The following is a 72089-nucleotide window of genomic DNA, read 5'->3' as shown; positions in this document are numbered from 1 at the left end:
TTAAGATTATGAACAAATAAATTTGACTTGGGACCAAATGGAAATATTCTTTATGTTAGGCATAATGATTTAGCTTTTAAATGATAGCTTGCCTAATATGTCAATCTTCTTAAGTTACCTAAGTAAAATCATTAAAAATAATTGAGTAAATATTTTTTTTAAAAAAGAAAACATGGGTCAGTACTGTGGCATAGCAGGTTAAGCCACCTCCTGCAGTGTCAGCATCCCATATGGGCACCAGTTTGAGTCCCAGCTGCTCCACTTCCAATCCAGCTCTCTGCTGTGGCCTGGGAAAGCAGTGGAAGATGGCCCAAGGCCTTGGGCCCCTGCATCCCATGTAGGAGACCAAGAAGTTCCAAGCTCCCAGCTTCAGAATAGCACAGCTCCAGCCACTGCAGCCAGTTGGAGAACGAACCAGCGGATGGAAGATCTTTCTCTATGCCTCTTCCTCTCTAACTCTGCCTTTCAAATAAATCTTTTTTAAAAAACGAAATAAACACAGGAAAAAACCAATAAACAGAGAAAAAAATAAAGAAGCTTCCTGTTTAATAAGACTGAGAAAAATGAGAATGGGGGTGGGGATAAAAAAAAGGTCACTGAATTTTTGTTGAAAAGCAAGATGACTGGATTATCCTGGAAAGGAAAAGATGGGATACAATTAGGTCTAAGTAAGTTGTAGCAAGTGTGAGCAAGTTACAGAAGGCTTCAAAGGAATATACTATAAGGAAAATATCATAATTGACTATTCTAAAAATTGTTTACAGCAGTTTCTAAAAACTGAACATTAATATAAAATTAGAATCTGATCTTCTGTTAATGTTTTCTGTTAGTGAAAAGTTTGCAAAAAAGTTTTGAGCTTTTAATCTGCTTCTCTTTAAATCTTCTGACCATATTGGAACCACAGTTTTCCTTTTCACAGTTTGTGGTTAACCGGTGAGTACAGTCCTTCATTTTACAATCAGTTCATATCACTTCTTTTCCTTCCCAGTTTGGACTCCAGTAGGATTGGACACTAAATGTCTATCTGAAGAGCCTAGGTGGTATGTTGTTAAGGTAATCTCTACTGTTCTTTTCTGTCTTTGTTAAGTTCTGATTGGAAAGAGCCGAGTGTTAAGGGCGTGAAGATTTATTTTTTGAATATAATTATTTTGAAATATCTGAGTGATCCATTTATAACTATGATTAAATATGGTGTGTAACTGGCTAAACTACTCTGACTAAATACATTGATATTATTTCACTTTAACCAAATATTCTAAGTTCTTTTGGCATCTCTAATGGAGTTCCTCAGAGTCAAGATTCTAAGCCTGCCTTTGAGGTTTTTCACTTGGTTCCCTGGAGATATCAAAGGCTAGATCTCTCATGTAACAGAGATGATAGCTAATTAGGCTCCTTAGATTATATGGAAAACACTGGCAAGCTTGGAAATGATGTGGAAATTCAGGTATTATTTATATAGGTAAGTTATTAGAGATGTTCTAGTGATGATAAAAATGTATAATTCTGGTTGTCTCGTTGTGCTGTCATCAGTTATGACCCTTATCTTGTTAAAAAGAGAACCCAGAGGCCTTTCACAGTCCTTCCCATCACAGGCCCAGAGGCCTCAAGGGCACAGAAGTTTTGCAAACCCTTTGGGTATTTCCCAAAACAATGAACATAAGCAGTGAAAGTAATCGGCCCTCCTAAATGTCTGAGGTTTTAATTTTAACCATGGCTATTTTAACTCTTGTCATTCACAGTTCTGATTCATCTCTGAAAATATTTGCAGTCAGATTGATGGAGAAGACTAACAAATGTTCTTGAATAATAGTTTTCTGACTGCTTTAAGATCAATGGACTTGGGGCCAGCACTTTGGCACAGTGGGTTAAAGCCTGAGCCTGCAGCTCTGGCATCCGATAATGGCGCTGGTTCCAGTTTAGATGTTCTACTTCCAATACAGCTCCTTGTTAATGCACCTGGGAAAGCAACCTGCTTAGGCCCCTGCACCCAAGTGGGAGACCTGAAAAACTCACTCCTGACTCCTGGCTTTGGTCTAGTTCAGCCTCGGTCATTGCAGCTATTTGAGGAGTGAACCAGCAGATGGAAGATTTCTGTCTCTAACTCTGCCTTTCAAATAAATAAAATAAATCTTTTAAAAATATCAATAGACTAGATGAAAATGTCCAAAATTCTGGAGAACAAAGCCTGGAAAATCCACAAAATGGCTAATAGAAAACAAGACAGCCGGCACTGTGGCTCACTAGGCTAATCCTCCACCTGCGGCGCCGGCACACCGGGTTCTAGTCCCGGTCGGGGCGCCAGATTCTGTCCCGGTTGCCCCTCTTCCAGGCCAGCCCTCTGCTGTGGCCAGGGAGTGCAGTGGAGGATGGCCCAGGTGCTTGGGCTCTGCACCCCATGGGAGACCAGGATAAGTACCTGGCTCCTGCCATTGGATCAGCGCGGTGCGCCGGCCACAGTGCGCTGGCAGCGGCGGCCATTGGAGGGTGAACCAACGGCAAAAGAAAGACCTTTCTCTCTGTCTCTCTCTCTCACTGTCCATTCTGCCTGTCAAAAAAAAAAAAAAAAAAAAAAGAAAAAGAAAGAAAAAAGAAAAAAGAAAAAAAAAAGACAAAAATTAGTTATATAACACTAAGTAAACTATGGAAATCTGTGGATTTCTAAGTCATTTAAAATATTGCTTGTTCTGATTTAAATGTTTCAACTTCTATGGTCAGGAAAAGTTTCACTATGGTTTGCAATGCTTTGGTTAAGTATAGTTTTGCAAACAGAGAAGGAAGCGTGTGCCTCCTCATCATACTTAATTTCTCTAAAATTCAAAAACTTTTATGAGGATTTTTGATTTTTCATGGCAAGTTGAGTTTTTGCATGCATTCAGTAAGAATCTTTTCTCATCATAACAGCAACACAATGTTGCTAAAGTTAGAAACATTGGCATATCTGAAAGTTATGCACAGCTGGCTTCAAGGGTTCCTAGCCTGGCAGTGAGTACACAGCAGTGAGATTAGCAGTCTATAAAACTTCAAAAATTAGACACTATAGTTAAAAAAACTGTCTTCAATTGGCCTCTTAATTTTGAGTTTTCCAAATCCAAGATTATTAAATGGCAAGGCAACTTTTGTTACTGTACCCAAAGGAAATAAAAGATCAATAAAGTATAATACAACTGCTTTTAGATTATAGATCTATTATTTATATGCATGGTAAATTTGAGAGTTTTATGAGTCTGAGGTTACTGAGTGGTCAACCAGCTTTTCCTGTTGGACTTGCATAAGTAGTTGATCATATGTCTGCTATTAGATTCTAATTCTGTCCATTGTTTTTAACATACAAACTTGACTTGCTATGTTCTTTTTGGTTTTGTTAAATATTTTTTCTCCTGTGAAAGTGCCTATTTCTATCAGAATTCTACAGAAGCATAATTCCAAGCAGGAAAATGCTGGCCTGGCACTTTGAGATGATGATTTGCACCTACAGCACAGACGAAGTTCACACTGGACTTCAGGTAAAGTTGGCCTAAGAAGCACTCCCTCTAAAACCCTTTCTTTCTCTGATGAGGCAGAAAGGATTATTGACAGTGACTCCTGGTCAACCAAGTCTTCCTCCCTGATGTGGGACCAGATCAACAATCAGGCCAAATCCAATCTGGCAAAAAAGAATAAACAAAACCTAGCTACAGCATGACTGATCAGCAGTGTGCTCAGAAAAACAGACCTTGACCCCAAGAACGGAATAAAAATCAAGAAGGACTCACTGGTGTCAACCCTAAACAAAATCAGCTAAAGCTGAGAGGTTATAAAGAAGGGTTCTCATTCAGGATTGCCTGATAGTAATTGTCAAAGGATTGGGACTGGGAATAATGACTCAAAATCTGGAAAATATACAATGATTGATGGTCTACATTTCAAAAATCTGGACATTGTTACCTAAGGCTGGCTGGATGTCTGAAAGTAACAGCCCCTTGACATGTGCTGCAGGAGACAGACGAGTTCACTTTCGGGCAGCCTACACAGCGCATGGAGCTCACTGTGCTGCCACTTCTGGGACAAGACATCACTGGCTCACTTCTGGCCCTAGGGGTCAATCACCAAGGCCTAATTTTTGATATCTGAAATGTTCCTCTAAAGCTGTATCATTGTTTAATCCAGCCACCTTACCCCCAGATCCCTCTGGGGAATCTATAGGTGACTGATCATAGATTAAGCAAGTGTGTCCCAGCAGGCTGGACCTGACCGATGACCATTTACAGGTTACAGATCTGGAACTCTTCATGGGAAAAAAAAAAAAAAAAAAAACCTCATGGACCAGAAAAACCAAAGGCTGGATATGCAGTAGTAACTCTCTAGGAAACTTTGAAAGCAATAACATTGTCACCAGGTACTTTGGCCCAGAGGGATAAAATCGAAGACCTCACCTGTGCCTTCTGCTGTAGAGGAGGTAAGAGAATGAACACTCCCACCAATTCTAAGAAAGGTAAGAATATTGATGGCCTTGCCTTCCTCTGGGATAAATAGAAATGTATCATTTAGGTCTTCCTCAGATTTTAGAAAGATGGGAAAATACACAGAAGCTTACCAATTTCTCAGACTTGCTTCACACATGGGCTCAATCTGTGTTTCCCTGGAACAATCACTGTCATCTTTGTTCAAAAGATTCGGTTGGAAAATATAACTTGGCACACTGAAATCCTGGCTAATTATGGTCAAAGTGTCTTTAAACAGCAGTGCCAGAGGACGGCCCTTGTTAAATACCAAAGTTTTCACACTGAAGAAACCAGTCCTCCAAAACTGGATGGATTTGGATGTCTATACAGCTGCCCAAATGGAAACCTGTGCCTTGATTAAAACAGAGTGATACACACACACACACACACACACACACCATTGACAATTCTGGAAACATCTCCCTACCTCTTCAAGGTATATCCAGCCACATTAATGCCTACATCTGATTTCACACTGAGTCTTAATCAATGGCTCTACTTCTGGTTTGGAACGCGAAGTTTCTGGTGAAAAAACAATTTTTCTGGCTTTCATTGTAGGTATACAAAAGCTAGTGTGTTGTTACCTTTATTGTTGCTGTGAAATCAATGCATCTTCAGGGTATAGGTAGGCAGACTAACTGTATCATGAGGCAGAAAACTCTCTACTTCGAAAATCTCCATTAATGCCGGGACTCAGCTTAAAGAAGCGAGATAAGTCATCTCCCAATGTCCCACAGAAATGGAAAGTTAGACTTGACAGTGAGGAATATGTAACCAGGTTTAAACGTAAAGCAGGCAATTGCTCTGATCTTATAGATTAGATTCCAAACCAGGTAGCCTTGTGAAGGCAGCTCAGGCGGAGCCTCTTGATTTTCAGGGCTGGATTGTTGGTTTCCCTCTTACCCATGTCCTAAGGCTCACATGGCCTTGTTTCCTATCTCAACACCTGTTACAGAAAAACAGAACAGAATGACCTGATCTGGCTAGGTCTAATCTCACCACCTGTGGATGGCAAGGACCACCACGACAGGAGCAAGCAGGCATGTATTGCCATGGGTCCAATGACAAGACTGAGTCTGGACCCCAGAAGCTTGCAGTGGCTTTGCAATTTCACCAGACCAAACTCCCCCTTCCTTGTAGCTTCCTTAAGAATCTCAAAACACTCACATTCAGTGGGACAGTAGCTCTTGAGACTCAAAGTGTGCTATTATCCTCACTCATCAATAAGTTAAATTGTCTATCCTCAGACCTTGTCCTTATTATTTTGATTTGGCATAGGGGACAAGGACCATGCTTTTGGTAACAAAACTATTGTGTTTGTATACTGTGATCTGAGTTACATACTTTATGTTCTCTTTTACTCCCTTCCATCAATCTTATTACACATCTCTAACTCCAGGATTGGGCGTTTGTCATGGCAGTTAAGACACAGCTTGAGATCCGCACTTCCCATATTGGAGCGCCTGAGTTCAAGTACCAGTTCTACTTCCAATTCTGGCTTCCTGCTAATGTGTATGTTGGAAGGCAGCAGGTTCCCTGTCAACTCCATGGGAGTCACAGATTGAGTTCCTAGCTCCTGGCATTGGTCTGTTCCACCCCTGGCTGTTGTGGGCATTTGGGGAGTAAACCAGCCAATGGAAGAGCTCCTTACCTTTCAAATAAATAAAATTAAATAGATAACCCCAGTTCATAGATTCAGAAAAATTCATACCAGTCGTGACAATGAAAGCTGAACATCTAATTTATGCAAAGCACTACAACAAACATGCCTTGAAGAAAATGAAAGATTCATATGATCTGTGCCCTTTGGGAACTCAAGAGACAGACTTGGGTATAATTGAGATTCAGAAAACATGGCTGAGGAATTTGTGTGAATAAGACTAAGTCCTAGTACATGTCTTTTTCCAGCTTCCTGCTGTGTCGGGGGGAATTTTGAGCTTTATATTTTGAAATAGACAATTATCACACCAGGCAATGGAAAATTATCACACCAGGGCTATGGTGGTACCAGAGTTTGGAAAAACCTTTAAGCCAACATAAATTATTTGGCTTGCAATGCAAAAAAGACAGATTTTTTTCAAAAAGAAGGATTCCACAGTTATAATTGCCTGGAGGGCAGATGTAATCTCGTTTAAAGGTGAAACCTCATAAAACATTTATCTCTTGGTGGCTGTCTAACCAGAAAGGTCAGGATAGGGTAACATTTGTTAATGATTATTTGAGTGAATTATTTCGGAATGTGTCTGAAGCTAATTTTCAAAGCCAGAGTAAAGTAGGACAGTCATTGAGAAGACAGTTATGTGAAAACAAAAGGAAAAGAATGAGCAAGAGAGAAAATAAATAATTCTATAACTCTCTGGGTACCTTTTTTCTCCAAGAATGATTTCAGTTTTTGACTATCTGGAATATTTTCAGTGAATCTACTTTGCATTAACATAGGAGACATAAAAATTTTATATTTTCCAGACATTCATCTAATAAAAATTACATCAAAAGTAATAGCAGTTAGAAAGTTAAAGTGGTAGTATTGTGACTTTATTTTGTATATGATTACAATGTAATTTTCAAAATACTTGATACTATTAAAAGGAGACTGTTGAAAATAAGACTGAGAAAGTAGACATGATTGAATCATTTTTTACTAAGATCTGCTGATTCTTCCACCATTATTGAAGCTAGATCACTTTTTAATGCCTTATTACTCTATTCATATGTAATGGAAAAGAATCTTAAAAGATATACAAATAAATATTAATGTATGACTTATGAAAGCTTATATAGATATTAAATTGAAATGGCATTGTATATTCCTCATTTTAATTTCACTAACACCAGCCAAATCTTTATTAATAATCTACATACAACTTCTAGACTGGTAGGGACTGGCATTCATTTTTTGATACAATTCCAAAGTTCCTTTCAGAGTAATAAAAATATTTTCTAAGGAAGCAGAGGGTGACCTTGTTTCATTATTTAAGCATCACAATCTTTTTGGTTTTTTTCCCAGCACATGGAGGTGCCTTCAAGGACAGTTTTTTTCATAAGGGTTTTTACCGAAGGGATGATGTCACCAAGAAAGTTGTTAGTCATGATTTTGTGCTAGACATTATGAAGGAGGGCCCAAATAATGAACTTCTCAAAGACACACTTGGATTTAGGTCTATATTCACATATGGTTTTTCTTAGGAAATGGCTGTGCTTTGAAAGTAATCCAAAAGAACAGAAAAACTTAGAAGCAATTACATAAATATAAAAAAATTAGGATAATAAATCACATCAATTTGCAAAAAGGAATTGGGTACTGCTCATTGGGCATGTGCTATTTTTGTGTTATATTTTCTTCTGGTAATGAACATTGCTCACTAAATAATATACATTAAATAACTTAAAATTATATTGGAAGTAAGTGGTTAAATAGTATGTGTATTAGGAAAGGTCCCAGGATACACATAACATTTCTCTATCTTGTCCCAAGTTGATAATTACAATACTTCATCCAAATTCAGCCCTAAATTTCAATATTGTAAGGATTATTGGTAAATTAAAAGAATAAAATGTATTTAAAAGGGGTTTTTGCTAAATGATTAAAAAAAAGTCAAGGCAAATTTGGTCTATGTTATACAAAATGCAAGAGAATTATTTGGATCCTGTGTCCATTTTAACATTTAAGCTCCCCTAAATCCCTCTTTTCATTTTAACAAATTTAAAAGGTGGCATGTACCAATGCCATCTCACTAGTCCAAGTGATCAATTTCAGTTCACAATTGATCATAATGAAAGGACTAAGAGTCAAAGGGAACACATAAACAAGTCTAGTACCTGCTAACACTAACCGATAGAATAAAGGGGAGAGTGATCCAACATGGGAAGTGAGATACTCAGCAGACTCATAGAATGGCGGATGTCCTAAATAGCACTCTGGCCTCAGAATCAGCCCTAAAGGCATTCAGATCTGGCTGAAAAGCCCATGAGAGTACTTCAGGCATGGAAAGCCAAGACACTCTGGCAAAAGATCTCTGTGAGAGAGATCCCAGTGGAAAGAACAGGTCTTCAAAGAAGGAGGTACCTTTCTCTGAAGGGAGGAGAGAACCTCCACTTTGACTATGACCTTGTCTAAACAAGATAAAAATCGGAGAACTCAGAGGGCTTCCATAGCCTTGGAAACTCATGACTGGAGCATAGGGAGATTACTGATGCCATAGACAGGAGTGTCAATTGGTAAAGTCAACAACAGGAGTCACTGTGCACTTACTCCTCATGTAGGATCTCTGTCCTTAATGTGCTGTGCATTGAGATGTAATGCTATAACGAGTACTCAAACAATATATTTCACTTTGTGTTTCTATGGGGGTGCAAACTGTTGAAATCTTTACTTAATGCATACTAAACTGATCCTCTGTAAAAAAAAAAAAAAAAAAAAAAGAAATTATCAATTCCTAACTTGACTCTCACTGGGATTAAACATGACAATAGGTCTGATCTGATTTCATCATCATTTAAAAAAATCATCTATTATTTTTCACTTTATGTCTCTGTGTGGGAGCAAACTGTTGAAATCCTTACTTAATGTATACTAAGCTGATCTTCTGTATATTAAGATAATCGAAAATGATTCTTGATGTGATTAGAAGGGGAGAGGGAGTGGGAGAGGGGAGGGTTGTGGGTGGGAGGGACGGTATGGGGGGGAAGCCATTGTAATCCATAAGTCGTACTTTGGAAATTTATATTCATTAAATAAAAGTTAAAAAAAAATCTAGACATCCATTAGTTCTAATTCTGTTCTGAACTATTTTCGAAACTTTATTTTTCTTACCTACAGTGTCCCAGTTGCTCAGTTTATCTCCCCTACTAGGTGTGTATCATCTCACCCTCCTTACAATCTGATGCTGTGACTTCCTTCAGGCCAAGCCATTCATGGACTCTTTGGCCCTCAGCCTAGTGCACAGACTCCTTGATCTTCCCTTGTGTGCTTTATATGACCCTCTGCTATGATGTCCCTGCCTATACCCCAGGATCTCTTTTAGAAAAACCTTTGTTCTAGTTTGCTATCTAAATGTCTCAAAATTGCTCTCAGCTAAAAAGGTCAATTATTTAAGTCTAAACTCTATGACCTTTTTTCTTAATAACTGCTATTGCCAGCTGATAGTTTATTTATCAGTACAAAATATAAAATATTAACACATTGCACAGCATGAATATTTAAAAATGAGTAGTTTCTCATGGAGCTTTGTTTATTCAAAAATTTTAAACCTTACAAGTGATGTATTCCGCAGCTATAAGTTTTTACACTCAACAATTCAGAACTATTTTCATTTCAAGTTCAATATCTTCATAAAGTAAAAACAGAGCAACTGAAAACCAATCTGGATTTTAAAAAGTCTTTATTTTTTCAAAGTGTCTGAAGGTGGATCCTCAATTATGTCATGTGGAGAAGAATTTCATTCTGGAGGGCTAACAGAAGAACTTTTGTCTGTAGAACTGACAAAATGTGCCTGGAAAATGTTCAGCTATTTTGAAAATAAATGTCAGGACGTCAGCTCCCAGTTTCTCTTGCCTCAGGCTATCATTATTTGGCTTATAACACTTGTTAACCCTGGCCCAATATATTAATCCCATCAAAGATGTGTAAACAAAAAGGGCCAGAGCTCCTGTTAATCAGCTTTCAATTATCTAATGTCACATATCAAAACTTACTTTGGCATCTCCCTGAATGTAACTTTTACAGATTGAACAATTTACTGTAGATTTATATCTATAGTCACACAAGACAACAACATATCAGAGAAATAACTATTACTTCTAAGTCAGTAATCCTAGTCCATTACATATGGCAGAGAGAGAAGAGGATGTAGAATGATGGAGGACAGATGAAGCCAGCATGCATTATGCCTTTTTCATTAAAACACAGGAATATTAACAATTCTCTACTGCTCATATTCTAGCTTAATTTTTCGACATTGTAGTATATTAGTAGTAATTTCATGGAAGTCATAGAATGTTCAAGAACATATCAGCTTTATTTCTATTCTTGTAACATCAGTTATAACCTCAGCAGTATAAGGAGGAAGGAAAATACATTCCTAAGTCAAATCCTCAGTATCTGTATAATTTCCATTTTAGATCCTGTTGATTTTGTACATTGTTTAAGTCAAGTGTATGTATGGGAAGGCGGGATGTGGGAAACCTTTTGTTTTTCTATCCCATGTATTTCAATAATTACATTTATGCAACTAAATTAAAATTCTGGTTTCAAATTAGTGACTTACAGATTTTTCCATAAAGATGTTTACCATGGCACTGTACCAGTGTTTACCAGTGAGAAGAGGAAAATTCATGAATATCACTAAGAGATTGATTAATCAATATAGGATGTTGATATGACTGGATGTTTCTACATCTTTTAAAAGACTGAAAAATGTCAAAAATAACATCTTAAAATATTGTCTTATATTTGTAAGGCAAGTAGATGTGTATGTATTATGTATATTTATATAGAACATATGGTGGTAAAAGATGAATATCAGGATATAAGTACGACTGATGGTTCTTCAGAAAGAAAGATGAACTAAAAATGTTCATATCAGGCTGTAAATGTATATACAGTTACTTCAGAAAGTTCACGGAAAATGGAATTAAAATATATATTTTCGTGCAAAAATTTGAAATCCATGCATTTTTTTTACAAAGGCTGTTGATTTTTGTGCATTGATTTTATATCCTATCATGCATGTTTTCATAATGCACATTTTCCACAACTTTGAAGATTCCCTGTATGTACATTTATATGACCATATATGCATAATTGAAAGTGTAATACTGTATGTCTCCTTACACAAAATTGCTTCCAATCTGGGGCTGATAAGAATGCAAATATGTGATCAACAAAATAATTTTCATTTCCATTTTGCATTCTGATTGCTCAGTGAAAGCAGAAATGAGCTGGTGCCCTGGAAGCTGGAGTTCTATAGCCTTGCCTTAATCTTGTAGACATCACTTCAAGGTTAGATATGTTTTCAATTTTCCTTTTAATCAAATCTATGACCCAGAAATGAGGAAAGGAGATCTTTGCAGGTGAGTGGCAGCTATCAGCCCTCACCTCTACAACTGAAGATCAGACTTATCAAGACTATAAAGATCATTTAGCCAAAATTAAGGAGAAGAGGAAAAAATATTCTATACACACACACCCCTCCACGGTGCTTCTCAAAACTGTCAGAATTCATATGCAGTGATTTTGGGAAGTAATTGTTTTTTCTCACTAAACTTTGGTTTAATGGGTCTCAAAAAGTCTAACACATTTTAAAAGATTTATTTATTTGAAAGTCAGAGTTAGAGAAAGAGGGAGAGACAGAGCTTTTCCATCTGCTGGTTCACTCCCCAGATGGCTGCAGCAGCCAGCTCTGGGGCCAGGCTGGAGCCAGGAGCTTCTTCTAGTTTCCACAAAAAGGTAACAAAGGCCCAAGCATTTGGTCCATTTCTGCTGCTTTTCTCAGGCCATTATCAGGGTGCTGGATTGGAAGTGGAACAGCCAGGACTTGAACCAGAGTCTACAAGGGATGTCAGCATCCCAAGCGGCAGCTTTACCTGCTACACCACAATGCCAGCCCCAAACACACATATTTTAAAAATTGTAAACCAAAAAAGGCCACAATTTTGCTATTTTAGTAAATCACAAATGAAATTAAATAATATTTAACTATGATGAAAAAAAGACAGCCCAATTATATGAGCGTATCTGTATCATTATTACATCATGAGAAATCTGATTATTCAAATATACTTAATAGTGTAACATACCCTGGGTTTTCATGGTGATTTTGAATTTGCTCTCCTGTAACAAGTATCTGTTCATATCTCTATGTTTTTAAAGATTTATTTTATTTATTTGAAAAACAGAGTTACAGAGAGAGGTAGAGAGAGAGGTAGAGAGAGAGGTAGAGAGAGAGGTCCTCCATTTGCTGATTCACTCCTCAGATGGCCACAATGGCCAGAGCTTCGCCGATCTGAAGCCAGGAGCCAGGAGCCTCCTCCAGGTCTCCCACATGGGTGCAGGGGCTCAAGGACTTGGACCATCCTCTACTGCTCTTCCAGGCCACAGGAGAGAGCTCGATGGGAAGTGGAGCAGCCAGGACTAGAACCGGTGCCCATATGGGATACTAGCACCGAGGGCCACGGCTCTAACCCGCTGCGCCACAGTGCTGGCCCCCCATATCTCTGTATTGTAACTATCATAGTTCTCTATGCTTTTCCATTAAAGCATGGATCACAGGGCTTCCATTCTTGTATAGTAGGTTGAACTGCTTTCAATGATGTAGGCATCACATATCAGAGTGACAATTGGAGTCCAAGCTGCTCACCTTGTAATCCATCTCTCTGCTAATGTACATTGAAAAGTAGCAGAAATGGCCCAAGTGCTTGAGCCCTTGCTCCCCACTTGGGAGACCCTGAAGTTCCAGGCACCTATCCTCAACCTGGCCCAGCCCGGTCTTTGCATCCATTTGGGTAGTGAACCAGCAGATGGAAGACCTTGGTCTATGTCTCTCCCTGTCTCACTCTGCCTTCCAAATACATAAATCTTTAAAAATGGAAAATAATAAGTATATATCATAATGCAATTTTTCATTTCATTTTATTAGAAATCATTGTGTACCTTAATTTTTTAAATTTTATTTGTGAGAGAAAAAGAGAAGAGAGGGAGGGAGGGAGGAAGAGAGAGAAGGAGGGAAAGAGGTCTCTCATCTGCTTGTTCACTCACCCAAATGCCTATAACAGCCAGGATGAGACAGGCCAGAACCAGGAGCCAGGAATTCAATCCATGTCTCCCATGTGCATGGCAAGGGTCCAAGTTCTTAAGCCACCATCAGCTGCCTGCCACGGTGTGGGTTAACAGGAAGCTAGATTTGGGAGTGGAGCTGGCACTTAGGCCCAGGTACTCCAATAGGAGATTCAAGCCACATTTTTTTTCTAACAGCAAAGCTGGTAGCCTTCCCCTAAATTTAGATTAATTCCTTTCACCGATTGCAGAGTACAAAGACCATTTTGGCTTTTGCTTTTCCACTACCTCCAGCACGCAGCTCAGTGCGTGGTGCAGAGTAAGCCTGTAGCATAGCGTTCCCAATGAATGCGCAGCTGCTCCCCTATGAATGCACAAAAACCTTCTTTTCTGAGTGTCTATCATTTGGTTCACTTTAAAGCTTGGCTTTGAAACTTTTAACTGCTTTTAAATTAAATGTCTCTTCTCACAATGTTTCCTTATGTTCATTTTTTGGGGAATAGTAATAGCTATTTTATAGGGTTATTTTAAAGTTAACACATTTAGGAAGGTGCTTATCCATGAGTGCATATTTGCCATGGTATGTTGGAAACATCACACTTTCTGAAACAAAATTAACTTGCATTCAAAACCCTGCTTGATTATTTTTCTGTATGATCTGTGGCAAGTTATATTTATTTTTATGACTTTCAATAACAAACATCAAAATAAAACTGTATACAACTTAACTAATCAGAGTTGTAGTTGTGAATAATAAAGAACATGTATAAAGTACCTGGTGCATAGAAGGGATTCCAATTGTATTGCCAGCCTCTGACATCTTTCGATGTTCGTACTAACTAGCGCCCAAGAGATTTTGGTCATATATCTCGTGTAGCATTTACAATCCTGTACACCATTTAGGAAACCATCACCCTGATGCAATCTGTAAAGTTCTCTCAGGATTGTGGACTGCCTTTACCAAAACAACAAGTGGTTCCTGAAGGAGTCTCAGGGGGACGTAAGGGCACTATGCAAAAGAGCACCATCTCCTTAGGAAAAAGTCAAAGGCACAAGAAGTTATAGAAAAAGTAAAAAAAAAAAAAAAGCATCCATCAGGGAAACATAACTTGGCAAAGCAGCAAAGCCCACACATTAATTTTTAAGAGTGTCTATAGTTTGCCATTTGCAATAAATGACCACCATTTTGAAATCTTACAAGTGGGGTGACAACCTGTCTGCCCATCTTAATGACAGCTGAATGAATCAGCTGAAAGAAATCATTTACTCAACAGTACACTCTGATACATCCAACTGTTCTACCAATAATTAGTAGAGATTCAATACTTCACAGGCGTTCAACTGAAGTTAATTGGGATCTCTGTGTATATACATGTTTATATAACAATTAGACTGCATGTGTGGCTCTTAGTTATTGACTAAATTTTTTTAAAGATTTATTTATTATTATTTATTCAAAAGTCAGAGTTACAGAGAGACAGGAGATACAGAAAGAGGGAGAGAGGTCTTCCATTCGATGGTTCACTCCCCTGATGACCGCAATGGCTGGAGATGTGCCGATCCGAAGCCAGGAGCCAGGAGCTTCTTCCATCCTCCACTGCTATCCCAGGCCACAGCAGAGAGCTGGATCGGAAGAGGAGCAGCAGAGACTAGAACCGGCCCCCACATGGGATGCCAGAGCTTCAGGCCAGGGTGTTAACCCGCTGAGCCACAGCTCCAAACCAGACTCACTAAATTTTACTTTTCATTCAGGGATAACAGAAATGGGCATGTGAGTAACACACAAATTCAAAATATCTGAAACTTTGATTAGCTTTCAAACTTAAGATTACTTCAATAAGTTCATAGAAAATGTAATTAAAAGATAAATTTATTTTGGGGCAAAAATGTTAATCTATTCATATAAGGGATCTTCAGAAAGTTTAGGAACATGCATATTATGAGAAAACTATGCAAGAACTACAAAGTATTTTCCCAAAAATAAACTTATCATTTAATTCCATTTCTAAGAACTTTTTCAAGTACCCTTGTCATACTTAGTATTTTTTAGTTAATATATGTATCCTATTTTAAGTGCATTATCTCATTTAACTGTTCCCACCGCCCTATGAACATGGTTCAATCATTAACTCCAAATTACAGATGAGGTCATTAGGGCTCACAGAAGTTGAAAATTTTAACTGAGTTCACAGTTTGTAATTGGAAACCCCCAGGAATTCACTATTTATCCTTTCCAGAGTCTGTTTTCTTAACTGTTCCCACCCAGGAACTACTACCATCAATTCGCACTAAATGATTACATAGAGTTTGCTGTCACACAGAGCACACTGATAACCAACCAAAAACTACCAGGTGGGCGATTAGAGAAAGGAACATCAGAAAGAAGCGAGCTTAACTTCAGGTATCACTTTACTCAAACTCATCGTGGCATGTGGCCAAGAAAGGCAGGACAAAGTCTGAGCCCAGGTCACCTTCTAGCACCTTCCATGAGATCATTGTATAAAAGCCTTGATCTCTCCTGACATCTGGGATGTGATTTACCCTACTTTTGACCTATAACTTGATTTTGTAAGAATAGTTAAGATAGCACGCTAGTGGTTTTCCTCTCATTGTTCTGAAATAATTTTCCTTGTCAGCAAGATTATGCTTTAGTAATTGGCTCTGTAGAAAAGGAAATTAAACATTCTGTGAATGGGGTCATTTTCTTCTCTAATGAAGTGGGGAAAGTAAGCAGTTGGTCAAATGATGTTTAGCATATTTATAGTCGCTTTTATAGTGCTAAAAAAGAGTGATATTCAATCCACGCATGGCTGCCTCATGGTTGAAGAACACAACTGAACTCCATATCAACATGAGATCCACAATACCAGATTGGAGGAGCGCATCAGTGTTTTCTGGTAAATTTAGAGGCGGCTATTGGTTTAGACTGAGCTGCTGCTCTAGCCGCAGAAGTCCAAACCAACATGCAATCACTGGACTCCCACTGAAGTCCCTTGCCGCCACGCCAAACTGAGTTATCAGACCCGTCAAGGAATCCCGAGAGCAATAATAGCCCAATCCCCAGGAGGCCAGTTTGAGCTGAGATAGTCACAAAGGGAAATTTGGAGATTAAGAACATGCTCTAGGAAATACGTCCAGTTAAATTTCATTTACTCTAGTCTGCTTTATTCTGAATGCTCATGGCAATTAGGTATTTAGTTTGTCTACTTGTGCTCTTACTGCCTTCTAAATGGATGTAGTTTTGTTTTCCTGTGGGTACATCTGATCTCTCAAAACAACAAGCTTCTTGGATCAGCGGTGCTCCTTCTCACCTCTAACACCTTGCATGGCCAACATGTAATTCTAATCTAATTCATGGGAAAATATAACTGGCTGATGATAGTTTTTGGGCTCTAAAATGATGTCAGATTAAATAAGAGTATTATTTAAAATAATATGGCTGCTTGTATACTTTTTTCCTCAAGAGAATTTAAAATGGCACATTAATACATTTTCTGAAATTATTTTTGTGACCAGATATCCAACTAAAAAGACTTGTTGACTTGTGTTACCATCAGCTAGAAGTATGGCAATTTAATGGCAACTCTAGATATCTCATGCTTTCTAGAGTTTGATTTGTATATGTGAAGTTAATAAACAATGGAAAAATACCTTATTATCAGATAGTGTCAAGACTTTTCCTAAATAGGAGTTCTACAAGAGGAGGAAGGGAGGCAGGAGTAAAAGATGGCTGCAAAACATTGTAGAATCATAGGTTAGTCCAAAAAATTATTCCCTAGTGATAAATTCCTGTCTTTAAAAATCTAGTTCTCTTTATAATAATGCAAGCTCATTAATTGCTCCGTATGCAGACTACAATTTAAAACATACCTAATATTTTGAGAAATGTACAAAATATGTAATGTTTGCTTATTATAAAACAATCATATTAGAGAAGTGCATATTGTGGAAAGAAAACCTCCTCCACAATGCAGTAGAAAGTTTTAACACTGATTTAAATATACACAACTCTGCTTTAACTTTCCATTTGCATGGAATATCTTTTTCCATCCCTTCACTTTCTGTGTTGAATCTGTTGTAGACAGCATAGGAGTATAGCTGGGACTTCTTATTTTCTATTCAGTTCAGCCATTCTGCCTCTTGATTAGGGAATTTAATCTGTTTACATTCTAGTAATTATTGATAGGTAAGGACTTCCTACTGCCATTTCCTTAATTGTTTTCCGGATCCTTTGTTTCTTTTCCCAAAGAAAGTTCTAATCCTATGGCATCAAAGATCTGGAGGCCTGCAGAGATTGTAAATTAAGCTGTAACTAAAGTGACAGTCCCCACCACCTATCAGCAAAGGTAGCAATCCAAGCAAGCAAGAGCTACTCCAGCATTTCCTGCAATCTGCAAAAGCAAAATTAAGACAGAATTTTCCACTCTTAGATATTATCATCTGACTGCAGCATACACTTCAGTTACTAGATGCACAGGCATGCAATATGATTAGATGCACAGGCAAATTAGAGGGGATAACCCATGTGCTGACCTCCAAGACATGAGAGCCTATGGTTTTGTTAACTCCACCCTTTCAATTACTGCTGCTGGCACCTGCCTGCAGAGTAATTCAGCTCCTTTAGATGCTAGTCCACTGGGGAGGCAGGCTCAGGGGAACGTCACCAAGAGGTACAGTAACACTTCCTCTTTCTGCAAATCTAAGATTTGCCAGTTTTAATTCTAAGATAAATTCAAACAGGAGCACCCCAGAACTACTGCAACAATTTGACCTGATTTCAAGTCCTCTTATAGACTTGGCAACTTCCTTCTCTTGTGATACGTGAGACTGCTGACTTATTCATGGCCACCATTTCCTCTATCTCAGTTACCAGTCTCTTGCTAAACTCTGTGCTGCAAAAAGGTCTGCATCTACATTTTATCCATTAGAGGCCTCACCTATTTTTCCCCAAATTTAATGCTCTGTTTCTATTCTCAAGATTTTCATTTTTATTTCATATCAACTGAAAGCATATTTTTACTTAGCAAATATTGACATAGTTGGTACCAGCGTATCAGGCAGAGGTAAGAGCGAAGATGGAGAAGAGGAACTTAATAAAAAGTAAAAATAAATATCGATCATGTGCTTCAGGTGCTTCATGCCATGGTACCCATAACTGCCAAAAGGTACTAATTATCCAAAGAGAAGCAGAGAAAGAAATGGCAACAACATACGGAAGTCCAGAAGTAAGCCTGGCATTGAAAGGTATAAGGTAATGAGTAACGAAATATTACATAATAAATGGAAAATGATTAAGACACACAGGAGCGTGGAGTAGCAACTTTTTCTTTAATTACAAGGACAACATGTTTAACAGACCAGAAATCACACTTGTAAACAAAATCTACAATTTTTGGTGTATAAGGTAAAAATGCAGGAGGAAATAAAATAGAATGATACTAATCATAGCATTTCAGAGTATCAGTGTACAAAACCTGTTCATTCCTTAAAATGAAAAAAGGGCTTTTTTAAAAATCACTAGTCAGTTGTGATTAGAGTGAGAAGTCCTAGTAAGCTATGGGACATCCAGGTCAGGCCTTCAAGGCAGCCAACCAACAGAGTTGGCTTAGGGTAGGGTATCCAAATCCCCGGATCTTTCACAGTGTTAAGGACAGTAGAGACAAAAGACTCTCCCTCCCGTCAGTGTGATGTAGGGAACAACAGTCGAAGTGTCTATGCCCCCAAATCTCCCTCCCATTACAGGGTCACAAATCTGAAACTCCAGCTTTACTTACTAAATATTAAGACTCCTGGAATCATTCATTCATTTATTCATTCAGCAAATTACTCCTGAGCACCTTCCCACTTTATGTCAGGTACTGTGCTATACCAAGGTTGCAAAATGGAGAAGGAAAATCCACCTTCATCTGTGACTTCCGCCGCCCACCACCACCACACTCCTAGATTTCTCCAGCTGATGCTTCGGAATCCCTCACACCTCAGTTTTATGTATCATGGTCCCCTCTTCCCTTCCAGAAAGATGGTCTTATCTTCTATGCTGTCTCATAGACACTTGCTCTTTTTTCTTCAGTTCATTTTTTCCAACTTGTAACTATATTCTTATTCGCAAGCTTACTCAATTTTAATTTCTCTCACGGAATACAATGGCTTTTCTCTAAGGGTAGAAACTCAGTTTTTTGTTGTTGTTGTATATAGTTATATGTTCACTGTCTCACTAAGTACAGTTGCATTATGGGGACTCCAAAAGTTATGTTGAACATGTTAATGAACATGCTGTTCAAGAGGAAAACTGCCACTGAGCTGAGAATTAGAGATGCTACGAACTATTGTCTTCTATTCACTGTAGTATGACCAACACCCCGAGTTTGTCCAGAACAGAGTTTCTGAGAAAGCTGTGAATTTTCACACTGAAACTGGATCAAGTCCGAGATAAACTGAGTTGGTCATCCTTGTAAATTAAAGGCATGGTTTACAAGAAAACGGTCACGAATGACTAGGATAGTGCTAATCACAATTTACATTTGTGTCATATTTTTCAGATATTTCTTTTAATGAATCTAACATTGAACTTGTTAGCAAAATGAAGTGGTTTGTGACTGCTTTTCTATTTCTTTTTGAAAGGCAGAGTGGTTGGCAGAGGCAGTTCTGGACACACACACACACACACACACACAGAGTGCGCACAATCGCTCACTTACAACCACTGGGTCACTTCCCACGTACCCGGAATGGCCCAGCACCGATTCAGCAGGGATGCACATCTCCCATATGTGTGGCAGGAACCCACTCACTTGGGTCATCACTTTCTGCCCCTCCAGGAGTGTATTAGCAGGAACCTGGAATTGGGAGCAGAGCTGGGACTTGAACCTAGGCCCTCCAATATGCAATGTGGGTGTCCCAACTGGGGTCTCAATGGCTAAGCCAGGTGCTCACCCCACTGTTCAGGATTTTAGAGAACATACAGCCACCTCATCCCCCTGTCCTGCACACTCCTATATAGAAAAATTATGGACTATTTCCTCTGTGTTGCAAATGTAGAATTCCAAGGCTCAGAGAATTTAACAAATTTCTCCAGAGTATTTTGCCTAATAAACATAGTTATGGTACTGGAAGATATGCTTTGGGAAAGCCCTACTGCTGTCTGAACCAACACCCCACACTGGCTAACCCACACAGAGATTAAACCTGTGACCTTGGCCTAATTAACACCACATTGCTAGAAACTAAGCAATTTGAGACAAGTGAACATTAATGGTCAACAAACTTGAAATGATGTCAAACAAGGTCTTTCTTTCATCATTTCCGTAACAAGCACACTAATTCTACGTCAGAATTTTCTCAGCTCTGGTATTTCCTTCAGATCCTTGAAGAGCTCTTAGCTGTATGTTTTTAAGTTCCAACTTAAAAATGTAATGATCCTGTTGCTGTTGTTGCTAATTGTTTTCTTGACACCATCTCATTCTGTGTGTGACCTATGTCTATTTTCTGAAGCTCACTCTATCATTCTGTGACCTCTCTCTCCACACAGAGCTTTAGTAATGACAGGAATGTCATCCTTTATCCATGGTTCAGCTCCAACACAGCCCTGAGAAACATTCAACTCTAGGTTGTTAGGAGATACGGACATTTTCTAGGAAATTGAATCTGAGGACATTGGTCTAAAATTTGTTTACCGGTTAGAGTATATTAAATGTAAGTAAGGTTAGCCATACACAAAAACTGTGGGTATTTAATAAAATCATTTCTTTTGTGGCTGTTTAGGACAATCATCCCTCTTTAGTTGTCCTGTGAATAAGACTAGTCTGGCAAGAGAGTCCCAAAAGGTCAAAAACAAAGACCTAAGAGCTAGAAAGGGATGAAATACTAGAATGAGTCAATGCTTTCTTGTTGTCATGCTAGAGAACTTGGATCTCTGGCTCACTTGAGGAAGCTTCTTAGAGTGAATGTGAAACCCATTAAGAATTAAACCAAAGCATGTTATAGGGCACACAGAGAATACCTCCCATATATGGATTAGTTAAGGAAGATCTGTATCATATTTCTTCCAATTTAGACAGAAAAATTAAACATAGAATTATTGATTCAGTACTGAGAAATCACATGACCATTGATCAAGTTGTAAAAGAAAGGAAAGAAAAGAAAAAGGAAAAATCCGATTAAATAGCCACAACTTGGAAATAAGGAAAAGAAATAATCTCTCTCAATGGTTGGCCTGGTTACAGCTCTTACTGACAAGTGTAATACAGGTTTTCCAGTCAAAACTCAGCCTCCCCTCTTGCCCACTTGTTTTCCATTATGCAGACCTCAATGGGTGATCCACACATTTGGAAAGCAGATGGGGGTAGGATAAGCTGTTAACTCCCATCTTAATCCTTCTGTGTTTCCAGGGCAGCTCTTGCCTTTCAAGGGTGTTTCCTTCTTTTTATTTCAAGACACTAAGTTCTTTAGCTTCCAAAATGGTCATTTTTCACACGTGCATGAAAAGAAAACAGTAAGAAATTTTGTCATGAAAATTGTTTTACTTCAAGACCAAGAAGAAAATGGTCAAAGAACCAAAGGACTTTTGTGAGTAAATGTTTTTAATTAACTATTTCCCCTCAATATTAATCTTGTAATTAATCAAAATCCAAAAAACTAGGCTGTTGTCAGGAACACAGTTGGAAAGGTGCCGAGATTGAAATAAAGGTCTAGGTATATTCAGAAATGGCATGTTTAATAACCTAGCATGTGAAAAGCTTGCACTCATGGTCGCATTTTTGTTCTTCAGTGAATGAGTTACATTAAGCATGGAGAAAACTCATTAAACTAAAAGGGAAAACACTCCTAGTATAATTGGAAGAATGATCCTAAAAGTGCAAGAAGTATAGTAGTAAACAATTGTACTTCCAAATAAAGCAGAAATAACAACATTGACATTGCTCAAAGTCAAGCATATAGCAAACATCATTAAAGTAAGGTCACACTTGTGTGATTAAAGGCAACATCTAAACTGAGGAGTGGATAATAGATTCATGACTATAGATCAATATAGTACCAAAATACATTCAAAAACAATTTTAGACATAAGAGAAGTAAATATGAACACAATGATAATATAAAATTCTAACCATCCATTACCAGTCTACATGAACAACATTTAAATCAGAATATAGAGAAAATCTGCTACTAAATTACAAATAAAACATATTTCAATATTATGTTATTTTAGCAGCTAAAAATAGATAAAAATATACCTACATCAAGTGTCAGAATTATAAACAATGATCAAGTGTTTGGTGGCAAAAATTAAATATTTTATAAAATAAAAATTTTACATAGGTTTAGTAATATTTTTCTTAATTTTCATTTATGTGAAAATCATTACAGAGAGACAAGGAGAGACAAATAGAGATCTTCCATCTGCTGGTTTACTCCCCAGATAGTTGCAACAGCCAGTGCTGGGCCAGGCAGAACCCAGGAGTCAAGAGCTTCTTCCAGGTCTTCCACAAAGGTAGCAGGGACCCAAGCACATGTCTCATCTTCTGCTGCTTTTCCCAGGGCCTTAGCAAGGATCTGGATCGGAAGTCTAGCAGCCAGGACATGACTTGGCACCCATATGGGATGTGGCATTACATGTGGGGGCTTTACCTTCTATGCCCAACACTGGCCCCTAACTTAATAGTTTTAAAATTCAGTTGCTTATAGATTTAAAAATTCAAGTCATTTTATCAATAAAAAGCTTTTTAGAAATTAAAAATGAAAATGCCACATATCAAATCTAAGAAATACAGTAAACTAGTTATAATTTCATGCTATTAAAGATTTCAACTAGTATTAATAGTATTTATATTCTTAGTGATTTTAAAGTAGAATAAAACAGGCCGGCGCAGCGGCTCACTAGGCTAATCCTCCGCCTTGCAGCACCGGCACACCGGGTTCTAGTCCCGGTCGGGGCGCCGGATTCTGTCCCTGTTGCCCCTCTTCCAGGCCAGCTCTCTGCTGTGGCCAGGGAGTGCAGTGGAGGATGGCCCAAGTGCTTGGGCTCTGCACCCCATGGGATACCAGGATAAGTACCTGGCTCCTGCTATCGGATCAGGCTAACGAAGAAATATAAAGCCTTCATAGAATAAGAAAAATCTAGAATATTTACAAGAAAAATCTATAGAGCCATTACTAATATTCATTAATTCTTTCATACTTTTAAGAATTTTCATCTTAAATAATTCATCTCCAAATAAAAGGGAGACACTCGCTTGAGGATGTAACATAATTATAACACAGATCAATGATGTTTCATTCAGTATAGTGTTTTTACTGAGTAGCAACAGTCTAATTCTTTCTGCGACATTTCTACAAAAATATTTTTCTGTTCATTCACTTTGAGAGGGGAGGGTAATAAAATTTAGTGAACAAAATAGCCTACTCTTCTTAGTTTTCAAGCCTACTGATGTGCTCCTCACTATTTTGCACACTCCTTGACCCCTAACCATCACCCTTCAGCCACAGCCGTCCCGACAGCAATTCTGCAGTTACACCTGCAATAGTCTATCCTCATCTGTATTCTGTAACCACATTTATCTTTCATGACTTAATTCTATTTCATTATGCAAACCTGAATTCTTGAAGTCCAGAAAGCCTTGTTACTTTTTGTTTAAGCTGAATTTGGGAGGGGGTGGGGACTCCAGGACTCTACTCAGGATTTTCACTGTTTCCTTTTGTCCCTTTTTTCTTTAGGGTGATAAAATTCTGAGCATTCTAGGGTGAGGGTGAGCAGCTCATAGAGGCTGTGAGTGTAGGGAGAAGAGTTCTTGGTTCATGTTCACTTCCCTGCTGTGTACTTGACTCAAATTACCCATCTCTGCCCTTTACCCATGCTAAGCAGGAAATGACCATCCCACCACTGCCCACTCTGGCCCTCTTCTGCGCACACCTGCTACAGCATCTCCTTCCCCTGGGTCTCTGGGACCAGTAGCAGGCATGGTAACTCTCCTCTACAAGATCCTTCCTTGCTCTGCTCACTGGATTTCTTTAAGACGCAGACAAGGAGGCTTAAGGCACCAGTCTTAACTTGGCCTACCTGGCCACCTACGTCAACTGAACTGCTGCTCTCCCCTGCTGACATGAGCAACTAATGGGCTCTGTGTTTCCACTTCACAGTTCTACAGGAGAAGCAGGACATCCATTTTCTAGAGTTTTATTAGATTTAGAACCCTGGAATGGGCTAATGAGTAATCTCAGAGACCTAGTGCTTTGAAAACTGCTTGTTGAAATTGCCTTTCCCTGGCCCTCTAATGAGGCCATAGCTTCCAAAGAGTCCAAAACACATCCAGATACCGGAAATGAAGATGGAGTGAATCCAAAGATTCCCAGAGACTTCTCAGATCAACGATGAGACCTCCTTAGTGTTAGCATAGACTGAAGGAATCTCATGGGATTCCAAGTCTATACTTCATCCATCAAAGAAATCCACAATTTAAAAAAATACCCTTCATTTTTTAATCCCAGAGTATGTAAATCATTTTAGAACTCTCAAGCAAAAGATTGGAAAAGGAGAAAAATAAAGTTTTAACTGAATTGGCAGCTTCTGAAAGTTCCTTTTCATCTATTAAAAAAAAAAAAACAAAACACTTCTTCCAACTTCACCGTGTGAATTTATGCCACTGGACTGCTGAGGTATTACAGAATATGCAGAAGATACATACTGTGGAATCCTATATTGTGTTAAAGGTAAATACTTTAATAGCAAGAAGTAAGGAATTGCCTCTGGATAATTCATCTAGATCAGTTATTGTAATATTTATTTGGTACCTCAACTGCTCTATTTTCATAGTGAATACAATTCAGATAAGACCTATAGAATTTGTTCACTTCAAATTTTAATGAAACATGGACTGGTCATCAAAACTTATGAAGTGGATTGCATCATATCACATAGACGCACTCTTCACAGAGAAGTTCCAGAAAAGCGAAGTCATCCTAAAAACCTCCCCTTTCCTCTCAGTCCCTTCAGCCTGCCATTCACCAAATATTGTCATTTTTACCTCCTTAATATCTTTGGGTTATGCCCTCACTCTTTCCTTCTCGAAGTCAATATTCAGTTTGACATCATTCTTTGATGTGTACCACAATGGCTTTATAATTGATTTTTCTTCTTGCTTTCCACTCCATAGATCTCCATTACCTGCCAATCCTTCTAATCTGATTTGTTAACAATCCTTTTATACCTTTCTATTGCCTTGAGAATAGAAAGTCGCGACAGCTTAGGCTGTATCTCAAAAGCTCCCTGGCTTTCTGCCTTCTTACTTCTACATCCCTTCCCCGCCATCTCATTTTGTTCTGCTGGCTACACCGATGATTCTTAGAAATTCTCAAGCTTTTATCACCACGCTTTTCCCATGTGCATTATCCCCCTTTATTTTTCTACTGACTTGAGCAGATTAATGTTTATTGAATCCTCTATCCAACAAGAGCAGAGTACATATCCAAGTGCACAAGCAACATTCACCAGGATAGACCACATTCTGGACCATACAAGTGTCAAAATTATTAAAGCATTCAAATCATATGTTCTATGATTACAAAGAAATTACATTAGAAATCAAGAACAGTTTTTTCAGAAAAATTAAAGTATTTACAAGTAAAATACTTACAAATAATCCATGTCAAAGAGTAAATTGATCAGGAAATTGGAAGTTAATTTTAACTGATTGACAATGAAAATACAACACAGCAAAATGGAGGGGGCAGGGAGATTCATAGCAGTAAGCATCTTTTAAAAAGAAACATTTCAGATCAGTGACTGCAGCTTTAAGAAATCAGTAAAGAAAAGTAGATAGGACTGGGCCCTTGGCCCAGTGATAAAGACACCACATTCAGTATCTGAGTGTCTGGATTTCATTCCAAACTCCAGCCCCCTACTAATGCAGACCAGGGGTTCTTTCTAAAACACCCTTCTCCTCTTCGCTTGCTTAATCCTTACTGATTCTTCAAGTTACAGTTAAGTGGCATTCCTGCTCAGAAACCATTCTTCCTCCAATCCCTGCTCCTTGCCCTGTCTGAACTGGGATTCTCTTCTACCAGTCCTAGAGGTCCCTGTGGCTATGTTACCATGGGCACCATGCTAAAATTGTTTCCTCTTAGGTAGGTAACACCCAAAAGACTGTGACTGTGTCTGTGTTATCCTCACAAACTCAGAATCTGGCCCATTTTTGAATGGCATAGCAACTATTGAAAAAAGTATTTGCTGACGAACTTTTTCACCAAATAGAGTTGGCTCATTGGTGACTGTGGAATCGTAAGCAAAATAGTGAACCTGTCTCAGTTTCTTCATCTAGAAAAGCACTGTAACATCACTTATTCCAAGATTTGTCAAAGGATTAAGTGAGATCATCCAACATAGCCCGTTCTTTACAAAGTGTCATCTACCAGACTTATGTCACCATTTCCCCACTTGCATAGGCAATGTCACCTATTTTCATTGCCCAAGTTACCCAGAGCAAGTTTAAAAATCATCCCAAGCTTCGTGTTTCTTATATAAAATGATTCAGTGTTAACACTTCTCAGTGATTAATGTGCATAAAAGATGTAGAAGAGCTTAGCACATAGGCGATACCATAACAAAAATCCACCTTGTTTTTCATTTATCAATTTTTGTTCTAATAATCCTTATTATTGATGTAGGTTATAAGCAAAGCTATGATTATGATACCAGGAATCAGTATTACACAGAAGGTTCCAGAGTTTTATGAGACTTGTAAAGGAATAAGTTTTTAAAGAAGGGGCAGGCGTTGTGGTGCAATGTAAGTCACCAGCTGTAACACCAGTGTCCCGTATTGGAGGGCGGGTTTGAGCCCCGAATGCTTGTGGAGAATGCCACAGGAGTCTCAAAGAGTCATGGATCACCGCTTACCTGGAAAGGAGAAGAACTGTGGAAACTCCACAAACATTGAGTTAAAAAGTTACCACTAGCCACAAAATAAAAGTCAAGTGGAGTTTTAAATCAGGAGCTGAGGCAATGCCTAACGGCTGTTAGGGAGACACTCCTAATCACACCAAGCAGACATTGCTGGTCAGTCAGATAACGGTGCGCTAGGGGCAGTACCCTCCTACCCACGCTGACTGGACTGTTCAAACATAAGCAAGGTGGGAACAGTATTGACTGGACGGTTCAACTGGAAGCAAGGAGGAAACAGCATTGATTGGACAACAAGTTGGAGGATGGCAAGCTGGAGGACTGCCGGAAAATGAGGATAAAAAGGGGAGCCTTTACACCCCTCTCCATCCGGTGTGTGTGAACCTCTGGATCTCCACACATCTGGAGCTGAAGAGGCAGCCTGCTACTCTGCATGGAGCAGGTAGCAGCACAAGCCGACCTGCAGAGCTGTCCCTGAGCTGTAATACCCCACTGTCTCTGTGAGTGTGAGTGTGTGTGTGTGTGTGTGTGTGTGGGCCCAGTGCGTGCGAACCTCTGGATCTCCTTGCACTTGGAGCCGAAGAGCCAGCCCGCAAGCTTTTGCTACGTGGCACAAGGCGAGGACGGGATCAAAACTCCTGCCGAGATGCTGCCTCACCGCTTTGCCTGGACCCCTTATCAGCTTACTGCCAGACCTGACCACCAAGCCGGACCAGGCCTCTCAGCAGGGGACCTCTCCAACTTCTCGCCTGGCGGTCCACCTGGTAACTTTGAGCCTACTGCCCAGAGTGACAGCGTTCCCACGACTTCCTGCCTGTAAGTGACTGATCTGAGATCCGTCTCTGCCAAGACGTGGAGCTCTGGACCTTGAACACTGACACTCTTTTTCGTGACCGTGATATGAGCCTTGAAAACACAGCTTTTATAAATAGTGTTAGTCATGTGTAATATAAAGTAACTATGCTTTGACCCTATGCAAGGTATCTGTAAATAATGCTGGAGACCTTGATGTACATATAGTATTTAATTGGATAACCCTCAAAATTACTTTAACACTGTATACTGTGATCTATGGATTAATGAATAAGTAGTATTATTGATATTGATGGTATTGATTTCAGTAGTCCTCTAGTCATTAAGGAAATAGTGTTACTCTGATAGTTAAGTGTTATTATAGTAAGTTAAGTAGAAGATAAGTAGTTATGTTAAACTAAGAAGTTAAGCTAAGTAGCTAGGTTAAGCTAAGTAGCTAGGTTAAGCTAAGTAGCTAAGTTTAGTAGTTAAGACATGATTAAGTAGTGGTGTTAAGTTTATTGATAAGTGTATTAAGTAGTATAGATTGATAAGTATATTGATACTGATAAGTGTATTGACCTCAATGAGCACGCTGATGAGTAGTGTGATAAAAAAAACCCCTGGTGTGTAAGCAATAAAATCTCTCATTGGAAAGACAGTCTTGTGTCCTGGTGTTCCTTTCTTCCCTGTGACCGACAAGTCGTACGTCGCACTTGCTACTGTCGAGCTGCGTGACAGTAGGAGCTCGTGACAATGTTCTGTCTGACGTAGCTCCCTCCTAATGCACCTGGCAAAGCAGAAGATGGCCCAAATACTTGAACCCCCAACACTAATGTGGGAGACCCAGACAGAATTCCAGGCTCCTGGCTTTGGCCTGGCTCAGCCCTGACCACAGCGAACATTGGGAGTGAACTGGCAGATAGCTTTGTCTCGTTCTCTTCCTCTTTCTGCCCTCCTTTCAAATAAATGAAATAAATCTTAGAAAATTATAAAGCAAAAACCTAACATTTTTGAAAGCAATGACAACAAATTAGCTATTATTTAACATGTGGAGCTTACTTGAAACTAATATCAGTAAATTATTCTCAAGATGTACATCAGAGTTCTTCATAGAACTGAAAGGACTTTGATGACAGGGGATAATAAAGTTAACAACGTACAAATCTAGGGCAATATATTCTGACATTCTTCCAACACTTTGGAACATTAAACATCAAGGGAAGCAGAAATAGCACAGGCAAAAAGGAAAAGAAATTAAGAATGACTTTAGAGAAAGCAAGAGAAACGTGAGTTTCATTTGACCTACATTTATAGAGAGAAGTGCTGCCCCAGAGAAATAATGAGAGAATGCTGGACAGATTGAATATCTATCAATTTTTTTTTGCTATATATCTTGAAAAATCTAGTGATTTTTCCAAATAATCAACAAAGTAAGGGTTTTTAAAGAACAGCGATGTCTATTACAAAAGATACATACTACAGATTTGATTATTCGAAGCAAAAATGTCTCAGATGGTTGCTTATGATAAGTTTGACAGAGAACATGTCTTTCAAGTGCCATAGCCAGTACGTGGATTCATTATTTCCTACTTAACATCACCAATAAAGTTAATGTTGTATCAAACATAGACAGCCTGGTGCCTGCCCGAAGGGCAGAGAATATTTCAAAATGAGAGGAGGACACAGCCTCCAGAAGCTCACTATATTTATCTTTTGGCTCTTGGCTCTATTTGGCAGCTTCTCAGTACAAATGGCAATTTCTCAGTATTATCAACTAAAACACTGAAGAAAGGTTGGCAATGTTGCTTTCAAAAGAAATTAAACACTCTGTGCTGATAAAGCTGCTTTCATTGTTCTCCATTTACCTAACTGGCTTAAAACCTTTTCTGGAAGGAGCCGGGGAATGAAATATAAACATTTTCCTTAAGCAAAGCAAGTTCTTTTCAGAGCCAGCACTCGTTATATTTGGGATACCCACCTTATCTAGATATAACTGCGCGATGCTTAGATTATGGGGAGAGGAGCAATGCAAACGTACACGTATTTTAAATATTTATTTTTGTGACAAGGTTGGGGAACCAAAGAAGGCAGGAGCCCTTTAGTTGGAAACCAAAGCATACCTATGTTAGTGAGTAAGCCCCCAGTTCTGATTAAAGTTGCGGAAGAACTGATCGCTCCATTAGACACAACCAGAAGTGTGAGCATATGTGTGTGGTTTCTATGCGGCAGAGGAAGAAAAACAGAAAGAAAAGAATGTGGAAAGTCAGAACAAGGAATTCAGTACCAAAACAAACCCGAACAAGGGAAAGGTAGTACTATCAAAGAAAACATCATAAACAAAATGGCTAGTCCCCACGACAAAATAGGTCTTCACAATGACATCATGTATTTTTGCTCAAGAGCGAGGGACAGTGGTGACAATAAGGAGAGGGAAACTTTAATTACTCTGATTTGTTCAATACATATTTTATACATTTATTGACATACCACACTGTACCCAGTAAATATGTACAACTGCTATTACATTTTTGTAAAAGATTTATTTGAAAGTCAGAGTTACACAGAGAGAGAAGGAGAGGCAGAGAGAGACTGCAAAGCTTTGATTCTACAACATCCAAGTATGAGGCTCAGAAACCAAATTATTTTATTTGTTAATATTCAGACCCATGGTATTTTATTGATTTTTTGGTTTGAAATTTTACTTTATTGATTTAACTTTGACTTTTATATCCTAACTTTTCATCTGCTCATCTTATACTATCTCATACTCCTCAGTTGATTACAAACCCATGTGTCTGGGTTCTCCATAGGCAGAAACCTTGCACATGGATGATTATTAGTTTTAATTTGTTTGGATTTAAAAAAGTTGGAACAGAAATCAGCAATAAGTAATGGCTTCATTTTATGTTAGCATGGGGGCCAGCGCTGTGGCAAAGTGAGTAAGGCCTCCATCTGCAGTGCCAGCAACCCATATGGCACCTGTACACATCCCAGCTGCTCCACTTCCAATCCAGCTCTCTGCTATGGCCTGGGAAAGCAGTAGAAGATGGCCCCCGCACCGGTGTGGGACACCAGGAAGAAGCTCCTGGCTCCGGCTTTGGAGCAGCGTAGCTCTGGCCATTGTGGCCAACTGGGGAGTGAACCAGCGGATGGAAGACCTCTCTCTTTCTCCCTCTCCCTCTGTGTGTGTGTGTGTAAATAAATAAATCTTTAATAAATTTATCATGACCATCTAGAAGAAAATGTAAAATGGTAGTAGGAATAGACAGAACATTAACACTTCATCAACTACTTTATTCACTCAGTAATACTGGAATAATTTCCATGTGTCAGGAGCTGTTCTAGGCTTTGGGAGCACAGTGGGGGGAAAAATTTAAAAAAACACAAACACACTTGACTTCTGTAAATAATATATGTCAAAGAGTTATAAATGCTATGGAGAAAAACAAAGCTGAGAAAGGGTAAGGGGAGTGCCGGGTCAGAGATGTAGGAGGAGTGGGGTGAATTTCTGATAGGATGGTCAGTGAAGGCCTCACTCAGATGGTGACCTGCAGGAGATGAAGAGGGAGAGTATCTGGGAGGAGAATGTGCCACCAAGGGGACCAAGTACAAAGACTTTGGGACAGAAACATTTTCTGTGCTTACAAAACAGGTGGCTCATGTGCGACAAGCATGGTGAGTGAGATTGAGTATTGTAGGAGATGAACTTGGGGGAGAGGTACAGGTCATCCAGAGCCTAATAGCCAATTGAAATAACTCCTTACTGGTTGTCGGCACCGTGGCTCCCTAGGCTAATCCTCCACCTGCGGCGCCGGCACACTGGGTTCTAGTCCCGGTCAGGGCACAGGATACTGTTCCGGTTGCTCCTCTTCCAGTCCTGCTCTCTGCTATGGCCCGGGAAGGCAGTGGAGGATGGTCCAAGTGCTTGGGCCCTGCACCCGCATGGGAGACCAGGAGAAGCACCTGGCTCCTGGCTTCGGATCGGCACAGCGCCGGCCGTAGCAGCCATTAGGGGAGTGAACCAACGGAGGGAAGACCTTTCTCTCTCTCTAACTCTGCCTGTCAACTCCTTACTGGGATGGGAAAATGAAAACAATAGAAATACTATGATCTGAGTGCTACTTTAACCAGATCACTCATTTTGCTTTGCTGAGACTAAATTATAGAAATAGAAGGGAAACCATTCAGGAGGCATGTCAATAACCTAGGCAAGAAACTATGTGATTCAGATCAGGGTGATGACGGTCAAGTAGAAAGGAATGAGATTGTTTACCTATGCAATTGAAATAAATGAAACATGAACATTTCCAATGTGGAAATAACACAGAAAGCATGGATGACTAGCGGTGTTGAGAAATATTATCCAAAACTTGAAAATAAGACCAAAGGATGACTGTGTGTCTTTTCACATCAGATAACTGCCTCACAGGCCCTGACAAGGATGAATTCATTCTCTGGGGCATACACAAATGTTCAACTGCTATTTACCATTGCGAAATGATTTCATTGTTATGGAGCAAAATGTTCACCTGTGAAGCTTTGTCCAGTGGATGCAAATACTTCCCACCCAGTAGAAACCTAACTTTAAGACTTTTATTGTCCCAAAGGTTACTGTTCACTTTAGCCTCCAAGTTCAGCAAACTTTTTGGTTTCTAACATCTGTTTTCTGCTTGGAATCTACGTTTTCTGGGTCCTTTGGTTTTTTTCTTTTTCTTTCTTTTTTTTTTTTTTTTTGATCAGTTTTTCCACTCTGCTGGTTTTCTCCTATGAGAACTCAAATTTTTAAAATACTAAATTTTGACACATGTTCATTCTCCATTTGTGTGAGAGTCATAGTTCTGTGTTTCTGAAAGTTATATTTGGATAAAGATTGTGGATATGAGCACTGGAAAAATGCTACAACAATTTACTGAGCGCAGTTCTTTCCAGGGTAAGTTTAATGTTCCTAATGAGTATTCAAGAGGCAAGGATGGGTCAAAAGTCCCATGGCAGTGTTTGACTAAGGAAGGGGGATGGGTTCAAGGTATGAAGTCAGGAGCCATCAGTGTAACAGATGGTCTTAAGAGGCATGAGACCACATGGGATCACCAGGGAAGTCTAGCTAGGAAAAATGTTGTAAAGACAATTTTGATCCTGTCAATATTTGAAGTTTACAAAAAGAGAACAAGAAGGAACAAGAAAAAAAAAACTGTAAGAAAAGCAGAGGCTTATGATGGCCTGGAAGCTAATTAAAGAAGGCATTTCATGAATCTTGATGTGAATGGGGAATGGGAGAGGGAGCGGGAGATGGGAGGGTTGCAGGTGGGAGGGAAGTTATGGGGGGAAAAAGCCATTGTAATCCAAAAGCTGTACTTTGGAAATTTATATTTATTAAATAAAAGTTAAAAAAAAAGAAGGCATTTCAGGCAGGAGTTAGGAGTCCACATTGTCAAATGCAACAGTAAGATGAAGATTGAGAACTGACCATTGAATTTAGAAATACACATGTCCTTGTCCTGAACCAAAATGCTTTTACTGGAGTCCTGGGGTCAAAAGCCTAATTAGAAAGAGTTCAAAAAAGAATGAGTAGAACAATTGGAGAGAGGGAATAAAGACAATTGACCCGATGAATTTTGCTATTTAGGAAAAGAAACTGAAATTGATGGAAATAAGAGGAGCTTGAAGGATATTTTTAGAATGAAAGAAATTGCTATTCTTTTGATGATTATGTGACTGATCAACTTATCAGAAATAAGTAGCTAGAGACAGAGAAAGGAGAAAGAATGATTGGAACAGAGTTCTTGCATAGGGGAGAAGTGAGAGGGCCTTCTGCCCTAGACAGAACTGGCCTCATCTCTTGGTAGGAATTGGTTTTCCATAATAAGAAGAGAAAAGGCAGGGCATGTGGGGTGGACTAAGGCTCAGGTTCATGGTATGCATTTGAAGCAAGACCAGTCAGCTTCATTGTATGCTTTTCTTCAGATTCCTCTGTCCCTGTGCAGCCTGAAAGTTGCATTGAACAGGAGCTGGAATTTTGCCAAGTGTTCACGATGGAAAAAAAGGCTCAAGGATCTGAGTCTGTACACATAAGTGATTATAATGGTGAGCCACAGAATTAAGCTGGAGGAGGGCAGAACAGACACGCAGATGTGATGATAGTACTAAGGTGTGTCAGTGGGTCACAGAATCTGACAAAGCTAAAATGTTGGGATCAGAGAACACCAGGGAGTAAGCAGGGACTGGGAAGCTAAATTCTGATTTAGACTGGAGACTGAATTATAAATATGGAAAATGCCTGAAATTATGTGGCTAAATTAGGGTAGAGACCTGGCGTCAGAATAATGGCAAAGGGGGAAGGAGAGACATAGAACTCAGGGATGCACCTGGTACTGACTCTTCAAGGAATAACTACTCAGATAGCAAGTGGTATGGAGAAGTGAGGAACCCAGCAAATCTGCCTCCAGAGATTGTGTACTTAAAGAACACTTACGCCAGCGCCGCGGCTCACTAGGCTAATCCTCAGCCTGTGGCGCCGGCACCCCGGGTTCTAGTCCCGGTCGGGGCGCCGGATTCTGTCCCGGTTGTTCCTCTTCCAGGCCAGCTCTCTGCTATGGCCCGGGAGTGCAGTGGAGGATGGCCCAAGTGCTTGGGCCCTGCACCCCATGGGAGACCAGGAGAAGCACCTGGCTCCTGCCATTGGATCAGCACGGTGCACCAGCCGCAGCGCACCGGCCATTGGAGGGTGAACCAACGGCAGAGGAAGACCTTTCTCTCTGTCTCTCTCTCTCTCACTGTCCACTCTGCCTGTCAAAAAAAAAAAAAAATACTTACAACATCTTATAATCGTTAAACTGTTTGTAAAGTAAGTTGCATTGCTCTTAATGACCTTAGAGAAATTGGAAGCAAGCATCATAGAATAATTTAGTTTAGTAGAAAGCATTGTCTTCCAAACAACTTCCAAACAATGTCACTATTTTCTACCCCCATAATAGCATTTCCTATATAATTAACAGTCACCTTGTGCCTTTTCACCAAGAACTAGAAAACATAGGCAACAGAGAAAAAGCTAGGCATAGTAATTCAAATGGAAAATCTAGTGGTTAGGCTGGCACTGTGGCATAGCAGGTAAAGCCACTACCTGCAACGCTGGCACCCCCTATGCCGCCTGTTCACATCCTGGCTGCTCCACTTCCAATCCAGCTCTCTGCCATGGCCTAGGAAAGCAGTACAAGATGGCCCAAGTCCTTGGGCCCCTGTACCCATGCGGGAGAAATGGAGGAAGCTCCCAGCTTCTGGCTTCAGATGAGTGCAGCTCTAGCCATTGTGGCCCAATTGGGGAGTGAACCAGTGGATGGAAGACCCCCACCCCCTCTGTCTGCCTCTCCTCTCTGTGTAACTCTTTCAAATAAATAAATCTTAAAAAAAATCTAGTGGTCAATGCAGAAACAATGGGAGTTTCAAAGAAGGTATTCTGGAAAGCAAAATAAAATCTTTGAGTGCCATTTGTTCAAAAGTAGAGCACATCTATAGGTGTACTTACATTTATTCTGTAAAGTTTAAGTGCTTCATAAATGCATTTATTATTCTGTTCATGATGCCTACATCTTAACTCACAAGTTTTGTCTATTGTTTGAGTAAAACTAAAATATCAATTGTCTTAATGATTCCTGAATCCAAATGAAACACAAAACACAAAACCATTCACCAGAGTATGGCCAAGTAGGCGTGGAGTCTAGAGGTGGCTGTGCAAGGCGGGGTTACAGATTCCTCATCTAAATATGTTCAGTTACACAACCACTGTTCTTGTTATATACCAAAGCACTCATTCAAAAAATTGGCTCAACTTTTTGGTACGTACGGCATTGAAAAGATAGGAATCTCACCTAGATTAGTATCATACAAATTTTGTCACTGTGATGGTAGAAGAAAATCTAATAAAAACAAAACAAGCAAGTCTGATTCACGCTGCCTCTACCTGTGAGGTGTCAAGTGGTTTCCCAAAGCCTTATGCACACCCTCATCATACAAAGATGATCCTCTGGCAGTTCTTCGTGATTTTAAGGAAATATAGACCTGCACAATTGTTATCTGCTTAATGTCAGTTTCATAATAAAGACAAAAACACTTGTGCTTACAAAAGTGTTAAATAATTCAACTAAGAAATTCTTTCAGTCCTTCTGTCCAAAGCAAGGCAAACATGATTGAACATATACATATTTGCTCAGTTCATTTAACTGACAGGAAACACTTTTCTTAATTCCAGTTTATGCATTCTTAGCGGTTTTCATAACAGCACTGAGAAAAACCAAACAGTACATTTCAAGGGGATTATACTACTTCTCAGATTGTCCTAATCACTTGAGAGCATTACTAGGTGCAAGGCTTAAGGACAAAATATGCTAATTATGCACAAAGGCACCATCCATCACTAAGGAAGGCATTTTAACAAGACAGAACAGTATCTCCACATATGTCCTACCCTATAAGGAGTGCATGGATTTACAGGTATCAAATACCTTGAAATATTAGGAAGTATTTTCGGTGGCTTGTAGAAGAGGCTAATGTCAAGTTACTGTTTCGTGGCAACTGTACCCAAAATCTTGAGCCTTCACCCCAATATTTTACCCCTAAAAATAGAGTCCCATTGTTTACTTTGATATATAAAATTTTTCACCTTGAATTCTTTAAGTTTTCCAGTTCTTTACTTCCCTGAGCCTATACTCACACATGTCTCCCATCCTACATAGTGTGCCCATTACTGCGAGTTTAGCTAGACCATACTCTATAAATTCCCTGTATTTAAGTGAACATGAAAGGATTTCTTTCTCATGAAGACAGCAATCTCTGCAAGTCCATTTTTCTATTCTAGGGACAATGAATTAATAGGTATGTGAGCATTTCATGAGAGAAACATGGTTAATACAGACCTTATTTATCAAATGTTTTAGAAGCTTCCAATTGCTTGGTGTCAATTAATGTTGAGAAATAAAGTGACTAGAAATGTATTGGATTCTGTTTAGGTGCTATTTTTTAATAACATCAAGGATTTCTTTACTTGATCCTCTAGACATAAGAATGCTTTGCAGATTAAAAAAAATGTGTGTGCATGTGTGTCTATTTAATGGAGGAGTCAGGTGACTTACCGAAGCTCAAAGCATCAACTATAGATATGACTAGATACAACAAAAACTGAGTTCTGCCATCAACCGTCAGGCAGAGGCCTTCCTTCCCTTTCTTTCCATTCTTAGGCAGCCCTGTCACTCAAGACCGGAAGAAAGCTACTAGAAGCTTCAGGCACACTGTATTTCATAGGATCTGCAGCATCATGGATGTAAGAAAAAACTTTGCGTACCTTTGAGAAAAATGCACAATATTAAATAATAGCATTTTTATGACACAGATTGCAAGATGCACTCTTATATCAGACATGTTAAAGTGTGGGTGAGAAGGGAGCATCCCAGACTCCATAAGTGTGATCACTGTTTTCTCAGCGGCCTCACCCAGTAAGAGTTTTATAACTCTTGTCATGTAAAACTGGTCTTAAATGAGATCCCGCCTATCTGTGAATCAGAGGGCCTAGCCAAGAGACTACATATGCTGATCAGTCTCTCTCAAACCCCTTGGGCTAAGAGTGAGTAAGGTATGGTTTCCCCAAAGAAAAAAGTAGTATCTTTACTGGAAGAAGAGGATATAAATTCTGGAAAGGTTAAAAAAAAAGTAAATATCCAACATTCTAAATCTGTATAATAGATACTGGACATCTGACTTTTACTGTGTAATTATGAATACCTTCACTGAATCCCGGAACTCTGTTTCAAGAATTTTTAGAACATTAGGAATGGAGATGGAAAAATAACATTTTGGGACCGAACAATGCCCGTTTTAAAATTCTTTCTCAAGATATCTTCTCCCCTTTCTCTTGCCCCCACCCTCCATTTCTCACTTCAAATTTTTTCACAATGAAGAATCCACCTACTATTAGGCTTGAAGCCTAAATTATCAAGACTATAAGTAGTACTAATGGATAAAATATTATTGTAGTATTGTTCTGGTGATTTATTTGTTTGGATAGTACTCAAGACTTGAGTCAAATTTCATGGTATATTTTAATCAGGAAGCAATTTATTTAACTTAATGTCTCCTTAACATCACATGTAACATTTTCATCACTAAAGGGAATGGCCAGCTGGGAGGGGGGCGGGGGGGGCGAGAAGGGGGACGAGGGGGGGCGAGGGGGGGACAAGAGGGGGCAAGAGGGGGGCGAGAGGGGAAAGAGTTCTTTCACAAAACCTTATATAAAGTGTTACTTATGATGCACATCAGGAAAAAATAAAGAGACCTATAAATACACCATTTGAGATGGTTGGCTCCCCCCACCGACACCCCAATGGGTAGCAATGATATCCATTTTCCAGGAATTCAGACCCTTTATAACTCAAAGCTGAAGCAGGAGCAGGCATTTAGTTTAGCAGTTAAGCTGCTAATCAGGATTCCTACTTCCCTTTTCAGAGTGTCCAGGTTCAATGCCGGCTCAGCTCCCCCAAGTCCAGCTTCTGGCTAACCCAGAACCTTGGAGGCAGTGGTCAAGGTGCAAGTAACCAGATTCCCATCATCCACATGTGACCTGGACTGAGTTCAGGGCTCCCAGCTACAGCTCTGTCCAGTCCTGGTTTGGGGATGAACTAGCAGATGCAGAGGAGTTTCTCTCTCTCTCTCTCCTTAACTTCATCACTGTCTTTAAAAGGAATAAATAACAAATAATATATAAAAAGATGGCACAAAAGATGCCGCAGAGTCTGGCCATCCAGGGTTAGGAAGAAAAGCAATGGAAGACTCACCAGAGTATGGAACACTGCTGTGCGGAGCTCAGTGGAGACATGCGCAGAACATCAAAGGAAATGGAGTGACAGGAAGCAGAGTGAGGGGTGGCTGCAAGGGTCAAGAGCTATTTAAGACACAGTTGTTGTGTGTGGAGTTTCTACTCTACAGTGTGGATGCTAAGGAGCTTTTGTAGTTATCATTATCAAAGTTAAAAATAATTCAGCAGCTACAGTTCAGAGCAGCAAGAGCAGAAAAATAATGGGGGAGGAAGTGCACAAGACAACATAAGGATGTGTGTGATCCCCAAGAGCTCAACAATGAAACACGTGAGAACGAGAAAGATTCCACAGGAACCCACAGAGGGCCACAAAGCCCCAACAGAAGTAGTGAAAACCTGAGCACTCAGCTGCTCCTAAGGGGGTGGTATAGAAGTTCTGATAAGATATGAAATGATGATTAAGATCCTGCCAGGGAAGGAAACCAATGAAATCAAGCACACCTATGAATCAAGCACTAAATTAGACATGACTTCACTTAAGCTCATGACAACTTTAGGAAGCAGATATTATTGTTATGTGTTCCGTATGAGCAAATTGAAACAAAAAGTAATTATATAATTTCCTTAAGAAAATACAGTAAAAAAATGTGGAAAGCAGGACTATCGACTAGGCATTCAGTCTGAAATTCAAAAGTTTATTGAGTAACTTCCACATGCCAGGTACTTATGCTTAGCTAGACAAACTAATTACCCTTAAAGTTCTTGATAAACTATTAAATAAGAATTTCTTAGTTATTAAATATGTAACAGAAGACATTAAAATTTAAGAAAAGCAATGTGAACAAAAATAAACTGATTTGGAAAACAGAATCTCTAGCAAAAGTTATGATCTTTGAGATAAAAATGTATCTTTGGCTAGAAATTCTATATATTGATACTAGACAAGCTCATAAGATGACATTTCTTGTGTATACTTCCATGTACAAGATACTGTTCTAAGCACACATTCACTTCATCCTCACAACCCAAGTTTGAGGTGGGTGCTACATTACCCACCTCACGCAGGTACATAAAGTAGAAGAACTTGTCTATATTCAACATGGCTACCAATCAAGATGCCAGGATTTGAACCTGGGAATTCTGACTTGAGTCTTCAGTCTTTTTGTTTTTAAACAGCATAATGAAGATAGAGAGAATTCACACGCCATGCAACTCATCCATTTAACTATGAGGATGTATCTCAATGTTTAAGGAGAGTTACAGAACTTTGCCACCATCACCACAATCTCATTTTGGAACATTTTCATCACCTGCAAAACAAACAGTGTCCATCCCCACACTCTTCCCAGGGCTAGGCAGCCACTAAAATTCTTTCTGGTGTTTTGCCTATCTGGGACATTTCAAATAAATCAATTATACAATAATACAATATATGGTCTTTTGTGTCTTTTCACTTGGCACAATGATTTTAAGATCCACCTATTGCAGCAGGGTCAATCTTTCTTTTATTTTTTATTGTCAAACAACACTCTGTTGTATAAATATACCACATAGTATTTATCCATTAATTACCTGATGGATAGTTGGGATTTTTTTCACAACATGATTCATTTTATCCCATATAAATGAGTGCATCAACAATAAACATTAATGTGTAACTTTTTGTGTGGATATATATTTGCATTCCTCTAGGGTATGTACCCAATAAATCGCAACTTTATGCTTAACATCTTAATGAGCTGCCAAACTGCTTTCCAAAGTGTCTGTATCAGTTTACATGCTAGCGACTCTAACATGGTATCCCATTGTGGTATTGCCTTGCATGTCTAATGAATCAGGATGCTGAACATCTTCTCATGTGCTTATTGGTCTTTTGTATATCTTCTTGAGCAAAATGCTTATTGTGATCCTTTGACCATGGACATGTGTTATTGCATTGCCTTCAAGCTAGCTCTTAGCAAGAAGTCTGTGGGTAGAGTGGCAGGGAAACACCAAGGGAGGGACGTTGTTTTCCAAAGATGGGAAAATCGTAGAGCCTGCACAGCTTCTGCTAAAAGCCTCTGCTAAAGGGCCACCACACTAGAACTCAAAACTGATAGAAATGCCATCCCAGAGCAGACACAACAAGGGATATCGCAAAATGTGTGTTTTTAAATATTTTTATTTATTTGAAAGAGTTACAGAGAGGCAGAGACAGAGAGGTCTTCCATCCGCTGGTTCACTCCCCAGTTGGCCGCCATGGCCAGAACTGCGCCGATCTGAAGGCAGGAGCCAGGTGCTTCTCCTGGTCTCCCATGTGGGTGCAGGGCCCAGGGACTTGGGCCATCCTCCACTACTATCTCAGGCCATAGCAGAGAGCTGGATCGGAAGAGGAACAGCCGGGACTAGAACCAGCACCCATATGGGATGCCGGCACTGCAGGCCAGGGCTTTAATCCGCTGCGCCACAGCACCGGCCAAAATGTGTTTAATACAAGTACACAAAATGGCAGCTTCCTTCTATGATGGCTCACTCCCTACGCCTTCCACAAACAATATTCAGCAAATATCTGGCCTAACTCAAGGTTGCATGGTAGTAAGAAAGAGACTCAGGCAAACCTATTTGGGAAGATCCTACTCAAATACAGAATAAGAACTACATAAAGGAAAGCAACAGAAATTCTATCAGAGTAATTGCTCTTCTGACTCATTCTCCCACAAAAGGCAATATTTCTGTTAGATTCAGAGAAACCACGAATACATGTTATGTCTTTTAAAATGTCTAAAGAAATATTTAAATAAGTGATTAGAAAGAAGGAAGTGTAACAAGCTGGAGGAAGTTAGGATATGTTACAGAAAGGATGGTATGGTGGGATCAAATGAAAAAGAGAATAAAGAAAGCCAGAAGTAGTGTATTATACTGCAGGCTAATGGTACTCACCAACCTGAAACAAAATACAATACAAACATTGAAAGAGGAAGTAACTTCAATACTCTTCGAATTATTCCAAAATATTAAACAGTATGGAACTCTGCCAAACTTCTTATGAGGCCAGCAATACTTTAATACCAAAAGCAGACACAACATGAGAACTACAGACATACATCCCTAATGAACATAGACGCAAAAATTCTCAACAAGATGCTAGCCAATTGAATCCAAAAGCACATCAAAAAGATGATATATCACAATCAGGTGGGAATTATTCCAGAAATGCAAGCGTTGTTCAACATTCACAAATAAACGTCATAAATCACATCAACAGAATCAAAGAAAAAAAACATATGGGTTTGGCTGGTGCTGTGGTACAGCAGATAAAGCTGCCACTGGCAGTGCTGGCAGCCCCTATGGGCACCGATTTGGCTCCAGGATGCTCCACTTCTGATCCAGCGCCCTGCTGATGCACCTGGGAAAGCAGGAGAAGATGGCCCAAGTACTTGGGCCCTTGCAGCCATGTGGGAGACCCGGAGGAAGCTCCTGGCTTCAGATTTGCCCAGCTCTGGCCATTGCAGCCATTTGAGGAGTGACCCAGCAGATGAAGATCTCTCTGCCTCTGTCTCCAACTCTACTTTCCAAATGAACAAATCTTAAAAAAAAAAAAGGGTCATATCAATAGATGCAGAGAAAGCATTTGATAAGGTTCAATACACCTTCATAATAAAAACCCTCCACAAATTAGGTATAGAAGGAACATTCTTCAATGTTATAAAGGCTATATGACAAACCAACACCAAACATAATGAATGGGGAAGAGCTGAAAGCATTTACCTTTAGATCTGGAACAAAACAAGGCTATCTACTTTCACCACTCTCATTCAACACAGTATGGAAGTTTTAGCAAGAGCAACTAGGGAGGAGAAAGAAATAAAGAGCATAAAAACACATGAACTCTGTTTGCAGATGACAGGATATTGTACTTGGAAAAACCTGAACACTCCTCCAAAAAGTTGTTAAAATTGATAAACCAATTCAATAAATCTGCAGGTTCCAAAATAAACATTAAAAAAACTAACTTTTTTTGTATGCCATTGATTAACTCATGGAAAGAGAAATCAAAAAGAAATCCCATTCACCATAGCCACAAACAAATTAGATATTTAGAAATAAATTTAGCCAAAGTCGTCAAAGAGCTCTACAATGTAAATTATCAAATATTGATGAAAGAAATCATTGAGGACACAAAAAAATGGAGAGATTCCTTGTTCATGGATCAGAAGAATCAATGTCATTAAAATGTCTGTACTTCCTAAAGCAATCTACAGATTCAATGCAATCCCTATCAAAATACCAACAACACTCTTGACACAATTAGAAAAAGCCATCCTGGGGCCAGCTTAGCAGGTAAAGCCACTGCCTGCAGTGCGGGCATCCCAGATGGTGCTGGTTCGAGTACCAGATGCTCCACTTCTGATCCAGCTCTGTGCTAATGCACCTGGGAAAGCAGAAGATGGCTCAAATGTTTGGGCCCTGCACCCACCTGGGAGGCCTGATCAAAGCTCCTAGTTCCCGGGTTTGGCCTGGTCCAGCTCTAGCCATTGCAGCCATTTGGGAAGTAAACCAATGGATGGAAGACACCTCTCTTTATGTCTGTCTCTTTGTAACTGTCTTTCAAATAAATAGATACATCTTAAAAAAAAAAATAAACAGCAATCCTAAAATAGAATCACAAAACATCCAGAATAGCCATAGCAATCCTCAATAAGAAAAATCAAGCTGGAGGCATCACAATGCAAGACTTCAAAGCATATTACAAGCTACAGTAATTAAAACAGCATGGTACTGACATAAGAACAGATCCATAGACCAATAGAACAGAATAGAGTCCAAAAATTATTCCACATACAACCACCTTTTTTGGACAAAAGTGCTCAGACTACACAGTGGAGTAAGTATAATCTCTTTAACATATGGTGCAGGCAAAACTGGATGTAAATATTTAGAAGAATGAAATTAGATTTGTACCTCTCACCATATACAAAAAGCATCTCAAGACAGATCAAAGTCCTAAATACAAGATCTAAGACTATGAAGTTGCTAGAAGAAAATGTAAGGCAAACACTCCAAGACATTGGTGTGGGCTTTGACTTTGTGGATAAAACCCCACAAAGCACAGACAATAAAATCAAGACTAAAATAGGACTACATCACATTCAGAAGCTTTTCCACAGAAAATAAGATGATTAATAGAGTGAACAAACATCTATGGCAAATGGGAAAAATATTTGCAGACCACCCATCTGATGAACAATTAATATCCAGAATACATAAGCAACTTAAAAAACTCAGCCACCAAAAATCAACCAATCCAGCTGAGACATGGGCAACAGACAATTCTCAAAAGGAGAAATACAAATGGCCAATATATGAAGAAACGCTCAATGTCACTAGCCATCAAGGAAATGCAAATCAAAACCACAATGAGATATCACCTCACCCCTGTCAGAATGGCTAAAATCAAAACAGAGTAACAAATGCTGGCAAGGATGTGGAGAAAGCGGAACTCTTACACATTGTTGGGAGTGTAAATTAATGCAGCTTCTGGTAGACGGCGTGGAGATTTCATCGACAATTAGAAATACACCTGCCATATGATCCAGCAATCCCACTCCTGGGTATACAACCAAAAACTTGAACACAATGAATCCAAGATACCTGCACCAACATGTCTATAACAGCACTGTTCACAACAGCCACTATTTGGAATCGACCAAGGTATCCAGATAAATAAAGACAATGTGGTCTATATACACAATGGAATGTTATTCAGCTATAAAAAGAATGAAATTCTACCATTTGCAGCAAAATGGACACAACTGCTGGACATCACATTGAGTGAAAAAAGCTGGACATAGACAAAAACCACATGTTTTCCCTTATGTGTGGGAGCTAAAATTAAAAAAAAAAAAAAAGAAGTAATGCCTGTATCAGTGTTGCTGAAAATAGTTTTGTAGAACTGTTTTATACCTTTGTCAAACCAATGGTTAAGAATGTTACACTGCAATAGTTTCAATGATCTGTGATTACTTTAAAATTTACTGCATATGGTTGAAATGGCCATTTTTCTTCAATTATCATTTCTATCCATTGTCTATATTGCCCCTAAACTAGGGTCTTTTTGCTTTTTACTTGTTAAACTTCTTATTCTGTGAAGCATTAAGTCTTTTATTGTAATGTAATTTTCAAATGTTATCTGAGGCCAGCACCGCCGCTCACTAGGCTAATCCTTCGCCTTGCGGCGCCGGCACACCGGGTTCTAGTCCCAGTCGGGGCGCCGGATTCTGTCCCGGTTGCCCCTCTTCCAGGCCAGCTCTCTACTGTGGCCAGGGAGTGCAGTGGAGGATGGCCCAAGTGCTTGGGCCTTGCGCCCCATGGGAGACCAGGATAAGCACCTGGCTCCTGCCATTGGATCAGCGCGGTGCGCCGGCTGCAGCACGCTGGCCGTGGCGGCCACTGGAGGGTGAATCAACGGCAAAGGAAGACCTTTCTCTCTGTCTCTCTCTCTCGCTGTCCACTCTGCCTGTCAAAAAAAAAAATGTTATCTGAAAAACTAAAAGAGAAGAAAAGAGGGTAGGAAAGGGGGTTAGGGAAGGAGGGAAAAAGGAATTACCCTATATTCTTGGAAATGTATCTACAAATCACACTGAATCTGGTAAAAACTTAAAATTTAAAAAAAAAAATATATTAAAAAGATGGATTGAGACCATGTAACTGGCATTCTGATAGAACAGAATGTATAAAACACAAAAATTGGAAATTTTTAGAAGTTTAATTAACAAAGGAAACTGGCTCCTAGGAGCTGCAGTTTGGCACAGCAAACACTGTGGGCTACACTGGAGTGCTTAGGTTTGAATCCAGGCTCCACTCCCTGCTGCTATGCACCCTGAAGGCAGATGATGATGGCTCAAGTACTTGGCTTGGTCCACCCTTGCTTTTGTGAGCATTCAGGGAGCAAATAAGCAGCTCAAAGATTGTCTACCCATCAAATGAAGTGAAAATAAATTTAAAGAACTTTCTTCTGACCCTGGAAATATTTACACAGAAATACAAAGATATTTCTTAACATTTTTAAATATCAGGATAAAAGACAAATGTAATCCTACAGAATGGAAAAGACTACCTACGCTGAGAAGTACTGTTCTTCAGAGAAACAGAACTGGTAAGATAGACAGACAGACAGATGTACCTAGATGGAAAGAGACAAAGAGACGGATTGATCCATTTTGTGGCAATTGGCACATGTAATTATGGAGGCCAAAAAAAGTCCCACCATCTGCTAAGTGCAAGCTGGAACACCAGGAGATCCGGTGGTACCACTCAGTCCCAGTGCAGAGGAAGCAGTGCAGAGAGTGCTACTATAGAGCCCAGAATCTTGAACTAGGACGCCCGGGAGTGCCGAAATCCAGGAACATGATGAAATGAGTTTTCTAGTTTAGGAAAAGTGAAAGAATTCACCTTCTCTGCCTTTTTGTTCTTTTCATACCCTCAATAGATTTCATGATGCCCACCTGCAGGAGTGAGGACCTCTTCTCTACCCAGTCTTCTGATTCAAATGTTAATTTATTCTGGAAACATACTCACAGAGACATACTCACAGAAATGCTTTACCATCTACCTGGGCCTATCTTAGCCAGTCAAGCAGACACATAAAATTAACATCACAAGTGCCCAGTTAGGCTTCAGACTTTTGTATAGCAACATCCCTTGTCTGAAGCTAGTTAAAACAACAACAACAACAACAACACACACACACACACACACACTCATAAAGGACTAAGAGGAACAAAGGAAACAATTTAATGCTCAGTGATCTATTGCATGTGACAGCCAGTGTTTGTGAGCCCTTTTTGTAACAGCACTGGTCAACAAAAGCTAGAGAACTGATCGATGATATAAAAGAACATCAAGGGAGAAGTCACCTTTAGGAATTAACGAAGAACTTGATTGTGTTGAACTGTGGAACTGCACATGGCCATCATGGTGTCAGGCAGCATTTAAGTGTTATACGTTTCAACCATGTATAATTAATAATCTTTCAAAAACTGGTCAGAATAATTTTCTTATTTTCATAATAGGGGAGTCAATGAACTAAAGTCTGATTTAATTGGAAGTTTAAATTAAGAAAGACAATCTCTTAAGTGTATCTTACAGAATTACATAGTCAGCAAATTTTAGAATGAATTAGTATCAGAAAAGAATACTCATGAGGAGTTAACAGTTTTGCCTCCATTTTAGTTTCTTCGGTTAAAGATCTAGAATACAGAATGCTGTTTATATTAGCATTATAGCACAATTGTAATTTAATCTGTCTTCTAGATAGGGATAAAACATGTCTAGAACTATATTCTCTTTTTTAACTTTTATTTAATGAATATAATTTCCAAAGCACAGCTTATGGATTACAATGGCTTCCCCGCCTCTCCCCCCTCCCCCGGCCTATAACTTCCCTCCCACCCGCAACCCTCCTCTCTCCCGCTCTCTCTCCCCTTCCATTCACATCAAGATTCATTTTCAATTATCTTTATATACAGAAGATCAATTTAGCATATTAAGTAAAGCTTTCAACAGTTTGCACCCACACAGAAACACAAATTGAAAAATACTGTTTGAGTACTAGTTATAGCATTAAATCACAGTGTACAGCACATTAAGGACAGAGATCCTACATGAGGAGTAAGTGCACAGTGACTCCTGTTGTTGACTTAACAAACTGACACTCTTGTTTATGGCATCAGTAATCTCCCTAGGCTCTTGTCATGAGTTGCCAAGGCTATGGAAGCCTTTTGAGTTCACTGACTCTGATCCTATTTAGACAAGGTCATAGTCAAAGTGGAAGTTCTCTCCTCCCTTCAGAGAAAGGTACCTCCTTCTTTGATGACCTGTAGAACTATATTCTCAGATATTGATGACTAAAGGAGTAGGACTTTTGAATAATTTAATCTTTTCCTTTTCTCTAGATTGCTTGTTTTCACAATAAACAGCAGGGTGAGGGGGAGAGGAGGGTGGGGAGAGAAAGAGATCACTCACTTTGAAGGAAGTTGTGACAGAATTTCATCACAGAGCATGATGGGTTTTCTTGAATTTGAGTGAATATTACATTTAATTATTGCATTTCTGCAATATTTAATACTGCATATTTGCATTACTTAGAGTTTTTTTTTAGTATCCAACCACTGAGTGTTAAACATTCACTTAGTTTTTTTCATTAATTTGCCAATATAGTTAATTACACTGACTGATTTCTTGATAGTGAGCTCTCTTCATGTTCCTGAAATCCAACTTGGATCATGGTTATTATTTTATAAACTGTTTACTTCTGTTGGCTAACAATTACTTACAATTTTTATATTTATATATATTATATAATTAACTATATATTATATAATTAATTATATAGTTTTTGTGGCATTGTACCAGCTTATAATTTAGATTCTTATAAACTTAACTAGAAATTATCTTTTTCAAGCTTTAAATTGTTTATATAATATTTATTTTTTAAACATTAGCCTTTTTACTGGTACATCTTACATTATCTTCCAACTGTCTTCTATAATTGTCTACTCGAGTTCTCCATTTTAGTTTGATTAGTTTTGGTAAATTCCCTCTGTACCCCTTGGTTTTCAAATTTATTGCCACACTTGTACAAGCAATATTCTTTTAGCGTTCTCCTAACTGCTTCCAAATCTTCTGATTTCCTTTCCTCTCATTTTAATATATCAAGATAAAATCTTTAGAATTCTTTTACTGCCACATCCAAGTACAAGATCCACAGAATACTTTTAAACCTAAATTCCTGGAGTTTTCTGATCTAGAGTAGAGGAACAGTTTGTACTTTTAAGGCATAAAATTATATAAAAGCAAAATTAGCCTCGATAATCCATGGCCACAACATGAAGTCACTGTCTATGAATTTTTTTTTAAAATAACAGCACTGCAGACATCACATTTATTATGGAACTAAGTAAGTGAAAGAATGACTTTAACTTTTACTTAATAAATATAAATTTCCAAAGCACAACTTTGAAATTATAGCAGCTTTTTCCCTCCATAACCTCCCTCCCACCCGCAACCATCCCATCTCCTACTCCCTCTCCCACCCACATCAAGATTCATTTTCAATTATTTTTATAGACAGAAGATCAACTTAGTATATACTAAGTAAAGATTTCAACTGACTGCACCCACAAAGACACACAAAGTATAGAGTGCTGTTTGGGTAGTAGTTTTACTGTTAATTTGCATAGTATAACACATTAGTGACAGAGGTCCTACATGGGGATCAGGTGCACAATGACTCCTGTTGTTGACTTAACAAATTGACACTCTTGTTAATGGCATCAGTAATCACCCAAAGCTCTTGTCATGAGCTGCCAAGGCTATGGAAGCCTTTTGAGCAGCCCGGAGAGTGCCAGAAAGTACAACGTTCCATTCCTATGGTCAGGAGAGAAGACACTGGTAGTTGTTAATACTCTGATGAGGTACACAGAGCCACTGGCTCCTAGTTACCTCAGACTGCAAACAGGTGTACTGGAGCTGGGAGCCATTCAGCTCACCGTGCAGTTCACCTTCAGTCTTGCCAGCACTGGGCTATCAGAGAACAGAGAGGCAGCAGAAGTTACCCAAGCGAAGACCTCTCTTTGCTTTGTCACTGTTCCACTGATATGCAACATCACCTTTGGAAACAGATTCCATTCTTTCTGTCTCAATTTCTCTTTAAAAAATGAATATAGAATTACATTTGTTTAAAGGCTTTTTATCTCATAAAATTTAAAAATGTCATGGCTTCAATGTTAGGTTTCTCAACCGTTAAAAATGTATTCACCATATACACTGTCAAATGTTCCATAAGCCTCTACTGATTAAGCTTCCCAGCTAGTTGTAAGGCAGGGGCGGTATCGTTAGCGCTGTTCAATGGGTTGGAAAGCAGGAGGTCAGTGGGTTACACACTGAGGGATGGGCTTCAGTAGGGGCAGCAGCAGAGCTGAAGCAAAGGCAGCCTTGTCCGTGACACTGTCTCTTGAGTGACACTGTCGCCACCTAGGAAAGCCACGTCTTCCTCCCAGGTGCCACGCCTCTCCATTGAGAAATAGCGTCTATACCTGCACAGGTGTATTAGGCATCTCATGAGCACCTGTTCAGTGGGTTACTTAATATCATGTGAGTTGGTCTGAGAACCAGGGCAATGACCTTGGTCTCGCCGATTCTGGTCAAGCAACTTTCCTATTATAGGAGTTTCTTCCCGACGTACTGCCCTCATGTGTTAAGGTGGTTAAGTTAACTAACTGCCACACTTTCACCTTTCTCCGCACACGTGTTCATATGATGTCCTTTGTCACTGTTCCACTGGCTTGCAGAATCACCTTTGGAAACAGATTCCATTCTTTGTGCCTCAATTTCTCGATAAAAAATTAATATAGAACTGCATTTGTTTAAAGGCTTTTTATCTCATAAAATTTAAAAATGTCATGGCTTCCATGTTGAGAAACCTAACTATTAAAAATGTATTAGCCATCTATACTCCGTCAAATGTTCCATAAGCCTCTACTGATTAATTAAGCTTCCCAGCTTATTGTAAGGCAGGGGCGGTATATCGTTAGCTTTGTTCAATGGGTTGGAAAGCAGGAGGTCAGTGGGTTACACACTGAGGGACGGGCTCCAGTAGGGGCAGCGGCAGAGCCGAAGCAAAGGCGGCCTTGTCTGTGCTTTGTTCTTCCCGAGACCCTGCCCATGCAGAGGGCCTCCCTCTGCATGCCACATAATTATGGACTATAAAATCTTACACTGTCCCCAGGGCACAGGAAAATATTTCACACTCATTCGCTCCTCTGAGTCAAAGCCTGGCCAAAGGGAGAGAAGTGGAAGGGCCTACACATCTCTGCATTTCAGGATTACACATCGCTCACTCCCAAAGGCCGATGGCCAAGTGGCAGAGAAGACGCTTGTTAGATTTTTAGCAGTTTTTGTAGACATAGTTTGTGAGGAAGCTCTGTGTAAAATAACCTCTCATTCTAGCAATATTTTAGATTTTTATGATGAAAATACTTTCGTATGTTCGTTGTGCCAATAAAATTTAAGCAACTACATGACAGACACTGTCCACAGCAATGGGCATACAGCAGAAATAAAACAGATGAAGTCATTCTCCAAAACACTTCTGTTTCAAAGAGAAGGGGTGGAAAGAGACAAACAGAACCACAAATACGGGAGGAAAAGCTAAGAAGGAAAATAAAGTAGGGAGACAAGAGGAATAGGTAGGCCATCCGGTCTTAGATGGATGCCAGGGACTAAGCACTTACACAAAGGCATACAGTAAGACAGGCACAATCTACATACAGGAGAGCAAACTTGTCCAGTTGTTGAGGAAAGAGGGTGTTAGACACAGTTTAACCTTACCAAGAAGGTTAGCATGGTTGGAGACAGTGAGCCGGTAGAGAGATGAGCTCAACGAAGTGAGGACTGAGGATGGGGGAACACGTAGACCACACAAGACCTTCTTAGCCAAGGGAAGGGTTTCTGTTTTTATTCTGAGCAATAAGTGAAGCAATTGGCTGGTTTAAAGCAGAGGCAGACAGAATCTGGTATATTTTTAAAGGTCACTTTGCCTGTCATGTAGGAATAGACAAAGAAGCCTGTTGGGCTACCACAGACTTGGACTAAGCCCAAGAGGAAATATGAAGAAGGCAGCTGTATCAATGACTCTAGAGCTCAAGGCAAAGAGTCAGGCTGGGCAGAGGACATGGGCTGGAGTGAGATCACCCAGCCAACGAGTGTAGATGGGAAGAGAAGGGACACAAAGCTGAGCCCTGGGCGTTTCAACCCTCGTATGTGGGAAACTGAGGGTGGTCCAGCAAAGAGCCGCAGGAGGAATGAACAGAGAGGCGGGAGATACACCCAGGGAGCAGCACCTGGAGACCAAGGAGGACATCAAATGTGTCACAAAAGTGGGAATCCACTGCATGAAGCTTTATCTGACACCTAACAACTTTCTTATTCAGTATTTTGGTATAAAAAAGACTGTACATCATGAACGTATGCACATAACTGTGCACCCATGAAGCCACCACCACAACCTACATGGCAAACCTTTCACCTTTCACCTTCTAAAGTCTGTCCCCTCCCCTCATACTCTCTCACACAAAGTACAGACGCTGTGCTATACAGGTCTTTGCGATTTATTTATGCTGTATAATCAAAACTTTGTACGTTTTGTTCAACACTTCTCCATTTCCCCTTCTCTGCAACCTCTAGCAACTGCCATTCTAGTCTGCTTCTATGAGTTTGGCTACTTTAGATTTATCATATAATAACTGGTGGCTGTTATACATTTGTTCTTCCTTGTCTAACTTATTTTACTTGATATGAATCCTCCAGGTTCATCGTGTTGCTACAACAGGATGTCCTTTAGGTTCGAAAATATTCCATCGTAGGTATATACTACAATTCCTTCGTTCATCTGCCAATACATGCCTTGGCTATTTTCAAAACACTGCAGTGACTAGGGGAGTGCAAATTTCTCTGAGACTCTGATTTCAATTCCTTTAAACATCTGCCCCAAAGAATTGCTGAGTAATCTGGTAATTCTATTAGTTTTTCAAGCAGTCTCCAAACTTTTTGCCAGAGTGACTATCCAAGTTTACATTGCTACCAAGAGTGAATGCGAGTCCCTCTGTCTTCACATCCTCACTAGCATTTGCTATCTTTTGGTTTTTTGACAACAGCTATCCTGACAAGTGTGAAATCACATAGTGGTTTTACGTACATCTCCCTGGTGATTAGTAATGTTGAGTACCTTTTCATGCAACAGTTGCCCATTTGTAGGACTTCTTTAGATAAGTTCCTTTGCCACTTTTTAAATTGGATTGTCCATTTTACTACTATTGAGTTGTAAGGGTTCCTAAACATATTTAGGATACTCACCCTCTATCAGATATCTAGTTCAAATATTTTCTTAAGCTGCCTTTTTTTTCATTGTTGATTGTTTCCTTTGCTTTGCAAAAGACTTTCAGTTTGTTATAATCTTACTCACTTATTTTGGCTATTGTCTGTGCCAAGATCTAAGGACTTTTCTCCATGTTTTCTTCTGGGAGTTTTATAGTTTTCAGTCTTACATTCAATTCTTAATTTTAGTTTGTTTTTTGTGTATGTTGTGAGACACAGGCATTATTTCATTCTTTTGCATATTTATATCCAATTTCCCCAAAACTATTTATTTGAACAAGCTGGGTAGAGGATAACTTACCTCAAAACAGCAAAGGCCATATAAAGAGTCCACAGATATCCTCATATTTAACCGTGGAAAAACTGAAAACTTTTCCTTTAAGAATTGGGATGAGACAAGGATGTTCACTCACTACTTCTATGAATCGTAACTCTAGAAGTCCTAAACAGAGCAATTTGGCAAGAAAGGGAAATAAAAGGTATCCAATGGAATCAGAGGAAGTAAAATTATCTGATTGCAGATGATATGACCTTATATCTAGAAAACCTAAGGACTCTTCAAAATATATTGTTAGAACTAATAAGGAAATTCAGCAGTATTGTAGGATACAAAATCACAATTCAAAAATCAGTTGTATTTCTATATATTAACAGTGAATTATCTGAAAACTAAATTAATAATCTAATTTACAATAGCATCAAAAATAAAAAAAACTTTATAAAAGAAAGGACCACTGAAAACTAGAAAAAATTGATGGAAGAAATAAAAACGAATGGAAATATATTCCTGGTTCATGGATTGGAAGAATTAAAATGTCTATATTATGCAAAGTGATATACAGACTCAATATAACCAAGATAGAAAAGCAATTCCAAAATTTAAGGAACTTCTAAATACCCTGAGTAGCCACAGCAGTTTTGAGAACCAACAACAAAGCTGAAGACATCAGACTTGTTTCAAAGTATATTACAAAGCTATAATCAAAGCAGTATGGTGCTGGCATAAAACAAATCCAATGGAACAGAGTACAAAGCCCAGAAACAAACCTATGCATTTAAGGTCAAAAGGTCTTTGACAAGGATGATCTCTTCTATGTTACTAAATTACCCTGTGGTAGTTGGAATGTTGAGGTGGATTTGTTCTGAGAGGAGGAGCGTGGTGGAGGCAAGAGGCACGGAGTCACCGCACAGACCCCAGGAGTCGGGTGAAAACGGGCCAGAGGCGAGCAGCCTGCAGACTCATTTATTTCAGTTGGTACAGCAGCTTAAATAGCCAAGGCAGCCAATCTGGTCAAGGGGTGGTCTATGCCCTAACCAATCACAGCCTGTTGCCAGGCAGTATCCGAAGCCATCCAATCACAGCCTGTTGTCAGGCAGGCTCCATTGCCAGGTAGGTTTCCAAGCCATTCCTGAGTAACTGATGCTCGCTTGCCAGCAGCCATCTTGGCATGGCCTTCTCATTCCACCACACTGGAGCTCTTTCTTAGCAGAGAAACTTTCTCTTGTATAGTATTTGCACAGCTCTGTTTTACCTTGAGCACTTTGTAATCTGCCCCCCCCCACTGGCTAATGTTATTCCACATTTTATTCATTATTTATTCAACAAATACTTATTTGGTTCCTGAAATGCTTTCCTAAAAGGTTATAGTGGGGGCCGGCACAGTGGCATAGCAAGTAGAGCTGCCACCTGCAGTGCCTACTGACATCCCATATGGGTGCCGGTTGGAGTCCCAGCTGCTAGACTTTCGATCCAGCTCTCTGCTGTGACCTGAGAAAGCAGTAGAAGATGGCCCAAGTCCTTGGGCCCCGGAACCCACATGAGACACCTGCAAGAAGCTCCTGGCTCCTGGCTGCGGATCAGCGCAGCTCTGGCCATTGCAGCCATCTGGGGAGTGAACCAGCAGACGGAAGACCTCTCTCTAACTTTGCCTTTCAAATAAATGGATCTTTTAAAAATGTATATAGTAATTTTTTTTAAGATTTATTTTAAAGTCAGAGTTACACAGAGAAGGCAAGGTAGAGAGAGAGGTGGGGAAAGTCTTCTACCTGCTGGTTCACTTCCCAGATGGCCACAATGGCTTGAGCCTTGCCAATCCGAAGCCAGACCTTCTTCTCGATCTCCCATGTAGATGCAGGGGCCCAAGGACTTGGGCCATCTTTTACTGCTTTCCCAGGCCACAGCAGAGAGCCGGATGGGAAGTCAAGTAGCTGGGACTCGAACCGGCATGCAATATAGGAAGCCGGCACTGCGGACGGCAGCTTTACCCGCTATGCCACAGTGCCGGCCCCTATAGTGAATCTTACAGATAATACTTGGAAATTACTAGCAGGAAATATTCAGATAACTATCTGTAGTGACAGAATACAAACTTTTGTCAAAGTGAGGCAGATATGTATTTTTCATGTATTATATTGGTTGTCCTCTTACCTGGTGCAGTATTTCCTCCTGTTCAGACCTAAATTGCTAGGTGCATAATTTGTTGCCATCAGGTACATACAGAATACCATTGTGTTAAGCACAATTTGAACAGCAAAATAATTCAGACAGGCCATGTAACCATCTCCCTCTATACACAGATCAACATTTACTTACATATTCTAAAATATGTGTCAAATGATAGGAAAACCACTTTCCCAAGCCTTTGCCAGCCCATAAACGCAATGTGAAACAATTATGGAAGAACTTAACCAGCAAACTTCTCGAGACAGGATCCTGAGCCTTGAGACCAGACTACCAAGCAGCATCAGGGTTTGACCACTTACCAGCAGCGGCCCCTGGAGCAAGTTGTTTAAGCACTTGGTTTTCTAATACCAATACCGGAATCTGTAAAACAAGCATACTATGGGCAACCCTCTTTATGCATGGATTTTGCATCTGTGGGGTCAATCAACTGTGGAAGAATAACACTGGGGGGGGGGGGAGCGGGAATCACACCTGTTCTGAACCTGCCCAGACAATCTTCCCTATTATTCCCTAAATAATACAGCCTAACAACTCTCCACATACTGTTCACATAGCATTAGGTATTATAAGTAACCTAGAGATTATTTAAAGTACTCAAGTGGAGGCACATAAGCTATATGCAAATACTAAGCCATTTTCTGAGTAAGTAAGGGACTTGATCATCTGTGGACTTCTGTATCTGTGGTGATCCTGGCACAGGTGCCGAGGGACTGCTGTATTTACACCTAATTGACACAGTCAAGAGTGGAGAAGTCTGGAGTCAGGGGAAGTGGGAATCCTTTACCAACTATTTGCTTCCTCTCCTGCAGATTTGGAAACTCTTTAACCTCGGAGACTTACTAACATATGCCTCAGGTAGAACTGGTTGGTGACCTTTGACCTTCCTCAACCTGCATAGTTGTGTCTTTCTGTAGGTTTGGGAAGTTTTCTGTCATTGTCTCCATGAATGTGCTTTGTCTCAAGTGCCTCTTGTATCTAAATAACTACGATACCTACTATTCCCCTGTTTTCCTGAACACTTTCATCCTTTGTCTTGAGTCATTGTTTCTCTTCAAACAGCATTTTTTAATAGAAAACTTTTATTTAATATAAATTTCCAAAGTACAACTTTTGGATTATAGCAGTTCTTCCCCCATAACCACCTTCCCACCTGCAAACCATTCCATCTCCCTCTCCCATCCTTCATTAAGGTTCATTTTTAATTATCTTTATATACAGATCAACTTAGTTTATATTAAGATTTCAACAGCTTATACCCACAGAGACACACAAAGTATTAAGTACTGTTTGAAGACTAGTTTTAGCATTAATTCTCAAAGTACAACACATTAAGGACAGAGATCCTACATGGGGAGTAAGTGCACAGTGACTCCTGATGTTGATTTAACAATTGACACTTGTTTATGATGTCAGGGATCACCGAGGCTCTTGTCATGAGCTGCCAAGAGACCTCTTGAATTTACAAACTCTGACCTTATTTAGACAGGGCCATAATCAAAGTGGGAGTTCTCCCTTCAGAGAAAGGTACCTCCTTCTTTGATGGCCCGTTCTCTCTACTGGGATCTCACTCGCAGAGATCTTTCATTTAGGTCATTTTTTGCCACAGTGTCCTGGCTTTCCATGCCTGAAATACTCTCATGGGCTTTTTAGCCAGATCTGAATGCCTTAAGGGCTGATTCTAAACTCAGCATTTTCAATTAACCTTCTCTGAGCTTGCTGATTCTTTGTTTGATTTACTCTTCTATCACATTTGTAGTTTCACTTAGTGTGTTTCTGCTGGAAACCTATCAAGTCTCTGTTAGAGCATAGAATTGTTTGTGTTCTCTTGACTTTTCGAAGAGTTTCCTTCCAAGTTACTTTGAAATCTTCATCTGAGCATCTGGAAATTTCCACCCCTAGATGACTAGTTTCTGAACCTTATTTTGCTGTTTAGGTAAGGTCAAGGTTTCCTGGAAGCTCCTAATGCCTACTGGAGTCTGATGGCATCTGTACACTGAAGAACATGTTTCAGTAAACCAACTTTGTGGTTGTTATTCCAGAAATTCCAAGAAGTCTGCTCTGTGGCTGAGGTTGGCTCATTTCCCAGTCTGCACCTACCCGCCACTTAGGCTGATAGGCACAAGGCTAGGCTAGGTAGAAGATGCTCAACCAAGGCCATGGGAATCCACTTGGCACTGATGTGGGTCCAGAGACTGTGTGCAGGCACTGGCTTTGGGCCAGGGACCGTTAGAATCTACTCAAGGCTGGGTTTTATCAGCTGGCACTGAGATTCAAAACAGTCCTGTGATTACTTGCTGTCTACCCAAGGTTGTAGGAGGGGGTAAAGAGGCAGCTCCTAGGCTACTCAGGCAGGCCCAGGGGGTTAGGGGGAGCCCTCAAGTCACCAGCAGTTTTGGGGGCTCAAGAGTCTGTTGATGCTACACACCAAGTCTGTCTCACCAGGGCGCAGGTCTCTGCTGGGCACTGGGGAAACTACAGAGGCTGTCCAAAAGCAGGTCAAGACTTCTGTTCCCAAGGCTGGAAACCGCGAGGATCCACCCACCTTTGATTTCCAAGACACAGCCCGGGGCTGTCTGTCCCAGATTGGAAGAGGGTGATAAAGGCAACCCCCTTACTATCCAGACTGATCCTAGGCTGTTCCCAGTGGGGTCTCATGGTCCCTGGGCCCCACAAAGTCCTGGGGGGTACCCTCCAGGCCCACCCTAGGCTAGCAGTGGCACCTGCCAAAATGAGTGTGACCCCTCCGTGCACAGGTCTCCACCTGATGCCACGCTGCGCTCCTTAGAGCCAAGGGAGCAGTGGGCGCAGGTACCTCTACCCTTCCTGCCTTCTTCCATGGGACTTTTCTTAAGACTGTAACAAGGCAAGGTTCCGTGCTCCCTCACCTGGCGCCCTGGCTCTTGGGAGGGCGACTTGCTGTGTGTCTGGCTGTCCACGTTGCTGGCTCTGCAGGGAGGTGTTTGCCGCCCTCTCCGGAGCCTTTTTGCTCAGCGGCCATCTTGCCTCAGCCCTGTAGGGAGCATTTCAAAGCTCAGCTGTCTTCAATATATAGACACTAATTCAAGATACAGCGAACACCTGAATATCACATGAACACTAAAGCTTCTAGAAGAAAACACAGGAGAATGTCCTTACAATTTGGGGATAGATAACGATTTCCTAGGCTACAGAAAGTTCCAACCATATTTAAAAAATGACACTCCAACAACGTTAAACTCATGCTCCCACAAAGACATTATTAAGACAATAAAAACTCGGTTAATACTTCACTTTACATATTCAGATTGCATAAAGAACTCCTTCAACTGAGTAATAAAAATAAGGCCAATTAAGAAAACATGCAAGAGATTCACAGAGACTTAAAGGTGTAGGAATTTCTAAAACATACAGAGAAGATACTAAACACATTTTGTTTTATGAAAAATGCAAATTAAAACCATAATTTGATATCACTTCCCACTACTGGGAGGCCAAAATTAAAAAGTATAATACCAGTTGTTGAAGATGTAGAATAAAGGATCTCTCAAACATCAGTAGTGGGATTCAGAAGATGGAACAGCCGCTTTGGAAACTAGTTTATAATTTCTTATAAACTTGAACATACAGGATTATATTATTTGTGTCCTAGAAGTTCTATTTCATTTTCTATAACACAAACATACGTTCACAAAAAGACATACGCAAGGATGAAGAGTTTGATTACTAGTAGCAAAAACCTGAGCCATCTCTGCTCATCAACATGTGAGTGGGCAAACTGTGACATAGAAGAAAACAGGATACATAGCAATGAAGAGAACTGCCGAGACACACAACATAGACGAAGTTCAAAACCATCACGGCAAGTGAAAATGCCAGACACAAAAGGGTATTTCCTTTGTGATTCCATTTACATGGAGTTCTTTAACAAGCCAAAATAAAGCTGTGGTTTTGGAAGTTAACGTTGCCTGCTGGGGTGTGGGAAGGGGATGAAAGACGGCAAAGTACATTAGGGAACTTTCCAATGAAGGAAAAGATCTATATATTAACTGGAATGCTGATTACACAGGTGTGTATACATTTGTCAATGAATCACAGGCCTATAAGTTGTACATTTTATTACAGGCCAAGTGTACCTTGATATAGTTAACCAAAAACATATTTTCTTTAACCATAGCAACCATGCTAATAATAGAGCTTGTTGAGAACCTGTTCTGTGCCAGGCACTATAAGTTCTTCATATATGCCAACTAATTTAACCTCCTTAAGGATTCTAGGATAGCTCTTATCTCACTATCTTGCATATTCTATCTCCTTTCCCCATTTTATACATAAGGAAGTTGAAACGCAAGATATTGCATTCATATGCTCAGTAGTCCACAGTAAGAAACCAATGGAGCCAATCTAAGTCTAGACACTCTGGGCCATGCAGCGGCTGTCTTACATTGCTTCACGGTGTAGCCTCTAACTTCTTCACTGCGGTAATAACTGGTTGGTTGAAAGATAAGGAGTTAATTTTTCTTACTCTTGTTAGATTGCAGAGTTGAAAACTGAAGGTTTACCACTGGAAACCAGTTAAGCATGTGCAAATCTAAATGAACTTCTCTAGGGATCTGTTTGTGTAACGTGAAACTGCAATAGGTAGACAGCCATCATTTCTCCAGGTGTTGTGGACAACCTGCCAATTCCTCAGCACTGGCAACATTACCTGCAGCTGGTCGATCAGGTTTGAGTAGCACCACTGTGTGGTCCTCTAAAATACCTTAGATGTTGGCTCTTCTCCTTTCCATTCCTGGGCTTCACTGAAGAGTCTCCAGGTCTGCCTGATCTCCAGGTGTTGCCAGTTAGGGCCCACTATCACCTATCCCTTCAATAGCCCATGAACTGAACAGAAATAGGAAAGGTGGAAGGCCTGTGGTAGGTTTCCGAGTGGAGGGCGTACCAGTATTCAGAACACACTGGTAGGCATTTTGCCATCTCTGCATGTAGTGTGTGCTGACTTGACAGCCAACAAGTTGGAGCATATGACAGCATCTTATTAAACTAATCTACACTATAATCTACAGGTTTATCTTTACCAAGGCTTTTTGTGAGAATTGGATTTCGTGGTGCACAATTAGTTTTTATGAAATCTCAATAATGCTTTATAATGAACCAATGGATTTCTTTCTACCCACGGGAAAGCCAGGCGATGTTAGTTCCTTTTAAATATATTTCACTTTAAAATGTAATGTCCTGTTTTGGGTCTGACCATTTGGAGTAGAACAGAATTCATCAACTAGACCTAGATAATATCTTGTAAAGCTGGTGGCTTAATACTTTTATGTTCACTTTTTCCCAAAATTAGTTTAGGCCAGTGTTTCTCTCAATGACCGCCTGCATCAAGGCCAACTGGGTGCCCAGTTAACAAGTACTTTCTGGGTCCCAGTCTGCAGTCCACTGAATCAGTGCATTGGATGAGGGTCCCAGGGATCCACATTTCAGCAAACATTCCATGTGGTTTGAATTTATCCTTCAACTTGGCAGCTTCTGCTGTAGGCCTGACAGAGAGGGAAAAATGGTCACCAAATATTTTATTTGCAAAAAGCAATACCTGAAATGAACAGAAAATTAAACCACAACCAGAAAAAGAAATTTTTCACATGAGCGCAGCAGCTTCTCCCTCGGCAAAGGGCCACTTGCCGGCTTGAAAAGCAGGCGCTTTAAAACCTATGGCACACTATGCCATTATCTTCCACCTCACAAAGGGGTTTTCAGATCTGCTACATGAAAGATGTTGCAATAAACCACACAAATGCTACGCTCAACTCAAGCAAATGCAGGAGAAGAATTTAATACCTACAGATATAAAGCCTCAGTTTGTTTTTAAAGCTCCTTTCATCTCGAGAAGAAAGAGAGATTTAATCAGTCCTTTGCAGAAGTTATCCAGTGTCAGACTTGCGCTGCTTTACTGTAGTTCAAAGAGGGCAGAGGTACTTTCTTTTTCTAAACCAAGCTGGGAAGGGATAGGCCCCGATAGAAGTGAGCAGCTACCTTTATTTCCCTGGATCAAATGCTATGTAATATCAGAGGCATTTCTGTTTTGAGGAACGTGAAGAACTTGGATCCTGTAGAAGACTAAAAGCAGCTGAACTGTCCTTTCCGGTTTGTTTAGGCTTTTCCATTAAAATGAAAATGAGTGAAGGAATGAATGAATAGCAAATCCTTTCGGATACTCTGATTGAACACGTTTTGTGTATTTCCTGTTTCTTTAAGATTTTTCACCTGTGACCGGAGACCGCCTGAGCATTACAAATGGGCTGCTTCTACTTCCTGAACCCCGGCTGGCCTCAGTAAACCCGACAGGCTCCAGAGCCAGGAAACCATCTCTGGAAACAGATGGCTCCAAGCAAGACCGTCCTCTCAGTGCGCTTCAGCCACTCGCCCTGGAAAAGGCTGGACATCCAATATGCTCCTTTTTCCTCCAGGCTGCTGTCATCATGGACAGCCGACTTGACACCATCTTCTTGTCTTACTGCTTCCTTGAGCTCAGCTACAGAGCAGTCCTCAGGTCAGCTCTGCAGAACTACAGATGATGCAAGACCGGAAAGGAGGCAAATGAATTCCTTTGTGTTGCGAAAGCAAGTGCATTCATTGCAAACCTATTAAGTAAAATGCCCAGACTGGGTACAAACTGCAAATGCTGCAGGAGGGGAAGTCTTGAAGCTTGTGACCAGCATAGGTAGCTATATCATGTACTGAATGCTTATATTATTTTCTTCTGCAATCTAAATAAAGTCACTACCTCATTAATAGGCTGAGCAGTTAATTAGCCATTTGAGATTTGAGCCTGATTGGTTAAAAGCAGCATTGTAGGAAATAAATAGACTTTTTTTGGAGGGATGTTGATAGGGATTAGGATATCCATTCTGGACTCCTCAGTTAATTGGCGAAGATTCTCAAATCCACTCTGGTTGATGTTGTTTATTCCTTTTTCCATTACTCCAAGCACCATTTAAGTTCTCTATCACCTGAATTTTCTGAATTATTATATGGACTATACAATTACTTACATTTTCTATTATCTTAAAATAATTGGTCAACAAATTCCCCCTAAATTTATAACATATGGGCTTTACATAAATAGATGTTTGTCTAATCTAATTGCGCTGGTTCTAAGGGGAAAAATGGAAACAAAATCTTTGGTGCTAAGATATTGAAGAAAGCCCCACACCACTTGGAACACTAGTAACTGCTCAAGGAAAGGTGTTTTGTGTCATGAGAATTGGAGAATTACATAAAAAGATGAGTGTTCCTAGCCCTAACTGCGGATGAAGGTCACACTGCTGTTGCTCCTCCCATCTCTCCTGTTGATGTCTGTTACGGTGATGGCAGCCAGGAGTTACTGAAATATACTAGACTCTATGGAATGTCGCAATTACAGTAAGGATGAGTGGCCCACAGAGTTCTATTGCTGTTTTTCCTTGAGCTGATTTTGGATACATCCACAACCATGATCCCACAAATCCAGGAGCTTCCATGGTATTTACAAAATCTCTTGCAATTTCAACACAGCAATCTCTATCCTCTGTTATCACAATACTGAAAGGGACTACAAATAATAGAAGACGAAGCTGGGCGGTAGCATATGGCAATTTGTTAAAATCTTTAATATCACATTAATATCAATAATCAAGGCGCACAGAATAAATGACTAGGGGTCAAATAAGTGTAAGTACCCTCCAACTCTGTAAAGTGAAATATATCTTTTTGATCGGTCATTCAATGAAGATTTTTTGAGAACCTAACATAATCAGTGTGGGGAGCAACTGGGAGCAACTCAGACTAGACTAAGTTACTGGAATTAAGACTTATTCTATGCATCTGCTCTCCCACAATATGGCGCTGGGAAAGGAGCAAACAGCTTCTACCCAGCTGCCTTTCACCAACTTGACAAGCTGCAGGAGCTGCTCCTGATTGGAGGAGAGCAGCGTACTCGGCGTGTGGGTAGCAGAGTTGGGATTGGTGGAAGAGGACTATAAAGGAGGAGAGAGACGGCATGCACCAGGAACATCTAAGGGGAACATCTATCTGAAGGAACACCTGTGCAGCCCCTGAGAGAGCCGGCTGGCGGTGTGCCGCTCCCCCACGGAACTGGGGAATGTGGCAGGGGGAACCGCCCTTCCACGGAGGTGGAAGGGACGGTAGCCAACCCGGGAAGAACCAGCAGCAAACCCGGGGAGGGCCGAGCAGACAAAAGAACAGCGCAGGGTCCTGTGTCGTTCCTCCACGAAGAGGGGGAGCGACAGTAGCCAACCCGGGAAGAACCAGCAGCAAACCCGGGGAGGGCCGAGCAGACAAAAGAACAGCGCAGGGTCCTGTGTCGTTCCTCCACGAAGACGGGGAGCGACATAATGGTGCCGAAACCCGGGAAGAACCAGCAGTAAACCCGGGGAGGGCCGAGCAGACGAAAGAACAGCGCAGGGTCCTGTGTCGTTCCTCCACGAAGAGGGGGAGCGACAAATCAGTACTGTGAAACTGTCATGGACATAGTTTCCTAAGGAACATAAAATACGACATCTGCCTTCAAAGAGATTAGATCTAAGAAATGCACTACTTCCATCATTCCATTGATAATCACCTTCCTTCTTGATAAGAACTTCATGTGAATGCATTGTCTGTCTACACTATCTGCTTATCTGCGTAGTGTTTAGCTGAGTCCCTGTCACTTGTCTGTTCCATATTCATTTCACAAATAATCAAGAACTTATACTTTAAGAAGGATAAAGGAAATAGACCAACTGAATTTTGTCTTCTGTATTTCCAACACTTTTTTTAAATCTGAAATTTTAGGCTGGCACCGCGGCTCACTAGGCTAATCCTCCACCTTGCGGCGCCAGCACACCGGGTTCTAGTCCTGGTTGGGGTGCCGGATTCTGTCCCGGTTGCCCCTCTTCCAGGCCAGCTCTCTGCTGTGGCCAGGGAGTGCAGTGGAGGATGGCCCAAGTGCTTGGGCCCTGCACCCCATGGGAGACCAGGATAAGTACCTGGCTCCTGCCATCGGATCAGCGCAGTGCACCGGCTGCAGCGCGCCGGCCGCGGCGGCCATTGGAGGGTGAACCACCAGCAAAAAGGAAGACCTTTCTCTCTCTCTCTCTCACTGTCCACTCTGCCTGTCAAAAAAATTAATTAATTAATTAAAAAATCTGAAATTTTAATTAGAGACAGTACCCATTAAATATATATCACCAGATGCATATTTGAGATTTATTTTGGCAAAACTAAATAAACATGGTGAATATTTTTTTGGTCTCAGTTGGATTTACATTCTGATAAAACTGCCAGAGAAATTCCAGTAGCCTATGTACATACAAATCCAATAAAATCTTCCTACTGGTCATCAAGATTTTAAATTTTTTAAATATTTATTTTTGATAAATATAAAAATTGATCAAATTCATGTCATTTTGCATTCTTCCCTCACTGACTTCATTTAGTTCAGCAGCAAGTTTTCTTCATTCCACATATTGAATATCTCAATTTCTTTATACGTATCTTTACATTTCAACACACTAATTTAGCTTATGCTTCCAATCTCCTGTTCTTTCTCACATTACTTCTCTGAAATTGGGTTGAGTGCCAAATTCAGGTTTCCTGGATGGATTTGTACAAGCCACTGTAATGACATTGATTCTATTACTCTTTCATCACCTTCTCTCTGTTTCTCTAAGCTCTACAAGGACAGAAACCTTGTCTTATTTATCTTTTCATCTCAAAGGCTTAGCACACAATCTATTACAAGGTGTAAAATAAATATTCATTGAATAACTGAATGATACAAATCCTGAGAAGATTAAAATTTATTTCAATTGACAGATAACTAATGCAAAGTTTGACAAAACAGCTATTCTTTAATCAAGACTAAACAGACATATTTGTTTTATCTTTTTACAGAAGAGTGAATTAGTTTTGCAAGTAAGTTTTTTTTTTTAAGATTTATTTATTTATTTGAAAGTCAGAGTTACACAGAGAGAGGAGAAGCAGAGAGAGAGAGAGAGGTCTTCCATCTGACGCTTCACTCCCCAACTGGCCGCAACAGCAGGAGCTGCGCTGATGTGAAGCCAGGAGCCAGGAGCTTCTTCCCAGTCTCCCACGCGGGTACAGGAGCCCAAGCAGTTGGGCCATCTTCTACTGCTTTCCCAGGCCATCGCAGAGAGCTGGATTGGAAGAGGAGCAGCTGGGACTAGAACCGGCATCCATATGGGAGGCTAGCGCCTCAGGCCAGGGCTAACCTGCTGAGCCACAGTGCCGGCCCCGCAAGTAAGCTTTAATCATCAAATGAAATATCTGTTAACAGAATTTCTTATAGGTAATTGCATAGCACTTGTTAAGTATACTTTTCCCCTGATATTTATTCTTTCTTTCAAAAAGCTACACATGTGTGAATTTCTAAATTCATATTTTACAACAAAATCTTCTAATGATAATGAGCTTGAAGAAAGTGAAAAGTTGTCTATTTTCTGACTTTGGATATTTATAGGGAAACAAGTTTATATAAACTTGACCCAAAGGAAAAAAAAAAGTTATTTCCAAAAAGAAGAAGAGAAACAGGAGGAAAGGTTGGGGGAGGAAGGAAGAAGCTAAAAGAAACAAACAATTTTTCATTCCGACTCCTGAAAAGATGACCTCACAATACAGAAACTAAAGCTTCGTCAAATGCTCAACAGATACCCATGCCTAAGCAGCAGAAAAGGTACTTAGGGATGGGCATGTAGTCTAGCGGTTAAGATAACTACCTCCCGTATCACAGGGCAGCACCTGGGAGCAAGAAGTGACGCCTCAAATACCTGGGCTTCTTCCACTGTCATTGGAGATCTAGATTGAGTTCCCGGCTCCTAGCTTAAGCCCTGCCCAACCCTGACTGTTGTGGACATTCGGGAGTGAACTAACAAATCTAAGTGTGCACTCACACACTCTCTCAAATAAATAAGTAAATAAGCAAGTAAATCAATCAGTTTTTTAAAAGATTTATTTATTTTTTTGAAAGAGTTACAGAGAAGGCAAGGCAGAGGCAGAGAAAGAATTCTTGCATCTGCTGGTTTACTCTCCAAATAGCTGAAATGGCCAGGGCTGGGCCAGGCCAAAGTCAGGAACCAGGAGTCAGGAGCTTCATCCAGGTCTCCCACATGGATGCTGGGGCCCAAGCACTTGGGCCATCTTCTGCTGCTTTCCCAGGCACATTTGCAGGGAGCTGAATCGGAAGCAGAGCAGCTGGGATTTGAACCAGTGCCCATATGGAATGCGGGAGCTATGGATGGCGGCTTTACACACTATGCCACAGTGCTGGCCCCAATAAAATGCTTTTAAATGCTAATAAGGTAAGACAGAATTTTTCTCCACCATGATGATGTTATTATCAAAATAAATATATGATCGATGCCAATGGATTTATTTTTTTCTACGTATCAAATATAGCTGTTACTAGGTCCAGCTGAATCCTCAGAAACTAGGACATTTTTCAAATCCTAAAAACTTTGCTTAAGTTTCTGTTTCTATAACAGCGAAAGTCCTATGATGACACAATTTTCTCTGATTAATTTTAAACCAATGATGGATAAGAAGGCTAGGGTCCTTGCGACTCAAGTGTGAGTTTAATCTGGAATTTGTTAGTATGAGCCATTGGCTCCATTGCTATAGAATATAAAAGCTTTTTTCTTCTAAAACAAACCAGAAACAAGATTCTTGTCCACATGATTTACCACCTTACCACTTCAACCACCTGGACTCAACTCCCTTCTCGGGAAAAGCGGCCTTGCAGATGGGGAATGACTCGGGTGACATCCTTGCCTGGCCTCCCTTGTTCTTTCGAAGACTTCTTCATAATCGTTACTACTGTTCATTGTCAAGCTTCAACTGTTTTTAAATAAAAGTTTTTACATCCATCATGAAATTTTATCAATAAAAACCAATTTTAAGTAAAAAAAAAAAAAGATACACCTCAGGGTACTTCAAAAAGTTTGTGGAAAATGCAATTTAAAAAACAACTGTATTTTTTAGTCCATACATTTTTTTAAAAAAAAAAGGCATTTCCATGAACTTTTTAAAGACCTCAAGTATATTACAAGGATATATAATATTTAAAATAAGTACGACATTATTTTATATATGTAAAATTTCCTGAAGGGAACTAATTTTTTTTACCAAATTTACAATTTGGGGTTACATTGTGCTGTGATATTTAAAAGCATTGACTTCGGCTGGTGCTGCGGCTCACTATGCTAATCCTCCGCCTGTGGCACTGGCGCTGGCACACTGGGTTCTAGTCCCAGTCCGGGCGCCGAATTCTGTCCCCATCGCTCCTCTTCCTGTCCAGCTCTCTGCTGTGGCCCACGACTGCAGTGGAGGATGGCCCAGGTCCTTGGGCCCTGTACCCCATGGGAGACCAGAAGAAGCACCTGGCTCCTGGCTTCGGATCAGCACGGTGTGCCGGCCACAGTGCGCCGGCCGCAGTGGCCATTGGAGGGTGAACCAACGGTAAAGGAAGACCTTTCTCTCTGTCTCTCTCTCTCTCACTGTCCACTCTGCCTGTCAAAATAAATAAATAAATAAATAAATAAATAAATAAAAGCATTGACTTCAAATCTTGGCTCCAGTAATTATTAACTTTGGGATCTCAGTGAAGTGACCTAACTTATTTAAGTCTTAGTTTCTTCCTTTATAAACTGATAGGGATAATGAAATTATATTAATATGTAAGAATATTTATAGTGGTTACAGGTACATAATTACATAATAAGTATTCAACGAAATGGTAATGGTTTTTGTCAACATTATTCATCTTTCCAATTAATACCTATGTATTTGAATGATATTTGATATTTGCTATATATAATCATGTAAGGGCCAATAATGAATTCTTATGTCTTGGGTTGGTTCCCTTAAAAGTGGATTCCAGGGCAAGAGTTTCAGTTTAAATAGTTTATTTGGCAGCTGAATTTAGGAAGCATTAGTAGGATAGTAGGAAACTGAGATAAAAGGGAACAAAGAAAAGTACATTTTCCAGCTAATTTTCACTGTGAGCAACTGAGGTTCCATTCTGCAGAATCCTGGGCGCTGATGTAGAGCATGCCTCAAAGTCCCCCGCTGCAAGAGTGAGGACACTAAGGTATTTATCTTTCAGATCCTCTCCCTGGTATTGGCTGAAGGGTGCTCTGGGAGCATGAACTCTCAAGACTTCCAGCTCTGTCCTACAACCTCCTCCATCCCCAGCCTAACTCACCCATGCATGCATGCAGGTCCAAACACACCTACATGTGGAAAGCTGAGGCTGCCCTAGGACAGTTAGGGCATTTGCCAAGAAGAATGGACTGGAATGGTGAGTACTGGGAGCAAATTGATGCGGTTGAACATTTTTCAAAGTTTCCGCTATGAATTAACAATTAGGGGACTTTGTTTCTAATATGCATAACAGTGAAACAAGTCAGAAATGTGAGGAAAGACTTAGTAAGGAAGAATCTTGAAAATGTCCAAAATGTACATATAAATTGAAATAATCTACAAATTCTGATATATTCTTCAAATTAGCTTTTTTTTTTTTTTTTTTGACAGGTAGAGTGGACAGTGAGAGAGAGAGACAGAGAGAAAGGTCTTCCTTTGCCGTTGGTTCACCCTCCAATGGCCGCTGTGGCCAGTGCACTGTGGCCGGCGCACTGTGGCCGGCGCACCGCGCTGATCCGAAGGCAGGAGCCAGGTGCTTCTCCTGGTCTCCCATGGGGTGCAGGGCCCAAGTACTTGGGCCATCCTCCACTGCACTCCTGGGCCACAGCAGAGAGCTGGCCTGGAAGAGGGGCAACCGGGACAGAGTCCGGTGCCCCGACCGGGACTAGAACCCGGTGTGCTGGCACCACAAGGCGGAGGATTAGCCTAGTGAGCCGCGGCGCCGGCCTCAAAAATTAGCTTTATTATATACAAGATGTTGTTTTACTAATCCAGACTGTAAATAGTGTTCTTAAAAGGATAACCAAATGAGTAAAAGGAAAAGTATGTATCTTCTTCAAAAACACAACGCAACAGGCATTTGGCCTAGCAGTTAAGACTCTTGTTGAAGCATCTGCATCCCTTACATGAGTGTCTGAGTTCAAGCCCTGGTCTACTCCAGATTCCAACCTCCTACTAATGAACACCCTTGGAGGCTGGAGACAATGGCTCAAGTAGTTGGATCCCTGCCACCCACATGGGAGACCTGGATTGAGTTCCTAGCTCCAGGCCTTGGCCCCTCCCAGGCCCAGCCATAACATGTACTTGAACCAGTTCATGGGAGATCTCTCTTTTTGAGATCTATAGATATTTATTAGTGTCTTTAGGATAGATCTATGCATAAAACCTCACCCAAGGGGGCCAGCATTGTGGTATAGCAGATTAAGCTGCCAGCTGTGACATAGGCATCCCATATGGTTGCTCCACTTCTGATCCAGCTCCCCAGGAAAGCAATGAAAGATGGCTTCTGCCACCCACGTGGAAGACCAGGATGGAGTTCCAGGCTCCTGGCTTCGACCTGGCCTAGCCCCGGCCATTGTAAACATTTGGGAAGTGAACCAATCGGTGGACCATTAGACTATCTCTCTTGCTCACTTGATCACTCTCTCTCCCTCTCTTTTTGTAACTCTGCCTTTCAAATAAATAGGTAAATCATTAAAAAAAAAAAAAAAGCCCAAAGGAGTAGTGCTACTGAATTGACAACAATAGCATTTAACAATTAACAATTGGGAATGTGTGTATCACAGTTTCTATTCTTGTTTAGCCATTGTTTAGAATACAGGAAGCACTAGGGTGATCTGACTGAAAGATTTATTAAATAAGGAATCTGAAACCCTAATCACCTACTGTTCACACTGTAAATCTTAAGAAATAAATGTCACTCTTGGACTTTGCTTATTCATATGCAAAATATAAGTTTTCCCATGATAATTATCACCTTTTTATTTATAGAAAACCTGTAACTCTGTGAATAAGAAACTGCATCTACTTTGTCAGTTTTCTCTAAATATAATACTAATTATTAAGACCAGTGGTTAAATTTTGAAAATAACTGATGATAATAAACAGGGGTGCCATTCACATGATAAAAATGCAGAGGAAGCAAGTGTACAATAAAAAAGCTATAATCATGATCTCTTTGCTGAATTCAACCTGCAATTTCCAATGTCAGAATTATATATCCAATAGCCCCTAATAATACTCATTATGTTAAATCGCATACATTAAAAGAGAAAGAATCATATGGCTGAATGAATATGCCAAGGTCTGCAATGCTCGAGTTTAAATTATTTCTTCTATTTAAAGGCTAATCTATGAATCAATGCTTTTGAATGTCCATAGCTTGCTCTTTAAAATATTTGAAGGAATTCGATGACTATTGAAACTTATGTGACAGACAAAACACCCTTGACTCTGGAATGTTGGATTTATTATTGGTTCTATCATTGGCTTAGTGTGAGAAGCTTAGGCAACTCTGCTTCTCTTCTCTCTTCTCTTCTCCATTCTAACTATATTACAGAGTTTTTTGGTAGAGGCAAAATGTAAAACCACTTCAAAAAAAGTGGAATTCAAAGTAAGTTTACTATGCATGTATTTCAAAATGAACCAACTCACCAGTCTTGTTTCTAATAAATAAAACTAAGTAAATCTTCACAATAAAGTACATAAGTAATGTTCACTTAAAAACCAAGTCCTTTTTTGGGATTCCTGATCTCTTATTTTTAACAATGCTTGGCTCAGACAGACACATCTGGTAGAGCTGTTCTCTGTGAGGGACCTTTCACTCAGTTATTATTCACCTCGTCCCTTAGGTTGCTGCTATTACTTATGAGTCATTCATTCAGCAATTATGTTGCATTACATACTGTCCATTAGGTATTGTTCCAATTGCTGGGAATGCAGAGTAAACACAACTTATATGATAAAGGGTGTGGGGAGCAACTCGGACTAGACTGTTACTGGAATTAAGACTTATTCTATGCATCTGCTCTCCCACAATATGGCGCTGGGAGAGGAGAAAACAGCTTCTACGCAGCTGCCTCCAGTTCAACCAATAAACAGCAGGACCTGCTCCTGATTGGAGGAGAGCAGCGTGCTCGGTGTGTGGGTAGCAGAGTTGGGATTGGTGGAAGAGGACTATAAAGGAGGAGAGAGACAACATGCACCAGGAACACCTGAGGAACACCTGAGCAGCCCCCGAGAGAGCCGGCCAGCGGTGTGCCGCTCCCCCGCGGAAGTGGGGAAAGTGGCAGGGGGAACCGCCCTTCCACGGAGGTGGAAGGGACGGTAGCCAACCCGGGAAGAACCAGCAGCAAACCCGGGGAGGGCCGAGCAGACAAAAGAACAGCGCAGGGTCCTGTGTCGTTCCTCCACGAAGAGGGGGAGCGATAAAGGGAACAGAACAAAGTTTGTCATAGAGTTTACACATTTGCTCAATCCTTTAAGATTCCAAAGAAGATCCAAATTATAAGCAAAGCTCCTGTAGCCAAAATGGGCATTTTCACTAGGAGAAGTAAATATTTTGACTTGGAAATGACAAAATAAACTTGAACATTGGAAAGAAAGGTAAAGAAACCACACAACTTCTTGATCATGTTGCTAATATCCATGACCCAAGAATGGAGGGCTTTGTTTAACTACAAATTCTTGAGAAAACCCAAGAATAAATATGTGCACAGGAATCCTTCACTCTCTCATAATATTAATATTTCATTTCTCTTTCCCCTTAGCATATAAACATGCTCAGAGTTTTCCACTATAGGAAAAACTCTTCATGACTTGCTACCCTCTCATGGCACACTTTCTTAGGAAAAGGCATCCTTCCCCCATTTTAACTCCTCACTTCTTACCCTCCTTTCAGGCTGCCATAGGCCTTTTTCCTTTGTGCCTTCTGACACAATAGCAAAGGTAACTTACTTGTTCCTCCTGTGGGTAATTTTAAAATTCATGCAGGGTGATTTACCCCTTGTCTTCTGAGGCAA

General features: G+C 40.1%; 1 long non-coding RNA gene across 2 annotated transcripts; it reads right to left on the bottom strand.

The window, feature by feature from the left end:
- Positions 1-14712: 14712 nt before the first annotated feature.
- Positions 14713-58173, bottom strand: LOC149123560 (uncharacterized). 2 transcript variants are annotated; one of them, XR_016216237.1, is made up of 3 exons: positions 58002-58173; positions 55416-55476; positions 14713-14877 (listed from the first exon to the last, which is right to left on the bottom strand). It is a non-coding gene; the product is annotated as an uncharacterized LOC149123560 (long non-coding RNA). The 2 variants fall into 2 exon arrangements; XR_016216238.1 differs by lacking the exon at positions 14713-14877 and adding an exon at positions 41650-42303.
- Between the last annotated feature and the right edge of the window lie 13916 nt (positions 58174-72089).

The sequence above is a fragment of the Oryctolagus cuniculus genome, chromosome 11 (assembly GCF_051225735.1).
Source record: "Oryctolagus cuniculus isolate XC-2025 breed Fujian yellow rabbit chromosome 11, ASM5122573v1, whole genome shotgun sequence".
Taxonomy (NCBI): Eukaryota; Metazoa; Chordata; class Mammalia; order Lagomorpha; family Leporidae; genus Oryctolagus; species Oryctolagus cuniculus.
This window is presented reverse-complemented; position numbering and strand designations above follow the sequence as displayed.